Source organism: Anastrepha obliqua, chromosome 1 (genome assembly GCF_027943255.1).
Source record: "Anastrepha obliqua isolate idAnaObli1 chromosome 1, idAnaObli1_1.0, whole genome shotgun sequence".
NCBI lineage: Eukaryota > Metazoa > Arthropoda > Insecta > Diptera > Tephritidae > Anastrepha > Anastrepha obliqua.
Window position 1 is genome coordinate 32851423 of NC_072892.1, and position 72089 is coordinate 32923511.

A 72089-nucleotide genomic window follows, 5' to 3' on the forward strand; every position below is an offset into this window, starting at 1 on the left:
GACTTCAAAAACTCGGTTTTCAGAAAAACACTTTTAAAGTTTGAAAAGCACTTTACATAGGGTAAAAATTATTTGAAACGCCTTTTCAAATTTGCGAATAACTTCGAAAATATTCACCGGAACGATATTAAATTGTCTGTGTGCATTCTTAAATATATGTACATTAAGAAAATAAAATAAAAACAAAATCGTTTTTTTGAAAATTCTAACTGTATATAACCCCTTAAATTATTCACTCCGCAAAACAGAAAGCTTACCTACCCTGCGGCGAATTACAAAAAAAAAATCTTTTTTGATTGATTCGATATTCCTTAAATTTTATTTAAGAAAGTGGCCTGTTCTACAGAAAAAACCTAAAGCGAGACAAATTGCGGTGATTGCGTGAAAAGAGCCTAAACACTAAAAAAGTTCAGTTTAGTAAGAGCTAAAAAATATCTTTTTAATAGAAATCTACCAGACATTAATTGCTTTCGCTTAGTCCTAAAAGAATTTCGACTTTATTAAGTTCATGCATGGACCTCTGACTAGTGGGTGCATAGAAGTGCCAGTCGGTCTTCAAACAGACTAACCTAGACTAGAAAATATCAATAATACCTTAATTATAACCTCCCATAGACAAAAACGCGATACCGTGGATACAACAACTTTGTCGCAAAACACTAGTTTACAACCAAAATCACCCAAGAAGCAGGTAATCAAATTTTTACAAGGTGGCGCAAAATTAACCGCCGTATACGAAGATTTTAATTTTTGCTAATGGCGGCTTACGCCAATCATATCTGACACTTGTGAACTGGACAGCTGCTTGGATTAAGTAGGATTTTGGACTAAGTAGGTGGATTACTAAAGTCCTCTCTCAGCGAACAAAACTAACACCCTACAAGGCTCTCATCATGTCCGTGCTATCGTATAGTAGAAGAAGTTGTACAGAAGTTTGGACGAAGACAATATGAAATGAGGCGTCCCTTGGAGTGTTTAAAAGAAATATTCTGTGGACGATTTTTGGAACTTTGCACGTTGGCCTCGGCGAATATCGCAAGCGATGGAATGGTATGAGCTTCACAACGACATAGACATAGCGCAGCGAATAAAGATAAAAAATAATATGTTTCCAACCTGGTAGCAGCAGGCTAATCACTACCCTGCCAGAAAGCAAAACAGATTAACGAAGCCAACACAAGACTGAGTCTTGTCGAGGCCTTGTGCTCGCGAGTGGAGTGAAAAAGGAAAAAAAATTCCATCACTCAAAATATATTTTTTTATAAAAAAAAAGTTATTCAAAAGCAAAAATTATGATTGCTTATGATGATTAATTTTGCGCCACATTGTGTATAAAATCCAACACAAAATCCGAAAATCAACCTGATTTATTTTCTCCTATGTAATTTTCGTGATATTGTCAAAAAGCGGTTTTGGTGAAAAAGAGATAGATTGTAAAAATTTCTAATATCCGGAAAATCTGTTTGCCGATCAAAACAAGTGAAATATCGATTTAAAGAAAATTCAGATTTCTATCTTTTTTTCAATAAAATGTATCTAAAAATTAATTTTTCAATAAAATCAAAAGTTTTCAAGATATTTTCAAGACGAATCTATTAAAGATTGTAGCAGTTGGCCAGTTGATTTCTTACTTTTGCGCTGCACATTTGGATGTCAGCAAAAAATTGAATTAGGAAATTTCTAATTTGAAAATTGAAATTTTATAATGAATTTAAAATCAAAAGTTATTATCAAGGCTTATTTATTAAAGGTGGTGGCACTAGATCAACAACAATGTTTTGTACGTTTGATTGTCACGGCAAAGTATTGGAAAAGTAAAAAACGAAAAATTAATTCGTTTTATTTTATTCTGAGCTGACAGTCACATGGACACAGTGAGAGAAAACAACAAATCAGCTGATTTACCAACACCTCCTTTAATAGATTCGCCTTGGTTATTATGAATATTTTAAAATAATTTCAACACGATAAATAAATTGCTGCTTTTTTTCTATTTTGCCTTCTGAAATAAATCTCTTCTTTGATATAATTACATTCTTTGATATAAATTCATTGGCGTGACATGCCAAGGCGAATCTATTAAAGGTGGTATCGGTAAATCAGCTGATTCGTTTTTTTATCATTCGCCGTGTCCATGTGGCTGTCAACCCAGAGTGAAACAAGGCGAATTCCTTATTTGTTTTCTAATTTGCCTATACTTTTCTTTGACAATCAAACGTACAAAATATTGTTGTTGGTCTAGTAGTCCCACCACTTTCAACGAATTCGCCTTAGATATTTGATATTCAAAAAAAAAGTTTTTGTTTTTTGCAAATTAATATGAAATATTTCTATTGAAATTGTGAGAATTAAAAAAGAAAATGCAATGCCGTTCGGAGGCGGCGTAAACTTTTAGATCCCTCCACAAGCATAACAAATTGCTCAGTAAGCAGTTTCTGCTAGGGTGTTACCGCAGGCCTCACCCATGCAGACATCTGCTCGAGCCTGAGCCACCTCCCAGGCACATCAGGACGAGATCTCAGACAAAACAAACAGACAGTTACTGGATCAGACAGTGTAGAGACAGGCCATAAACTACATTCATCGGGAGACTCTCACCACCTTCTTAAGCTCCCGACCCCCGAATGCCGATATCGGAGTCCAACCCCCACCAATCGCTCCAACTTCCCCGAGGGTCCCGCGTAATCTTGGCACAATTACGTTCTGGATACTGTAGCAGGATAAACTCCTACTTATCCAGCATGTGGAGGCACCCCGCACGACACTAACCACCTTTTCACGTGCCCTATTAAACCCACTCATCTAACACCCCTCTCCTTCTGGCCCCAACCTGTTGAAACAGCTAGTTTCCTGGGCCTACAATTAGATGAGCTAGACGAAGACGACCGGTGATTACGCTACACTGACAGGGAAAAGGTACTGCTACAACAACAACAACAGATCCCTCCACTTGTAGAAAACCTCAAAACGCACAGCACAAATAAGAGGAGGAGCTCTTACTGAGAGATTTAATGAAAGACTATTTTTACGCCTCTGCGGAACACAAATTATACGATCTCGTCTCCCTTTTATTGTTCCCGAAGTAAAAATTACTACTTCGAAAAATGTGTAACGCGAACTTAGGCCATTATATGTAGAAAATACATTGCAGAAGTTGAAATAGCAGAATCAGCCTACAAGAAGTGTATTGAGATTTAACATGAGTTATCGCAGGAGTTCACTTTGGAAAAAAAATATTATAATATTAATAATTATTTTAGCATTGGCAAAAGTTGTATTCACATGAAATGTTCATTGCTGCTCCCAACTAAATAAAAAAAAAACAAATTACATCCAAGCGATCAATAACGATTTTTTTTCAGCATTTGAGTCGCACACAATCACTCAAACTTAATTAAAAAGCAATTTATTTAGTTGAAAAGCACTCGAGATATGCACTTGGATTTGCACATATACACACACAAACAAGTGCATGCTTACGCTCAGCTGCATTGTGGAGCACTGCGAACAGTGCCACGGTTGCAATGTGTCAACGCTTTAGATAACCCAGTATGGATCAACTACGGGGCCACGCTGGGATCGCTGCACATTTCAAAACATGTAAAATGACAAGCGGCTTAACTCAAGCACACTCGTATTCGCATGCTGGAGTAAATGTAAATGTTTTAGTAGGTAGGTGGGTATTTGTAGCCAAGTTCCAGCCGGCGGCTCGACGTACAATGGATCGCCAATCAGCTGGAATAAATCAATTTTATCATTTAGCAAAGTGACAAGTGGCCGCAGGCAAATTGAGTTTGTATGAGTGTGCATTTTAGCGGCGTAGGAGATTAGCCGTGAGTGTTCGCGAAGCTTATGAAAATATGAATATGCATATACTCTGTATACATGTATTTGTGTGAGTGTGTGCATTTGTTGAGCGCGCGCGCTTGTAATTCATGTAAATTACTGTTAAAATAAAAGGTGGCGTAAGTCGACTAAATAGTCACACCGACAAATGATTTATCGGCATTGGCGCCAGACCCTGACAATGATACGATTACCGTGCGATCGGCGATCATTTAATTAATAAATTATGAGAAAAACAAAAAATTTATTGCCGATATTTATGATATTTTATTGTAAAATAAGTAGTAAAATGCGTACAATATATTGCAGAAAACTCCAAGTACCCGTGTAATTAATACAAAAAAAATATTTTTGTATTGAAATCAGCGCTCTAGCTTCAATACCTCAAATTTCAAGCCATCCTTCAGACGACTCAATTCCTCAATGAGGCCGGTGTTTGCAAAGGCATAGCCGGGCGATATGACGCCGCCGCTGGAGAATGAAAAGTTAAGAAAATAACAGATAATATATAGAATTTGTGGCAGATACATTGAATTCATTTTTAAATTTTATTTTATTTTTATTTTTTTTTACTACTTTACTTTTATTTTTATTTTTTTAATTAATTTCATGCAATTTAGTGGTTTTTTTTTATTTATTTTATTTTAATTTCCTTTATTTTTAGTTTTCTTATTTCATTTTTATTTTTTCATTTCCAAGTACCTCGTTTTATTTTATTTTATATGGTTGGTTGGTTGGTTTAAGGGTGACCCCGCATCGGAGTGCCACATAGACCGCAAGTTGGGTCCGTTGTGTTGCCCTAGAGCTCATTATTTTATATGATTTCCCCACCTAACCGAGATTTTTATTATAGATTTTGGTCCAAAATATTAATTCGTTTCGAGAATTTAATGAGAGATTCGATTTTCAGGTCCGACAGTGCTGAAAGATTGTCAATTTTTGGAGAGCCTAGAAGAGCGAGTCGACTTCTGGCTAGGCCGGGACAACTGCACAGCAAATGCCTGCTCGATACTTCCTCATCTTCGTCCTCACAGTACCTGCACAGGTCGTTTTGAGGAACCCCGAGCCGACGTGCGTGAGTGCCCAAAAGGCAATGGCCGGTGATAAGAGATATTATATGCCTTAGTTCGTGTTTCGATAGACTTATAAGGGTTTTTGTTTGTTTCAGATTGTAGGATGGCCAGATTTGTCTGGTCGTAACGCAAGTAGTTTCCTCTCACCACCTCCGATCAGCAATGCTGTGAAATTCTCGATCACTGTGATCATTTCGAATCCACGGTGGCCCGGTATCCAGATAACTTGGACAGAATTCTGAACACTTATCTCGTGAAGAGATAAGAGACAGGATCGAACCACATCTGAGTGGGTATAAGAGGAGCTGAGTGCTCGAACAGCCGCTTGACTGTCAGTGAAAAAGCGGATATCCTCAAGTGATATTCTCTTTTCTAAGATAGTTTTCGCAGCATACCAGATAGCGCATACTTCCGCTTGGAATACACTACAGGAGTCGGGTAACCTAAATGATACCACTTACCATCTTGTTTTGAACCATCTGTATATATAATCAGAGGGCCATCGATTTCGGTAAGATTTGTCTTCCATTCTTCCCTGGTTGGGAGTGAACAGGAGAATAGCAAGGGTGGTTATTTATTTACTTTTTTTTTGGTTCTTTTTTTAATTTTATTCATTCATTATTTTGTAGAATTTACTTTATTTTTATTTAATTTTCTTTTAATTTAGTTAATTATTTATTTATTTTCTAACTTTATTCTCCCTTAATTTTATTTACTATTTTTTTAATGTGACTAATTTTTGAACATTTATATTCTTACTTTGTTTTATTTATAATTTGTTATATTTTATTTCATTTCATTTATTTATCACTTTAAGTAATTTTATTTTATTTTTCTTTAATTTATTTTACTTCACTGAACTGTTTTTGTTGATCCAATTGATTTAATTTATGATAACTCATTTTTTAATTAAAATTAGTTCAATTAGAATTGTATCAGATTTCACTTTAATTAATTTGGTTTTGTTTTCATTATAATTCATCCGAATTTATCTTAATTTATTTTAATTAATTTTTTCGCAGTTTGTTTTTTTTTCTTTACCTTCTTTTAATTTTATTTTATTTTAATTAATTTAAATTATTTGTTCAGGTATTTTTGCTTGTTTTAATTATACAATACATAATTTTATTTTCTTTTTGTTTAATTTTAATTAATTGTTTTTTTTTATCTTTTTTTTTTTATATAGTATTGTATTTTATTTTTCTTTTCTCATTTTGCTTATTTTATTTAAGGTTTTCATTTCATTAATCATCACTTTTATTCAATAACTTCAGCAACTTACTTCTTGGGCATTTTATCATTCTCCTTTAGTATAATTTTTGCCGCCACCAAAATCGACACGCTTGTCATGCCATAGAACGGGTCAGTAGCTGATAGCCGTGTTAAAAGTTCTTGTTTGGGTTCCTCGGTCAATGGCTGTCCCTCAGCCCAACCTTTGGTGCGAAAAGTCATTTGAAATTTTTGCGTTGCTCGATTTGCTTCGACTGGTCCCTCGTGGGACATGAGACCTCTAGTGAAGAATTTCGGATTTTTAATTAGAATTCGTTGCATGCAAGGAATTTGCGCCATTATAGCGGTGAATAGAAGTATCATTTGTGTCACTAGAGTGGTCCAAAAGGAACTAGGTAATATTTGAAAAAAAAAGAGTAGAGTGGAGAAAGTATTTTTTTTTACACGCAGTCATTTTTTAGACCTACTTGAAACCAATATAATTTTCGAACTGCACTGGACGCTTCTGATTGTCCACATAGCGCAAGCGTTGAGTATTCATTACGACATCACGATCGCCGGAGTGTATGGCAAAGAAGTAGCGATCGAGAAATTGGACTTTGCGTATAAAGGGGCTGCGAAATAGAAGAGAAGAAAAGATACGCAAATTAATGTATTATAAAATTTCACTTCAATAAGTGCAATTAAAAATAGTGAGTTCTAAATGAGAATTCTGCCAAAGTAGAATTAGTAAAATTCATTAATGGTTCAAGAAATTTGAATGCTAGCAAAACTAAATATGATATGCTGTAATATTTTATTTAAATAAATTTATTTTTAACAATTTTTCTTTTAAACTTTTGAAAATTTCCATTTTATAGGAGACGCGCCAATTTCGTTAAATTAATATGTCAACTTACCATATAATAAATTTGCCTACCACATTTCGTTAATAAATACTTTTATCTCACCAGTACTTCAATTTAGGTCGCAAATCTGGCAGCTTCTCGTGCTCCAACGCGTGATGCAACCTTCGCAGTTCCCTATAGTTGGCCATGGCATGAATGGCACTCTCCCAAGTGCCGGCGTGTAAAACAGCCTTGGAGTCTTTGTCGCGGTAATCAAGCATGTTTTCCCAAAACATTTCACATGAATTTACAGTACCTGCGGGAATACAAAGCAAGCACTTGGTTTTTCTGTAGCGTGAAGATGGTTTTAGGAAGAGGAAATTTTATTGGCTACACCAAGAATTTGGAATTAAGGTAAGAGTAAAGGTTAAGGTCAAAGTGTGTGAGAAAAGAGAAGGGAAATGTAATAAAAAAGGAGGTAAGTGAGAGAAGGGAAAAGTAATTCAAAGTGTAATGCTTACATTAAGGATTGAAAAGATGGAGACCTGGGGATGGAGAGACTGGTAAAAAATGGTAATAGTAATATTGGTGGGAATGGAATTTGAAATTTTTTTTAATTTTTTTTTTTTTAATCAAGAGTGAAAAAAATTGAAATATTTTTTGAAAAAAAAAATTTGTTTTAATTTTTGAACATTTTTTTGTTAAAAATGTTTGAAGAAACATTTTCTAAAAAAAATTAAAATATTACTTAAATATAGTTAAAAAAAAAAATTTTCCACTTTTTAAAAAAAATTACCAAAAAATTAAAAGTGAAAAATTAAATATTATTCCAAAAAAAATTTGTTTTTTCCACTTTTTAAAAAAAATTACCAAAAAATTAAAAGTGAAAAATTAAATATTATTCCAAAAAAAATTTGTTTTTCTTCTTTAATTTTTTTTTATATCAAGTGAAGTGAAAAAATCCAATATTTAAAAAAAAATTTTTTTTTTAATTTTTTGAACTTTTTTAGAAATGTTCAAAGAAACATAGAAAATAGATTTTTTCGCTATCGATTTTTTGAAAAAACCTTGAAAAAGATTTTTTTAAGTATATTTAAGTAATGCTTTAATTTTTTTATCTAAAAATCCACCATTCAAAATCTTTGATGAAAAATTTTTTGCAAATAATTAGATTTTTTCACTTTAGATATTGGAAAAAAAAGTTTTCTGTCATTTTTGAAAAGCACCGCCCTCCCCTCTAAGGGGATATTTTACAATAACTATAAAAAATAATGTCCCCAAGAGTTTCCTAAGAAATTAGAAAAACAATTTCTGGTATTTGAAATTTTTTTTTTCAAAATTTGTTGTTAATCAAAAGTGAAAAAAAGTATATATTTCTTGAAGAAAAAAATGTTTGCTTTAACTTTTTTGAAATTTTGTTTTTTTTTTTGTTAAACATGTTTGAAGAAACTTTTTCTAAAAAAAAATTAAATATTACTTGAATATAGTTAAAAATTGCGTCTTCCACTTTTTGAAAAAAATTTACAAAAAAAATGTTTTCCAAAAAATTAAAAGAGAAAAATTAAATATTTTTCCAATAAAAAATTTTTTTTCTTTTTACATTTTAAAAAAATTTTTTTTTTATATCAAGGGAAGTGAAAAAAATGAAATAGTTTTTGAAGAAATATTTTTTTTTAATTTTTCGAACTTTTTTAAAAATGTTATAAAAACATTTTGTGAAAAAATAGATTTTCGCTTTTGATTTGTTGAAAACAAGTTTTTTTTGTTATTTATGTTTTCAAAACGTTGAAAAATATTTGTTTTAAGTATATTTAAGTAATGTTTTAATTCTTTCATATAAAAATCCACCATTAAAGACCTTTGAAGAAAAATTTTTTGGAAATAATTTGATTTTTTCACATTTGATTTTTGAACGAAAAAAAAAAACAAAAAAAATTGTTTGTCATTTTTGAGAAGCACCCCCTCTCCCCTCTCAGGGGGTATTTTACAAGAACTTCCTAAAAAATTAAAAAAAAAATTCCTGAAGATATTTCATTTTAAAGAATTGTGTACCAAAATTTTCAGCGTTGAAAGAATGTTTTTTTCCATTTACTTCTTTATATACACAAACCTGCGAACAAACAAATTTTCATAAAAATTTTCAACAATGCTTAATACTTATATCACTTGACTTGGAATCGCTCAATAGTGTCGGTATTACTTACTCACATAAATATTCGAATGGTACTGCTTATATTAATGGTAATGGTAATTGTAATAGTGTTAGTGGTAATTAACTTTAGAATGTTTGAATATTCAGTTAAGACTTTCAGTTTCATTATAATTAAGCTCAATTGCAATCAAATTTCATTTACAAGTAAATACAAGAAATATCTAATTATTATAGCTGTTACTTCTCTTTGCTGATCATGTAAAAATTATATCACTTATCAAAATACCAGTACTATCTATTTTATTAAAAATCTAGAGGTCAATTAACCCACCTGGAAAATTTCTCTCTGCATGCACCACGCCCATTTCGGCGGGTATGCTGTCAAATCCACAGGCCGAGATCACATAGGCGTGCTTCTCCTGTGCCAGTTCATGATATTTAACTTGCATTCCGTCTATGTATTGCGGCTCCCCGCTGATGTCCACGTGATGTGTACCGGCTTCAATGCACGCCTTAACCACCACTTCGCCAAAGAAACGATAGGGGCCACAACAATTGATTACGATCTTAGCGATATTGAAATAAAAGTGACAAGTATTTATTGATTTTAGTAAATCGCTTCAACCATTTCATATTAACCTTGCATTTCTTCGCCATTTCTTCAATCGATTTCCGGTCCTCCACATCTGCCAAGATAATTGGCACCGCACTCAGATCTTTCCCAGTTGCCTGACTTGCTTTTCTCAGTACGTTTTCCAGTTTACTCTAACAGTGTGAAGAGCACTGTAGCTTATGAGATTTTCCAAGCCATTTTACTCACCTTATTACGGCCGGCAATGCCCCATGTGAGGCTCTCCAATACCTCTGGCGCTTTTTCGACCACAATTTGACCCGTAAATCCGGTAGCCCCAAATATGATTGCATCTAATTTCATGGACATTTTCACTTTTACTACGTTTCAACACGAAAAAAAATCTGTTAACGCTTCAAACGCTACGCTTTGACTAAACTTGTATTCTCATCCGTTTGTTGTGTTATTGTTGTGGCGAAGGTTATGTAAGCGCAGTTGAGAATTGCGACTGAACTGCATCGTCATTCCAATCTAAAGCTTACTTGCATTGAGATGTACATATGTCAGCTGGTAATTAAAAGTAATTACATGCATAACCCGGCAGTAAAATTCCAAACTAGTGATTTTAGGACTAGATCTGTACTAGTGTGATGGTGGTCAATAGCAAAATGTCCAATTTAAAAGAATTATCCGATCAGATGTCTCAATGAAACTGCGTGCATGTAACAAAACTAGCTGCCAAGGACAGTACTCAAGTGCACAATTGAAAAATTGAAAAAAAAAATTTTTTTTAATGTTTAACTGCTAAAACAAAATGCTAATTTTGATATCAAGCAAAAAATTCGATTATTACAAAATCGTGGCAAGAAGACATGGCACGATAGGTTGCTGCCAAAATTTTAAGATATGGCAACACTACCGAGTGTCGATAATTTTTTAAATTTAAAATCCAGCCATGGCAGCGAAAAAATTGCTCTTAGTATAGTTTTGACAGTATAAGTTTTAACTTGCTGAAGGATCTCTCGCAGCCAGCCATGGAAACTGCTATAGTCAGTAGAATTTGAATTGCGACGCGAAGATTCGGGAACACGCTTTTATCTCCGAACTGAACAATGAATTCGAAGAGTGTTTCTGGACTTGAAATGGTGTTTTTTCGGCTCGTGAGTAACATCCTGCAGTCAAGAATTCTTCGTAAAGTTCGTTTCCATCAATCTCACTCACTTAGAATTGACCTAACTCGTTGCACTTTTTTTTTTTAGATCGTATTCTTTTTCCTGATAGATAAGACCTTTGACATCGAGAAGGAATCCAAATTTGTCATCGATTTCATTCAACCGTACGAATCTTCCGTTCATTTCTTGAAATAGTCGATCATCCATATTTTTATTCTTCTTCGGCGTCTTTCAGTTGCAACATCCCATTTTTGACATAAAATTATCCCTTCCTCGAGTGAACTATCAACGATGGCCTCTCAAATTTTCAGCAGCATCGTGAAAATTCATCGTGGGATCTTGCAGCCTCTTTTGAACGCGTTCAATGCGGATTAGTACTTTATTCCAAAATCCCAGCAAAATAAAGAAATCATACTTCAATATTCGGTTGTTTAGTTGCTGGGCATCACTTCTTGTTTTCCTTTTTTGATTCTTGCCTTCGGTCATTTTTCAATATTTCTACCTTTGCACTCCATCTGGTTTCAGATTTGGATTTCATAACAACTGGTATAGCTTCCTTAAGTTTTTCCCAACGTTGTGTTGAACGAGAAAAAAATGCATACAGACTTTCGATCGTTCCAAAAAAAGTGACCATTGCTACATTACTGCTACATTTTGTTTTGCTGCATGTACACTAACTAAGTTATTACACAATTTTTACCTTTATGTGACAAACAATCAAACTATTCAATTATTGAGAAAAAGAGGATGAAAAACACTGAGCGAAGACTACGTTTACACCGCAGTGCCGTGTCGTAGCAAGTTAATGCATGCAAAGACGTAAAATGTTGAGAAGGGCGGCGGTCCTTCGATTACCACCTCGATGTTTTCTCTCGATCGCACATACTGCTTTCTCCGTCGCGCTCGCGCCCGAGTCACCGGCAGTCATCAGCTTAACCGGCTTTGACTTTAAACAGCGTAGAGGGGCGCGGACAGTATACGTTTCAGTTTTTCTCGCTGGCGAGTATACAGATTACAGAGTCGACTATCTTGACTTCTTGTATCTTTATTTAAAACTGAAGTTCAAAATCGCGATTGAATATACATTGAATACACAAAGTTGAGGTGTCAGTTTGAGCCGCCACCCCTAGATTGGCGCCCATGGCACGTGCCCTGCTTGCCATACCCTAGTTACGCCATTGGTTCTTGTGGCGGAAAAAGTCGATGCTGTGCGTAAGCTGATATTGCAAGCCCGTCGTGTGGTATACCGCCAAAATAAGGCACGCTTGGGTTCTGGCTCCACCGTGTATCTGCTTACCAATGCACTGATGCTTTGGTCCAACTGCAAACGGGCGTAATATACGAATAGGCTACGCTAGAGCAATATTTTGCTCTGCATGCAATTAAATATAAAAATAGTAAATAGATAATAGTAATACAAATTTTTTTTTTAAATGGAAAAAAAATGTTCACAAATGTTGATGTAAAAAATACAATTATTTTCCAAAATGTTGATAAAAAATTTATTATTATTTTCCCAAGTTTTTTCTTCACAAATGTTGATACAAAAAAATAAAATTATTTTCCCAATTTTTTTTCCTAAAATGTTGATAAAAAATTATACTTATTTTCCGAAGTATTTTTTCTAAAAAATGTTGATTTAAAAATATATATTTATTTTCCTAATTTTTTTCTAAAATTCTAATTCATACAAAAAATTATAACTATTTTCCTAATTTTTTATTCTCAAAAATGTTAATATAAAAAAATTGGATTGTGTTCCCAAGAAATTTTATTCAAGAAGTATATTTTATATTAAAAAATATAAAAATATTCATATATAGAAATGTTAAAAAAAACCGAAGGTATTTCACTTTAAAGAATTCGAAAATTTCGACATTGAATAAATCTTAAAATTATAATATTTTTGTTTTTAATTTTTCAGTTTACTTCTTATTATATTCAAGCCTACATGTAAGCCAATTTTCAGAAGAATTAACGACAATGTCCAAAAAATCTGAATCACTTCACCATTCAATCATTCATTCAAAAGTTCATTGACCTTCATTGTCCCATTTTGTGAAACAAAAAAAATTCATTTTCATTTATTGTGAAGTTTGTCTATGAAATTTTTGAAATCGGTCTATAGGCTATTCAACTATATAAGATAAATGTTTCTTTCTTACGGACCATTTTTCCCTTCAAGTAGAAATTTTAATACTTACGAGACATGGTACAACATATTTATACACTTATTAGGCTTACGTACCAAAGAGTTCACTCCTCAATTTTAGAACAATTCCCCTGCATTCCCAGCACAACGGATTTCTGTAAGACCAAGGACATCAATTTCGATAAATCCTTTGTCACAGTATTTCCTTCCAAAGAGGAATGGGATAACGGGCTCATTGTCAAGATAAATGACTTAAACATCTACACAGATGGCTCAAAACTAGACAACCAAGTAGGCGGAGGGGTCTACTCCGACAAACTCGGAGTATGCCAATCATTTCGCTTGCCTGATCATTGCAGTGTATTTCACTGCCATAAAAGAAGGGCTTAAAGAGATAAAAACGAGAGTATTATCCGCAAATGAAGCCTTCATTTACTCGGACAGTCAAGCAGCAATAAAAGCGCTGGAATCAAAAACACACTCGTCAAAAACAGTTCTAGAATGTTTTAAACTACTAGATGACGTATCTAAGTGCTACAAGGTGCACCTTATCTGGGTACCAGGCCACAGAAACATTGCAGGAAATTGTAAGGCGGATGAACTCGCAAGAACCGGTACAACGCTCGGTCTCGAACCGGATAAGGCGCTGATACCCATGCCCATAGCCACTTGTAAATTACTTATAGACAGGGAAACCATCAAAAAGGTAAATACAATCTGGCAAAACCTCACAACATGCAAACTAAGCAGACAGACATGGCCGAACTGGAACAGCGGTCGATCGAAGATCTTGCTACGATTCAACAGAGAATCTATAAGAAAAATGATAGGTGTTTTAACTGGTCATTGCTTAATAGGCAGCCACGCTAGAAGGTTAGGACTCCCTTACTTCGATTTCTGTAGAAGCTGTCTTAATACAGAAGAAGAGGAAACAGTCAGACACCTTTTATGTGAGTGTGAAAGCCTAGCTATGAGAAGGCTGCGCACTCTCGATACAGCATTTCTAAGCGATGTAGCGGACATAGCCCATCTAAAACTAACGAAGCTCTGCTCGTTTATTAAAGCAACCGGATGGTTTGAAAAGGAACACGTAGAGTAAGGATAAGCTCCAGTGGTATCACAATGGACCTGCTGAAGGTCTAAGTGTGTCTTGCGACAACCACCCTACCTACCTACCTACCTAGGCTTGATATAAAATAGGAAGAATATTAAACGCCTGTGGATAGTCATGCTTAAATTTCACCCATCACGCCCACTCATAAATAAAACTTTGTACTCACTTGGCAGTTGATATCGTCTACTTACTCGTAATGCGTAAAGCGTCTCTGGCTAATGGGCCAAATTTTATACAGAAGTATTTATATTAGCTGTATTTGCTGTGGGATTTCACTGAAAAAATACACCGCATATCCGTCAGAACTTAAATAATAATTTTTTTTCATTATTATTTTTATTTTTCTATAGATAGGTGTAGTGATCGATATTTCGTAAAGTTTATGCTCGTTGTTGTATAAGAACTTATTTATTTTTCTCCGAAACTAATATTTCAATAGGGTGACTAATTTTGCGCCACCTTGTATAAAGACAACCTACCTTTTTTTCTGATTAAATATTTTTCCGAAATGACCTTAAATGTGCATTTAGGTAAAAAACCAAAAAAAATTGGGTGCTCAAAATGAAACCATCATCAGTCACGACCCAAAGGTCAAACACTGAATGTTTTAATAGCTGATTGCGCATGCATAGCGCAACTGCCGTAGCCGACTACGCTTTCAACTAGCAAATCGGCTACTAGTCCGAATATTGGTTCGATTAAAATTTTAATCTGCCCATAAAAGCAACCATTCGGTGGTGCCAGCTTTTTCAGGACAACAGCGGGTGGAGAAGCTTAACCTGTTATTACTAACTTTTACAAATCTTACGTAATGCATAGTAAAATGCAAAACAAAAAAAAAAAAGTAAACAAAAAAAATTTCTTAACACTTCACCTGCTCATAGTTAATGTTATAAAACAGTTTTTTTTTTAAAGAAACGATTTAATTTCGAAAATATAAAATACAAAAAATTATCTATCTTATTACATATGAAGTTACAGTTGTTTTTGTTGTTGTTTTTGTTTTTTTCATTACAAAAGTTAAAATTTTATCATCTAACCCATCTAATTATGAAAAGTAAAGAAATATTTCTGAGTCAAATTTAACATAAATCTTTTAGATAGTTACTGCCCCGGTTTTACCACTTCATATTTAATGCCATATTTGAACTTCTGCAAATCCTCGATTATACTAGTTTTGGAAAAGGCGTAGCCAGGTGAGATAACACCACCCCTAAAATAGAAAATATTATTTAACATCAGAAGAAATTTTTTGTATAAAAGAGTGATAGGTAGAATCGATACTTAAATATCTACTTAATCGGTACTCTATTCTCAAAAGTAAGTACTGAAAAGTACTCAAAAAAGTACTGTGTAATCTGTGTGAATTCATGGAACTTTAGCTCAAGTACCGAAGAGCGATATATTGTTGTTGTAGCAGCTTACCAAACCCTGTCAGTGCGATGTAGTTACCGGTCGTCATCTAACGGTAGACGCAGGAAAAGTGCTCTTTCGACAAGTTGGTTTCAGAGGGGGAGGGATGTTAGATGAGGAGGCGTTATATTTGTTTTTGGTGTTAACTTACAGTATTCGAAAAACGTCACTACTACATGAGTATTAAAGCGAGATGAATATATTTACCCTGCTACTCTCTTTTGAAGTTAGTAATGCTCGATTGAGTACTTTTGAGTCGTTTTCTTTTCAAATTAAAGGCTTTGTAGTCTGAGCAGATTGAAAATAAAATATCCGATTCTGAGCATCGATGCTGAACTACTCGATTTGCAAAATACTCGATACTTCTTATCACTGATTCATAGGAATATATTTAAAAAATATGCAATTAGTGTCACTTAAAATCGTATATCCACCAAGCAAAACTTTTCAAGTTTGTTAATTACTTATATATAAAATTATGATTCATATTCTAGCAAAGCAGAAAATTAAAGTTTTAAACTTACAGATAGACAAACTTTCATCAAAATTCCAAATTTTAGTTTTTTAGAACTTTTTTAGCTGTGCAGCTCTGCAGCAAATTTACGAGGATCGCTTGAAAATTCCGTGCCCTACTGGCGCGTATCAAAATTACGTTTAGTAAGTGGCATCTCTTGGAAGAACATACAATGTAGGGCGGGTCGATTTAAAAATCGCTCATTGCTCTGTGAAAATCGTATTCTAGGGATCAAAATAAGAAACTTTGCCGAAGGAACCATACCTCTAAAACGAATTCTGATGTCCCCCAATTTGGGTCGAACGAAAAATCTCACTTTGACCCATTTAGAGTGCCCCAATCGAGTCCAAATGTATGACCGACCCCCACTAACTTTAGACGGCCGATCCACCCATGATTTCAAAATATCACCATTTTTGGCCTTTACATGAGAAAAGAAACTAAAAAGTTCGACCCAAATTGGGGGACATCAGAATTCATTTTAGAGCCGAGTGATTTCCAAAAAAGTCCTTTTCCATCACGACAACACACCACCTCACGCCTCAGCAAGTTTGGTCGCAAAATTAGTGGAAATAGGATTCCAACTCGCTTCATATCCCCCCTCTGCTCCGCATCCCCCCTCTGCATCTCGGACAACTATTTGTTCCCCAATATGAAGAAATGGCTGGCAGAAAAAAGTTGTATTCAAAGGAGGAGACAATTGAAGAAACGAATGGCTATTTTCCATACTTGAACAAATCCTATTATTCCAAAGGAATCAAAAAAGTTGAAGAGCGTTCGACGAAGTGTAAAAGCCAGACTATGACGAAAAATAAGAAAATATTTAACCCTAACAATTAAGTACTTTCAACGACCCTCGTACACTTGCGCCTCATTCTACGACGAGTAAAATGGAAGGAGCTAAAGATCTGCATTTTTTTGAGAGCTTTTTAAAAACATTTTCGAACTCTGATTAAGGCTGTTTTTGTAAGAATATGAATTATGTTTTCATAATGAGTTAACAAAAAAAGTTCATTTGAAGACATTGCAGTGGTGTATCTGTACGAGTTCAAAAAACAAACAAAAAATAAATAAAACAGTAATTGCACGATAAGAAGTCGTCACTATTTAGCTGTTGGTATAATATTATTCAAAGTTTTCTAGAAACAAATATCAAAGCGACAAAAATAAGTGAAATTAATTTGTTACCCCTTACCTTCCAGGCAGCTTCTCCAATTCCTGCAACATCATCTTCGCCCCGGCTAACGCAGTCACACCAGTCGTAGCATAGAAAGGATTATAACCAGATGCGCAAGTCCATAACTGCTGTTTGGGTTTCTCACCAAGTGATTTTCCTTTGGCCCAGCCTTTGATTTTGAAATACATTTGGAAATAGTGAGAATTCATATTGGCCTCAGTAGGACCCTCCGGTGATATAAGACCAAGACTGAAAATTTGCGGAAACTTTAGCAGAAGTTTGCGTGTGAAACAAAATTGGCACAGTAGAGCGATTAAGATAGCAAAAACGGGTGCTGCGATGGCGTAGAGCAACGATCTAGATGTAAGACGATAAAATTGAAAAGAGAGTAAAAATATGGCAAAATAATTGCACTTAATGAACTTTCGAACGCTGCGTCTTCGAATATAAACCTACTTGAAACCAATATAGTTTTCATACTGAAGGGGACGCTTTTTCTCGTTCTCAAACCATAAACGTTGCGTATTCAAAACGGTGTCGTGATCTCCGGACATCAAAGGTATGAAGTAGTTGTTCAGCGGTGGCACTTTGTGTGGATAAGGGCTATGAGGCGGGACATGAAATAAGCAAAAAAAATTGAGAAAATTTATGATTAGTTTATGATGCGCTGTTAAGGCAAAGTATGTAGGAAAGAGTAGTGAGCAACACAGTAACAAATTAACAGTTATGTATATGAAACAGAGAGCATACATTTCACGCCCTCGCTTTGACTGCCTATTCACGCTAAAACAGCCAACATACACAAAACAAAAAAGAAAAAGAAAACCAGTGTTGAAAAGCAGTTGCTTAAACATTTTAATAGTAATATGAAAAAAATGTATAAATTTAATTAATGCAAGTTGATACTAAACATTTCAAAGTTTTATAGCAAAAAAAAAAAAAAACAACACGCACATCGGTTAAGTCATTTTTGATTTGTTGCAGTTTGAAAATTAGTTTTAGGATTTTTTAAATATATTTTTGCTCAAAGATACTCCTGTTTTCTAAGTGTATGCAATTTATGTCAATAAAAGCCTTCTAGGAGCTAATAAGCTAAAATATAAAAAGCCTTATGCAAAGCGGATTATTCTGTGCGTAGTTATTAGCAAACATACATAGCCACCGATTAGCTGTTAGCCAAAACAAAAACTGGCAATTAAATAAATAAGATTTTGTTTTGCCACCGTTTTGCAAGTTTTTGTGCATTCCAAATAGGGTTTTGTGAATCCTATGACCCGACATTAGCTAAGAGGACCATTGTGACACAACTCTGCTGTTTTGTTGTGCAACTTTGTATATAACTCGAAAATTTATGGGAATCGCAGGCTTTACTGAAACATTGGTAAAGCACATTCATAAAAAATAAGAAAAAAATGTTGGGTTAGGTCTTTTTTCTCAAAACTGACAAAAAAATTTTTTTTTTCTAAAAATTGTGGGAAAAAAAATAGAATTTTTTTCCGGAAATTTGTTTTTAATTATAATTTATAAAAGAATTTATATTATATATAAAACATTAAAAATAATCGAGGAAATTGCCTTTTAAAAACCGCTATACCAAAATTTTTAGCACCGAATAAATCTGAAAATTTTTTTTCAAAATTTTAAAATTTTTTTTTTAAATTTTCAAAACTTTTTTTTTCAAAATTTTAGATGTGAAAAAAAATGTGTTTCTTAAAATTTTGTACAAGCAAATAATATTTTGTCCCGAAAAAAAGTTTTTAACAAGTCTATTTTATAAAAAAATTTGAAAGCATTAAAAATAATCGAGGGAATTTCCTTTTAAAAACTGCTGTACCAAAATTTTCAACATTAAATAAATATGAAAATTATTAATTTTTTTCCAAAATTTGCAGAGATGATAAAAATATTTTTGTCTCAATTTTTTAAATAAAAGGGTATAATTTTTCTCCGAAAAAAAAGTTTAACAAGTTTACTTAATAAAAAAATGTATCAAAACATTAAAAAAAAATCGAGGAAATTTACTTTTCCAAGCTGCTATACCAAAATTTTCACCATTGAAGAAATCTGAAAATTATAAATTTTTTTCAGTTTACTCTTATATTCGAAACTAATTTTTAGAGTTTTAATTTTTAGTTGAAGTATCACTCCGGTACTCCTCAAGTAGCACTAAAGCGCCATTTTGATACCATTATTCAACAGGAGGATATCTACAGCAGAGAGCTGTTGGTATAGTGGAGAAGATTGATGGGATTATAGTTGGCGTACTGCCCCAGGATTTGGAAGAAAGGAGTCCCCAGTGACTTTAATCGTCTAGCTGCCAAACCCGGACATTTACAGAGAAAGTGCTCAACAGTCTCCTTCGGGAGTGTCTTCCTTCGGAACCATCATCTTTAAATTGCTCCATTGGACTCCCAGACTGATGTAGCATCTGCCAAGCAGAGATCTACGCTATAGACAAAGCAAAAAAAAAAAACGGTAGGACTAGTGGACTTACCTCCAGGAAACCTTGACATTTCTTTATTGATAGTCAAGCATCGATCAAGGCACTGACCTCAACGCGCATCAATTGAAGATCTGTTAAAGAATGCACGCGGTCGCTTTCGCTCATTCAACAACACAACATCCCACTTTGTTGGGTTCCCGGCCACTTTGTAGTGGAGGAAAATGAAAGAGCGGATGAGTGTGCAAGGAAAGGCTCTGAATTTGAACTTAAGTGAGTGGTAGAGGACATTAGCATTCCTCTAAGCGAACCGTAAAATGCGATCTCCTTAAGCCTAATTGGGAAAAACTATAGGATTGGTGGTCTCTGACTATTAACTGCAGTATCTCCCAAGTGCGCTGGCCAAAACTGAGTCTTAAAAGGACAAAATGTCTGCTTGGGTTCAGTAGATCAATTCCTCACTGGTCCTTGAGTGTATTGAGAAACTTCACCTACAAGAAAGGCACAATTGCATTCAGCTAATTTGGATCCCAGAGCATAGGATTATAACTGGGAACTGAGAGAGGTTGCGGCCTCGTCTCTAATGGGACCCGCGTCCTTCCTTCACATGGGACAAAACACCATCAAGGGGAAGCAGGGAGTAAAGAGCTAGAGCTAATGGAGGTTTGCTGGCACCAAACTATAAGAGTACACCCAAAAGAGGTTTAAAAACCCATAACTCTACCAGGGAAAAGCTAAGAATGCTCTTAGGCATTTTCACAGGCGACTGCAGGTTGCGAAGTCATCTACACATGATCACAATTTGGTCTATGGACTTTTGTTGTTTCTGCAACCAATTTCAGGATACTCCAATTCACCTTATCCTGGAATGCAGCGCTATAGCGCAGAGAAGGTTGAAACATCTTGGCCACTTGCGTCCAGAGGAAGGGGACATGCGTTCAATCCAACCCAGCTCTATCCTGAGTTAAATAAGAGAACTGGGTACTGTGGTAAGTAGATGTCACAACAGACCATGAGATCGAAGTGCAAACCTCATAAAGAATTCAATCTAAGAATAAACTCAAAATGCTCACTGGCATTGATTGCACAGCCATCTGCGTAGGCTCAAAATGTGGTTCACCGACTTTTGCCTTTTTTGGGATCAATCCCCGGAAACTTCAATACATCTCCGCGGTCTTCGTCAGCCAGAAAAAAGGCATATACGCTCAGTCCAACCCAGCTTCATCTTAGATTTATTGAGGGAGCTGGAGCTACGTACTCCGAATTCCGAATGGTAGTCACGCACCAACCCATTCGGCTACGGAGGTCACAACTTAGTTAAGGGATGGAAATCACATGCAGGTATCACAATGTGCCTTAGAGCCATCGAGTGTCTTGTTGGTTGAATGGAACCTGGCTAACCAACCCAACCTAGAAGAATTGACGGCAATATTCAAAATACTTCGCTTACTTGACAGAAGGAATGCGAACCTATTCATGGTTCTAAATTCGTCATGAGCGCACCTGTTCAGTACTAGCGCCGTATTTTCCTACAGGACAATTCCTACAGAGCTCATAAACACTATTGCATGGTCTGATCGGTCACCTTATAAAAATAGTTAGAAATATCATAATCAATGAACTTTATTTTTTCATACCACACTCTCAAAACCGGTTTCAAGTCGGGATAATCTTTCGGTTTCATCTGATTTTTGATTGCGAGAAGTTCCTTAGCATTGCTTATTATTTGTATGGCGCTCTGCCAAGTACCGGTATGTAACAATGCTTTTGAGTGCTGATCTTTGAAATCAACGGTATTCTCCCAGTAGGTTTCAATAGAGTTAACGGTACCTGTGAAACATAAATGTCATTGTAAAAGTGAAAAATTGCATATAGAAGGAGAGCGAATTTATTTGTTCTTACCTGGAAAATTACGCTCGGCATATACCACACCCATTTCGGCGGCCACGCTGTTAAATCCGCAAGCAGATATCACAAAGGTATGCGTCGTCTTGGCCAAATCATGATATTTCAAGGCCATACGATCGATAAACTGTGGCTCAGCACTGATGTCTACATAATGAGTGCCAACATCAATGCAGGCCTTTACCACCACTTCGCCATAGGTATAATATGGGCCGCAGAAGTTGACGAGAACCTGGCGCAGTTAAAAATGGCATTAACAATTTTGAATAACTGGGACAAATATATATATTTTTTTAAATAAAAACCTAATTTAGTGCTTTACTTTCTTTGAGTCTAATGTTTTTTTTTTTGGCGATCTTAAAAGCTTGAGCTGAAAAGCTCAAAATAGTTTACTTAGTTCTTATTCGATGGGACTGTACATGAATGTATGTATGTATGTGTGGCTGCACGGAATATAAATTTCACTTTCACACCACTACCATTCCATTATAATCACCTTGCACTTCTTCGCCATTTCTTTGATTGAATTTTCATCTTCAACATCCGCCAAAGTGATTGTCACATAACTTAGATCCTTGTCAATTTTCTGGCTAAGTTTTTTCAATACATTTTCCAATTTGACCTAGTTATTTAAGATTTTTTTCATTAGTATATACGCTGATCACTTCTATGCCGCTACAAGTAGCAGTTATTTTTTTTTTTACCAAATTCCTGCCCGCGATGCCCCATCTCAGTCCATGAAATACTTCCAGCGCATTTTCAACAGCAGTTTGGCCAGCAAAGCCGGTGGCGCCGAAAATGATTGCATCCAATTTTTCAGTCATTCTATTTGAATTTGCAGTTTCCCAAAAGCCTACACACAAATTCGAAAGTAGTTGATGTTAAACAGTTTACGTGTTGAATACCTCACAGTAACTAAATTCACCGATGATTAGCTAGAAGAGTACGCTGGAAGAATTAATACGATGACGGTCAAGGTCAACCAACGCCTTCGTGATTTGCACTCATAGAACTTTTGGAGAGTAATTATGCTCAGAGAAGGAAGATTCATGAGTGTTGCCATTTGTTCACTAGGCTTGGTGGGTTCTTCAGTCGACAAGGCACGATTAAGAGTTCCTGAAGGTGTCTTCTAGATAAGCTCAAAATATCGGCAAATAAATAAAAGTAATAATTCAATTTATTATTTAATTCCTAAACCGGCCTTGAGTTCAAAAAATAAAAGAAAGCGCATGAAATATCTTTGTCGAAACTAACACTAACGGGTTGAAAAGTATCGGGCAGTGGACGTGCGCGTGTGCGTGGCAGAAATACACTCAGAAGTTTTCCATTGCCTGCCGATGGGACGACCACTATTAGAAAAAAAACTGTTTCTATCGTTTGGATATTCATGTCCGCGAACCCGACCGAATGATAGTCATACATCAACCCATTAGGTTGTAGCAGTCACGTAGGTCGCATTATTATACTCGTACTTCGTGAAGTCACTAATCTGTGAAAGTAAAACAGATAATATGGACGGCTTCGGAGGCAATTTCTCGTGTTATTGGGAGGATAAGTTCTGGAAATAGTAGTAAAAAATTGACCTGATCATCCATATTCTCCCATGAGACTCCAAGGCATGAGACGATACCAAGATCTCATAAAATTCCTGGCGAGTAAAAGTAAAATATCTATGTAGAAAACAAACACCCGTTAGCAAAGTAAAAAGTTAAATGTTCTTAAATGGTCCACTAGGAGTTTTGTACTTCTCCTGCTACACGTTTTCTTGATGGCACAACCACAAAACGAATCCTTAGATTAAAGGAATCCAATAGTGTGACACATTGCAATCGAGTCAGACTCACAATTTTGAGATTATAGGTTTTTCCTCAAATAATTATCGCAAGATGATTAAGACGGATCCATCAAAACGTCCACGCTTAGCTTGAACGTACTGAAAATTTCGTCCTTTCCAGTTTTGGTTTCATTACTTTGGAAGTGGGAGGTGAAGGTCAGCCGACTATGGGCATACAGCGATTTTAGGTGAAATGAATGGTTACGGCTTATGGGCTCAAAGTTGATTGGATACTACAAAAATGTCTAACGCAGATCTCCTCCACGCGAAGAATGGAAGGTGAAGCTTCGAATGTGAAAAAGTAATATTACGGTAAATTGTTATGTAAATGTCTCGTTGATAGAAAGAGCAATCGTAGTCGTCTCTACTCTGAGCATTAACCGTTTTCTGAAAAACTGCAGTGCCATTAAAGCAGAATATTTTTTACAAAGAGAGTTTCTGCGAGGTGGGCCAGGCAAAAATCATCCCTGTTTTAGATGATAGAAAATGAGGCCAACTGCACTCAAAATGAAGATTCCAAATCAGGAAGTGCAAGTAAATTTTCATGTTGTGGCACTGGGGTATTTTGCACACTGTTGCGTTCGCTGGCAGAGCAATCACAAAAATTTCTGATCCATTGTGAAAAATTGCCTAGTTACAGTAAAAAATTATCTAGAAAAAAGTGAAAATGACACAGGGAAGGCAAATGTCCTATTATGTATAAATAATTGGCTCTTACATCCTTTATTGAGTCTTTGGCAGAGCTCTTCCTCCTATTTGTGGTGTGCGTCTTGATGTTGTTTCACAAATAAAGCGACCCACAGTTTTAAGCCGACTCCCAATAGTTTTTTATGAGGCGGCAAATGGTTTTTTATGAGAAGCAGAAATACACTCAGAGATTTGCCATTGTCGCTATCAGGAAAAACATTTTCTACCGATTGGTGTTTCATGCACGAAGATTCGATTTTGTGCACTTCCGAAATGGTCATACACCCACCCATTCGGCTACGGCGGCTGTCTATCCTATTAAGACTTCTAAAATGCTGTAAAGGGTCATCATTACGCAATTCAACTAATGATCCGAGGATGACGTATAAGGCTTCATAAATCAATCCCCAAAACTGCAGTTGAAGCAACTCAAATATTTGGTGTCATATTTGTTTACAACCCCGGTGCTTCTGGGGGAGGAGTTAGAATATATTTTACAATTTTTAAAATGGAGACTAATCGACGGTTAAAAAATTACCGAGAAAAATCAAGAAAAATCTAATTAGGGCATTATCTTCCATGAAAAATCTATGCGAGTCCGGCCTCATGCATTAGGTGTGAGGGTGAAGTGGCCACTTAAACACCCTTATATGAAATTTCACTAAGAAATCTTAGTACAAAATTAGAAAAAGGCCTAGGCAGACTCAACTACCAAACGAAGGGTTTTTATATAATTGTTGATATTTTTTTTAGATGGCAACGCCGAGCGCGAGGCTGATTGCATTATCAACAACGCTGTCATAGAATAAAGCGAAGAAAAATGTATGTAGCGTAAATGATTCACTAGCTGCACACCGTAGAGCCGAAGGTTGAGCGACGCGACGTTTTCAAAGCTTGCCGGCGTTCATATAAATATAATTTATGTATTTATGTATGTTTATGATGAGCATTATTTTGCAAATTAACGTTTATTCGTTTTCAAAGCAAAACATTAAATAAAATAAATAATTTATATAAGCGCCATAACGAAGCCCTCTGTGACCTTTAACACATTTAGTTCACATATTGTATAGTATCCTGTAGGAAATTCGACTGACTATGACTATTTTTAATCACCGATAATTTTGCATGGTGCCAACTTCTTTTAGCTAATAGGAAACTGGTTATTTCTAAGTTGACTTAAAATGCCGCCAAACGAAAATGTAATTTTTCTCCAGCAGCGATATGAGATGCATATAAATGAAGCTGGATTCAATAAAATAATTAAAACTATAAGTTCTCATTTGCTGTGAAATAATTTTTGGAAATTGAATGGAATGCTCATACTTTCCCTGTAGGAAAGGCGGCGTTTAGTTCGTAGCTACTGTGCCGATTGCTAAATTTTTTAAGCTGAATCTGTGGAATCTAACGATGAACAAGTTGTTGTTAGACCTAAAGGAGACGAGAATTCAGGTTGTGGCCTACACGGACTATGTAACTATACTACTAAGGGGGAAGCTTCCAGACACTCTCTGAGGTCTAATGCAAAGAGCCTTAAAATAACATAGGCGGCCAAGACTGAAATAGTGTGGTTTACAAGGAAATATGAAACTCTCGACCATCGGCTTCCGACACTGAACGAGATTGTTCAGCCGGTCGGTGACAAACGAAGCTACCAGCTTTAACCTGGGAAATAACATGGATTAAAGAAGGAGCTTTACTCCTGTAAAAGAACAGTAGGCTTAAAGTGAGGCCTATCCCCAAAATATTGCACTGGTTATATACAACTATTGTCAGATCAATTATGGCCTACGGAGTTCTGGTCTGGTGGCCAACCCTCTTTAAGGAAAACCGCCAAGCGGGGGCTAAATAGTATTCAAAGGACGGCTAGCCTAGTTGCTCAAAACAACACCAACTTCGGCTCTAAATTGTATGCTGCTTTTATTGCCGATTGACCTACGTTATATTGCAGACAACTAGCCACCAAACCGACGCTAAAATTGAGGGAAGCATCGATGTTCACGATAAACAACCGGGGACACTCAAGCATGCTTGGTATTCCTAACCACACCGACTTTTGTGACTCGGTGAATACATGCCTAGACAACTCTAATACAATCCATTTTCCATCCCGAGAGGACTGGGAAAACGATGTTATAAATAATGAAAACTGATGGCTCAAAACTCAATGATCAAGTGGAGGTGGTGTATATTTTGAAACTATGGGCAACAATCTACCCTTTCGCTTGAGTAGTCTTTGCAGCGAATTCCAGGCCGAAATCTTGGCACTCGCAGTGATCTTTTTGGTGCTAAGTAAAAGTGTAGTCACAGTTAGATAAATCTTCACTACCCTCCCCTACTTAAATTAAGTAGGAAAGATTTAAGAATCGTGGTAGGTGTCCTATCCGAGTATTGTCTTATAGGAAGGCACGCCAGTAGATGAAGCACCATCCAGTGGTTATTGCAGAAGCTGTCAGGATATTGAAGATGAAGAGACAGGCGAGCGCCTTGTATGCGGGTGCATGGCTCCGAGTAGAATATGGAATGAGATTGCTCGGTCTCGCTTCTCGCTTTTCTGCACAACATTGGGGATGTTGCGAATCTCAAACTAGTTAGCTTTTTAAGGGCCACACAATGGTTTAAAGAGAACCAAGTAGAGTAGGATAGTTCCGGTTGTATCACAAGGGGCTTCTAACTGGCCTTGGTGCGTCGAAGGACGGTTGTCCTTCACCTAAGCTAAACGAGTGTTCAATTCAATAAAAATATAATGGTGTTTGGCGCTTCATGATTTTTGTCTAAAGGCATTTGCAAAATAAACAAAGAATTAAAAAATGTTTTTCTGAATTTTTAATGATTTTGGTACAAAGGCAAGTCTCAATTACTTTTGAATTATATTATTTTTCAAACAAATTATTTATTTATTAGATTATTCAATTAATATACCATTTGCAATTTTTTGTTTTCGAATTGTTCATATACAAGGTGGCGCAAAATTAATCACTCTATCGGAAGATTTATAATTTTTGCAAATGTCGTTGTCAATGATTTTGAGCACTTGTGAACCAAACAACTGCGGTTTATAAACAGACAAGCAATAGATTAGGCACAGGGGAAAAGAAATATTTCGTAAAAAAGTTATTGAAAAACAAAATTGGATGATTAATTGCGCCAAATGTCTCTCATTTTATATAACCTCCCAGTTGGTTTATAAGGGGCAGGTAAGGAATCTTTCTGAATCGATATGCTCGAAACTAGTCAAATTTCCTGCCGGGCACATATACACATCCGTATGCACGAGTGTACACATACATGCCATTAGTATTTATTGCTGGCTTAAACTGAACTATTCAGGTTATGAGCTAAACTTATTTATAATTTGTAACTATGACTAAACGAATTTTATTATCTTGAAGATGTGAAAAAACTAATCGAAGTAAATTAATAATTAAAGGCACTCCACTCTCATATATGGATCAAAGCGAGCCAAGTGTACCCGCCTAAAAACTTCATCGCTTCGATTTCGATGAAATCTGGTGAAGATGCTCTACTATACATAGAAAAGCAAGTACAGAGGGGTGCAAGAAGATATAGAGATACTGCTGATATAGAGTTTGGAGGCTACAGTTTTTGGTTTGCTTTGATAGTGGGTTTTCTTTGGATTGTAAGGCAAATATGTTTCAGTCTAAGAGAAAAGAAAATAAATGTTTTCTAAAGAGTTTTTTCCGAACTTTACGATACAAAATGTAACAAACTAAAATTAGTAAATTTTTTAAATTAAATTAATTAATAAATTAAAAATAAGAAATAAAATAAAATAATAAATTAAATTTAATAAATTTAATGCGAAATCAAATGAGTGGCCACACTGGTGACAGTGCAAGTGAAAGCTTTACCGCTTGCGATATAAAATAATATAATTAAAAATTATTGGAAAAAAATTTCTCATATAAAAAAATTATAACATCAGAAATATTGGATTAAAAAAAAATTAAACTAACCTTTATTTTTCTTTTATGTGATATTTTTCCCCTAAAGTTAAAAAAACTTGTTAATGTAAAATTTTTTTTTGTGATTATGAAATTTTTTTTAATTAATTAAAATTTTTTTTGAGTTTTCTATTTCCGATGTTTTAATTAAATTTTTTTTTTTTAACTTTTCTATTTCCGATCTCTTAATTGTGCTCAAATTTTTTGTTATAAAATTAATAAAGGTTTTTTTTTTATTTCAAATTGTTTTCTTAAAGTTTTCCAAAAGTGTAAATACGAAATGTTTCTCCAAAAATTAAAATAATATATAATAATTTTATTAGGTGCGCAACTAAGGTCCCGCTGTTTGTCAATAGATGCCGCCAGAAGTGTGTGCAGGTCGATTCTAGCATAACCTAAACGTCATAAACCGAGCTTAGACATATTAGTCCGGGAGCCAGGGGTCGATTTTGGACTGCGTTTTTGTACCGTTAAATTCTTGACTATACTTGTGATTTAGCTTTCATGAATAACGAAAGTGAACGTCAGCTGGCACACCCGCGGTGGGTGTGATTGTGGGAGGGTACCAAACGTGTCAAAAAAAAATTTCCAGCAACTCATTTAATACCGGCTGAATTTTTTTTTGTATATTGTTGACATTTAGTAGAATAAAAGAAAAACAGTCAAGCTTAGACGCATGCTAAACAAACTGCTTCGACACATTAGTGAGTTTGTTCTGGTATCATATAGATACTTTTGGTTTTGTGAAAATGTCTTATTTTGTGCCGAATAATCGTCATTTGCGGGAAGTGTTAATTTTCCTCTTTCGTTCGAAAAAATACGGCGGCTGAAGCGCATCGAGAGCTACAAAAAGTTTGTGGAGATGCTGCTTTAAGTGAAACAACGTGCCGAGATTGGATCCGTCGCTTCAAAGACGGTGATTTTAATGTTGACGACCGTCCGCGTGAAGGAAGACCAAAAGCCTTCGAAGACGCTGAATTGGAGGCATTGCTCAATGATGATCCGTGTCAAACGCAAGAAGAACTTGCTTCAATATTAGGTGTTACCCGCCAATCCATTCAGAAACAGGGGACTTGGGTTCGGTATGAGTTAAAACCAAGGGATGTTGAATGTCGTTTTTTCGCTTGTGAACAACTGTTCCAGCGGCAAAAAAGGAAGGAGTTTCCTTATCGCATCGTGACGGGTGATGAAAAATGGATTCATAACAGCAGTTCAAAGAAAAGAAAGTCATCGGGACTGCTCGGTCATGCTTCTACGTCCGAATATTGACGCTGCGAAGGTTATGCTAAGTATTTGGTGGGAAAAAGTTGATTCTATTTATTATGAACTGTTAAAACCAAGTGAAACCATTACTGGATCGGTAAAGGTCTTCAATTGATGCGATTGAGCCGAGCACTACGCGAGAAGCGGCCGCAATACGCGGATAGGCATGGAAAGTGATTCTACAGTATGACAAGGCTCGGCCTCACGTTGCCAAGCCCGTTAAAACTTACCTGGAAACACTGAAATGGAAAATCCTACCCCACGCGCCATATTCTCCAGATATTGCGCCATCCGATTATCACCTGTTCCGATCGATGGCACATGGTCTAGCTGACCAGCAGTTCCATCATATGAAGACTTCAAAAAATGGTTTGATCCGTGGATAGCCTCAAGAGATGAACAGTTTTACCACGACGGTATACGAGATCTACCAGAAAAATGGAAAAAGTAGTAGCCAGCGATGGGCAATACTTTCAATAATTCACTTGTAACCATTTTTTCAGAATAAAGTTGTATTTTCAGCGAAAGAAACAGCGAGAACTTAGTTGCGCACCTAGTAATTAATTTTTTTTTTTAACTTTAATATTAATCATGTTTAAATTCTGCTCAAGCCGTAGCATGGAAATTTTTTGTTTTAACATTAATACAATTTTTTTTTAATTTGAAATTTTTTTCCAAAAAATATTTCAAACTTTTTTTTTTAAATATATATTCTTTTAAAAATATGACTAACTTATTATAGAAAGAGTCATACATTTTTATGAAGAGAAACTCGAGTGAATTTAGCTCTTGAACTCACTTTCCGCCACGTCACAGAAACTGAAAACGAAAAAATAATAAAAAAAAATCTCGAAGTTTAATTAAAAAATACATAAAAAAATTGTATACTTCGTCATAGTGAAAAGATTTTTAGAGGTATGACCAAAATCAAAACCTTATCCGGCTCTTAGAGGATTTGAAAGAATCGGCTAATTGGCTGACGCAACATAGCCAAACCTAGTTGGAACACCGGTATATATAGGGTGGGTCATGTAAAATTTGCTTTTTGAATCGGTTATGAAAAAAAAGCTAATCAATATTTTTTCAAACTTTGTTTTTTATTTTGAAGATTGAACATTGTCATTTATGAATGAAAACTAATATCGTTCAAATGACTGCCACGACTGGCTTTACAGTAGGCCATTCGATCAACCCAATTTTTAAGCACATTTTCGATTGTTTGGGCTCCAATTTCATGAATGGCAATTTCGATTTCGTGTTTTAAAGCATCAATCGCCTCTAGATGGTTCGCATAGCATTTGTCCTTAACGGCTCCGTACAATAGTCCAACGGGCTTAAATCACAGCTCCGAGGCGGCCAATTGATATCGGAATTTGGTGATTATTCGGTTTTCAAAAATGGTAACCAAAAGTTCGAGTGTAAGTTTGGCAGTGTGACAAGTTGCACCGTCCTGTTGAAACCAAATGTCGTCCATGTCGTCCTCTTCAATTTTTGGAGACAACTCGTTGAGCATGTCACGGTAACGCTCGCCATTTACTGTAACCGCGGCTCCTCGCTCATTTTCGAAAAAAATGGCCCGATGATGCCTCCAGACCAAAAACTGCACCAAACAGTGACTCGTTGTGGACGCATTTGCTTCTCTACAGTAACGTGTGGATTTTCTGAGCCCTAAATCCGACAATTTTGCTTATTGACGTAGCCACCGATGTGAAAATTAGAAAAGAAGAAGAAGACTCACAACTTTGGAAATAGGTTTTCAATATTTCCCAATTTTGTTCAAGCGTATAGCGTCCCATTTGGTAAATGTCAAATCTTAAAGTAAATTATGAAAACATTTGACATGTCTTTTGTGTTACCATTCCCAAAAAAATAGGTGGTTCAAAAAGCAAACGCTATATGGCCCACCCTGTATAATGTTAAATTTTAAAATTTGAGGTTTAATGCTATTCTCGATAAGATTCAATTACAATGAATGTGGAATACCAACTAATAATAGCCACTCACTTTTTCTGCTCACTTACACACATACATAGTATGCACAAACATATGTAAATATATATCTACCTATTGGTATTCTCGATATTCAGTACATTTCCTTGATTTCGTGAGGTGTTTGATTGCAAAGAATTTCGAAATGAACTTATTTGGTTTTACTTATTAGCTAGGACTGACAATCGCTCCGCGTTTTGTTAACTTAAAAATGTACTGCATAATGTAGCATGTACCAGCGTCGATAATGTGGTTTCCGTAGTGTAGTGGTTATCACGTGTGCTTCACACGCACAAGGTCCTCAGTTCGACCCTGGGCGGAAACAAATGAAATAATTTTTATTTTTCGATTTTCTTCACTTTTCATATTATAAAATTAATATCTAAAAATAAAAAATTAATAAATTATCTATTGACAAAGCACAAATTAATATTGTATTAATATTTTATGAATGAATATTTAAAAAAAATATAAAACGCTAACTTTTTTTACAAAATACCAAGCTTTGAAAACACAAAGCTTTGCGTCTCTTGTTTCCGCCCAGGTTCGAACTGAGGACCTTGTGCGTGTGAAGCACACGTGATAACCACTACACTACGGAAACCTATGATTAATAATTGTCCAACCACATTCTTCACCACACATAGACATCAATCAATATTGTCCACGCTTTTTGTTTTAGGTCAATGGTGGATTAGGCTCCAAAAAAGAAACAAAAAAAAGTTAGGTACTCATAGCAACAATCAAAATTTTACATAACAGAAATTTGAATTATCTAATGAATAGAAACGCAACTGAGCTGAGTGCCGGTAATTGTATCTGCACGTACATATTTGAAATGCTCTTTCCATAGCTAGTTGAATGCGAGAGTGGAGAAGAGAAAGCGCGTTATTGTTAATCAAATTTATACAAATTTGAAAATAATAAATATTTTTATTTATACACCGATCAACAACCATACGAAAGAAAATTTCGTCATACGCCAATCGTATAAGTTGAATCGCATTGAAAACAACGAATGCAAACGAATTTATTTTTAATTCAGAATAGTTTTCAAGTTCAAAAAATCTTTGAATCGTATTCCGTACTATTGAAAAATTTCACAAATACAAATAAAATATAACAGTGGATCCGACTTTGTTTTTATATACGAGTTCTAGAGAAAGTGATGGGCATGAAAAATAGTGCGGAGGCAGCTAAGAGTGAGGAGCAATTCTTTGGCAGATTCCTGAACCGATTCCGCCTGACCAAAAAGGCATTTGAATTTGTTCTGCAGCAAATAAATTTAACGAAATCAGAACCAAGACACCAGCGGTGTCTTCAGTGATACAATTGGCAACCACACTTTCACTTTTGGCTAGCGTTGGGTACCAGCACAGTTTTGGTAGCAACTATTTGAGCAGAATGGGCCAGAGCACTGTTTCGCAGATGACATCCCACATCCCGAAAGAAATGGAAACGAAGTTATGCTCGCAGTTAATACGATTTGCACCAAAAGATTCGCTTAGTTGCAAGGAGTGATTTGTCGTACCTTCACCTTGACCGGTACTCGGCAGTTTATTTTTTGCCAAGCTAGGCCTGTTAGCCATCTGCTATGACACCTTTTTGAGTGGGGTTGAGTTTATTAAAATTCGCCCTGTAATAAATGTATTACAAAAACCATATTTAAGAATATATTTTTACAATTCTTTGGTTAAATTCGAAAGTTTACGAGCGGCTGTTGGTGTTCGAATGACAGTTCAGCACTCGTTCACATATGTCAGGATACGAATCCAAACTATGCATTTTTCAGTGAGGAGTGGTACGTTCACTGACTTGATAATTCCAGCCCAGTTCTTTCTGTTTAACTCGTACTAATCCTCTAAAACGAACCAAATCTAAAAGTACCGACCGAATAAAGCCAAACTTACGGTTATTTATGGGTTTATTTATAAAAACGGAAAAAAAGTTGTGCCAGCATTTTAATCAGCTGTTTCTTTGAGGCTTAGTTATCAATGAGCAGCAGATCTTTAATCAGTTGTTTATTTTGTTAATTGTGATAGGTTTATTTTTCAAAGTATTTTTGAATAGTTACGTTTATGTTTCAAAATGTACACTTATAAAGCTCAAAATGGGTTATCGAACCATAAGAAAAATGGAAAAGTACGACACTATTAAACGGTTGTAAATATTTGAAGCATTTGGAAAATAAATAAAAGAAATGTATTTAATTCTAAAAAAAAGTAATTGTAGTGATTCACTCAAAAACGGGCTAATATTGATTAGCAATTCTGTGGAAGGTAAAGAGTAATGTACCAGCGGGCTGAAGTTGAAAGATATTTTAATAAAACCTATATACCATAAATACTAAGCAAAGAAAATTGGAGGATTTTTTCAATACCGACCCAATTTAGATACTAAAAAGTAAATTCAAGAATTTGTCAATACTAAATCAATATAAATACTCAGCAAAATAAACTGAGCTTTTAATAATGTTACGCGTTACATGTGTGGTCTCAAAAGATATGACTACATTTCTCTGTGGAAAAAACCAAAGTTCTAGGTTGCAGCATTTTTGTTTATCTGGCGCCTAGAAATTTTATATTTATGCATTCAAAATTCCCAAATATCTTTACGAGAAATTGTGATTGATGAGATGAAATAGTCCTCAAAGTCTGATTGCCCTCAAATTTTCCTAATTGCCTTCAACATGGCTATTCTTCATTAGTGTTGTGAAGCCTTAGCACTCAATTCCTGAATCTGTCAAAGTATGATAGGTAGGAGTCTAACCTAGCGTTCAAGCGGTTGTCCTGTGGGACACACTCAGGCTCATAGCCCATTGTGATGCCGCGTGGGGAGCTAGTCCCAATCTCTCCTAAAACCAGTGTGTGCTTTTCAAAAATTTTAAAATATCTCTGATTTCTGTAGAACTGAGATATTCCAACTCATTAAAAAATTGTCTACCCAGAATAGTAAACCTGCGTCTGTATAGAGCAGGACAGTGGCACAGTAGGTGCGAGATTGTCTCTTCCTCGTCTTCATCTAGACAACTTTACAGAAATCATGTGTTTGCACACCCATCCTTTGGGAGTGTCTACTTATTAGACAGTGTCACGTTATGACTGAGATCAATGAGCTAAGACTGGGTTTATTTTGGATTAGCAGAGATTCTATGCGTTTAGCATTTAGAGTCGGCTACAGTTGTTGCCATCTTTCGTTTGCTCGTAGCTTACATGTTTGTAAGGATATGTCTATGTCATTGTCTATGTACTCATCGGTCAACTTGGTGCCGAGTCTCGCTAGTTCATCGGCTCTACAGTTACCCTCAATGTCGCGATGGCCAGGAACCTATATTATCCTTAGGCGAAATGGCTCAGCCACCTCGTTAAGAGACCTTAGAGGTTGTCGACTGCTTTGTGAGGGATTTTATCGCCGCCTGGCTGTCAGTGAAAATGTAGAAGTAATTTCCAGATATCACTGTAGCAGTGTCGCGGCTTTTATTATTGCCATCAGTGCAGCCTGAAAGACACTACAGTAGTCGGGGAGCCGAAAACTAAAGGAGATCCCCAGATGTTCGGAATATACACCTCCGCCCACCCTGCTCGGTAGGAGTAACTGCAAAGGGCTAATGTATGATTACTTTAATTCTATTAAATGGTTGTAATCAAACTATTGCCATTTCAATGTCTCTCTAATTTCTACTATTAATCCTCATCTTGTATGTTCCTATTTATGGTCTCACTATTCCTATATTTATCTCTATCTGGGCCACTAAACACCATTTTAAGTGGGTAAACGGACTGGGAAACGGGAATACATAGCCTATCCCTCCCAATTGTCATCCTCACCTTCAAGCGGCACCTTCACTGTTCTCCAAAACTAACGGGGTTCTAGCGATCTTGCATAGGCGGTATAACCTTACCATTCTTAGACAGAGGAAATGCTTCCACAACACACAAAACTGAGTTTCTGTCTGAAGGATTAGTTGACAACCCCAGCAGCAGAATCGGATGCAGTGGGCTAAGCACCCACCGGTCCGAAAACAACCAGATTGTCGAAACCACAACGATAGAGAGATGTGGCCTATATCTTATTTTAGTTAGTTTCAACTTTGCTTTGTGTGAAAATGCTTGATTTTGGATTTTTTAACTTCCAATCAGTTGATGTATTATAAAAGATAAAAAAGTCTTACAGGTACAGTCTCATTTCCAATAAAAAATAAATAAAATAAATGAAAATAAATTGGAGGATTTTTTCATTACTAAATAAATATAAAAAGTTCATCCTTCGTGCAAATACAAATTTCGCTTAAAACAAACCGATTTCCCCAGCCTTTTGGAGTATGTTTTAAGCGGGAAGTACTGTATATTGATTTTTTTACGGTGGAGCAATAATAATTGTAAAGATCTTTCGTGCAGGTAATGCAGTTCGTATTCGGCTAGCATTGACACACAAGTTTCCGTAGTGTAGTGGTTATCACGTGTGCTTCACACGCACAAGGTCCTCAGTTCGAACCTGGGCGGAAACAAGCGAAAATGTGTTTATTTTGTCTTTTTTTTGAAAGGTGATAATGTTTTTCTTTTTTTTAATAATTGAAATGGCTAAATTAAAATATGTAACGCTGTTATTTAAAATTAGCGCCATTTTACATCTTAGAATCGCAGTTCTTTATAGGTGGCGTTAATCTAGATTACCGACTTAATTAGGAACAATTTCAGGAATTAAGAGCAAATAGTGCAGATTGACAAATAGACTTAATTCGCATAGCATTACCGAAAAATGACAGTTGATATCTATTATGAATGAAAAATCATGAAACTTTTAAAGAGAAGAACAAGAAACACTGGATGCAATGTTAGTTTGCACCAACACGTTCAAAATTATTTTACATTTATTATTTTGATATTTCGGAGCAATTTGTGAAATATCAATTTGAGATTTATTTTTAAATAAATAAATATTTCTTAGTATGAGCGTAGCGGGTTTGTTTGCGCATTTGTTGTCTGCGGTTCATTTTTACTGACAAAACATCCAATAAAGAAAGCAGCGATTCACTAAACCGCTTAACAACCGGCTGCCACAGTACAATTTAAGTCAAAATTAACTGCGCCAGTGATTTATGATGTCACATAGTCTATAATAATACTCCGAGAAGCTTATTAAAATCCTATGCAAAATCTTTTTGAGAAATTAAAAAACAGTTTTTTTTTTACTTTTTTAAATAAAATTTCTTCAATATTTTTGTATAATACTAACTCATTGCAACACAATTTTACTAAGTCTCTACGAGGATTTTTTATTTATTTTATTATTTAACTTTTTTTGGAGCAAAATGTATTACTAAGTATTAAAATCTAATTTTATCAGTTTCCGTAGTGTAGCGGTTATCACGTGTGCTTCACACGCACAAGGTCCTCAGTTCGAACCTGGGCGGAAACAAGCGGAAATGTGTTCAAACACTTTTTTTTTTGCACCTTAGTAGTAGCACATAGACACTTTACAGTAATTTGTGTACCCTGCATGTTCAGCACTGTACGACAGACGGTCATTGAAGAGGGGCACTGCTCAATTGCTTCACGACGCCTTCTAAGACATCCGCCTGGTACACTTTTGCCCTGGTCTTAACCCCTTTTTCGTAAGACGCTTCCCACCAAACCATTACAGAGGCTGGATATTGGCCACGCTTATCACTTGGAACAACATTTTTTACGTCTTTAGAAGTTTAAGGGGGAGGTTAGGAGGCCGAAATTTTGGTGTTTTTCGAGAATTTTTTGAACAAGGAAGGAATAATCAGAAATTTTTTAAACATGGAGGGTATTTTTTTCATATTTTTAAGTACACTTTACAATTCGTTCAAACCATTTCCACCGGAAATAGTGGCGTTAGAGCGTGTTGTCCATGGACGATCGCCATCCGAGTATCTTGCTGGTGGGCATTCTTGAAGTTGCAATTTTTCTCCGTAATCAACAACAATTTTTTTTTCGTTAACAACTTTTTTTTCTAAGAATATGAACCTAATTGTGATAAAATAATATTGAAAATTGCATATCTTTGAGGCGCTTGAACACAATGTAATTTTTTCATACCATAATTTTTCATCTATTTTGCTTAACCCTAGAATCGTAATATACGTAAATTTTACGTGTATGTCGCAAAAACAAGTCAGTTACACTTTACCTTTTGGCGCTATCGCTACGACCTCTTGGCAGTGCTTCCTTTATTTTATTGTTGCATTAACAAGTGAATCATAAATCAGTTGTTACTTCGCGTTTAGCTATAATCGTTCTTTAAAAAAAAGTGTGCACGTAAATTTTACGTGGTCTTAGCATTAACGTATAAATTTTTGTACGTAAGTTTTACGTGGTCTTGTTATTAGCGTATAAATATTTGTAAATGAAATTTATGTTCCGTGCGGTTTTCAGGAGAAATAAAAGAAAATAATGGAAAACTCAAGTCGTTGCCTTGCGGATGCAGAAATAGAAGCCCTCCTGGACAGTATTGACAGCGATGTAAGCTTTACTGAGGACAACCTTGAAGAGGAAGTTGATTTTGACAGTGACGATAGTTTGGAGGATCCAGACTACTCTCCTGAATTCCAGGAAAATACTTTTGAAGAGGAATTGATGAAAGCCGTGGAGTCCGCTCAAAATATGGCATCTGAAAAAAAAATAAAGGTCTCTCGGCAAAAAATCAGATGTCAGCACCAACTGTGCACCTACAACTAAATGACATTGAAGATGTATCCAGTTCTAATCCACTTTTGGGAAGGAATGGTCATGTTTGGAGTAGCAATCCAATGTATCGTAGTAGCGGAAGAACAATGGCTATGAATGTTGTTTATATTCGACCAGGTAAATATTATTAAAAGCGGATGTTTTTAAACACTGTTATTAAAATAAAACATAAACTAGGTCCATATCCATTTTTTTATAATTCACTTTAAGAAACATAAAACTTTGTATTTTCAATAAATAAAATCAAAACAGAAGATATATAAGTTTCTGTTGAACATTTATTTTAAATTTTTGTGTTGTACGTAAAATTTACGTATATTAGCATTAACGTAGGGTAAAACTATCTTACGATTCTAGGGTTAAAAAAATATTTTGAATGGTAATATAATCCCAGAATCAGGTTCATATAAATGAGAATTGAATAAAGAATACTCCGAAAAAAATGTATAACGATTGGTCGATAACTTTTTGAGCTAGAGTGCCCACCAGTTGAAAAAAAGTGGTTTCGAGAAAAACGTCGTTCTAACTAACGCGCGCTACGGTGCGGAACCGACGGGCAGTCACTTAAGTGTTCATAGAATCGGGAATAATTCACACACATATTCCTGAGTAGTTATACTAACAATTTATGTAATAAAAAAAGTCGATGTTTTGATAAGTCTAAAGTGGTTCCCCCTTTAAAATTATTAAAAGCCCCCTTTGCTTATTAAAAACTTCTTCCACAGTGAACATTTTCTCATCTGTGAAAAGAATATTTTCATGGCCGTTGACCGCGTGCTACCGTAAAAGCTGCTTGCATCTGTCGAGTCGAATTTTCTCCAAGCGCGCTGTCAAAAGATGACCAGTTGAGCGATGGAAGACTTTCATGTGGCGATCATCTCTAATTAGTCTTGACATGGATCTGGTCGATATATTCATTTCCCTGGACATGATTTTTTTTTTCTAAGGGGATTTCGGCAAATTCTTTCTCGAACGACTTTTATGGCTGCACTAGTTCGAACTACGCGAGGAGAACCACTTCTTTTTCAATCTGTTACTTCAAACGTTTGGGAAAAACGATAGATGGCACGTTAAACAAACCTTCGCGAAATATTAGGATTTCTTCAGCAATTCGTGAATCTCACTTGCACTTTTACCACACTTAAGTAATGCAATCACTGCAATACGATTTTCCTTAGCTCTCCACTCCATAGTTAACGAGCGAAATTTGCCGCGAAACTGAGTATAATTTATGAGTATGTAGATAATGCATACGAACAAAAGCAAAAATAACGGATCTTTTTTCTGCGAATTCATTCTCCCGTATACATTTAAAACACAGTGCGACATCAAAAATCAAACCGCACCGGACCTTTTTTTTCTGAAAATATACCTATTCAATAGCAAAACCCTCGCTGTGTTTTTAAAAGTTAGCTCGATTTTTTTTTTTATAGCGTTTTGAAGTTTTCTATTTTCATGAGATTTTGGAGTTTTACCTGTACGCTAAATTTGACTTATAAATCGACCTTTGTTTGATTTAATCGATTTATTTTGTCATAGCTTGATGCAGAAATTTCGTACATGTACAAATAAACTTATTTTGAGAAGAACCTATATCTCAATACGGAATTTTGAATACCAAAGTTTCGAAAAATTGTATGTTTTTACCATTTTTTACTGTAATTATGAAAATAATTAAAATTTCTCACTATTTCTTCTAGCAAAAATGTTGCAAAATGTACTAAAAAAGTCATTTATAAGATAAAAACATAAAACTGAACTTTAAGTTTGTTATTTTCTAAAAAAATAAATTTTTAACAAGATTTTTCTTCATAAAAATAATTTTTTTTATACTCTGCTGGTCTGACGTTGATGGTTCGGGAACATATTCGGAATGTATATCAAATAATGATGGCTGTGTCATAACAGAAAAAGATTCACTTAAAGCAACAAAATTGGGACATTTTGGCACTGGAATATTTTCATTACGATCAAGCGGTAATTGTACACACTGGACTGAAACGTATTTTTTGTTTTTCGCTTTCTTTTTGTTCAATCCGATCACAGTATTTGCACAACTATAACAATTTTTTGGATCATGTTCTTCTGGATTGTGCCATAGCATTGGCATTCCAAAAGGCATTCTGCTTTGTTTTTTGTGCAACCAAATAACTAAACCAACATAACAAGCTCTACACACTATGTTTGGCGGCCAAGGTACATTCAAAATAACTTCACGATCAAAATAATGTCTGTATGCCACAGTAAAATCATCACTGATTGATCCATGCTTTTCCCTCGCTGGTATGAAACGTCCACAACAATAGCAGAAAACGTTAATATTTTCAGGACAATTGTACATTTTTTATTTTCTTAATTCATAAAAAATTCACGTAAATGAAATTAATAAATTCAAATATGTTAACAAAAACCGTATTGTTCACAAAATATTTAGCGCGTCAAATGTGTTTTAGGAGTTGTTATGCACGAACCTGATCTCGCAAGACTGCTGCGATCTTAGAACAGGTAAAATCGTTGGGAACAAATTTTGGAATTTCTAAAACAAACATTTCCTGATAAGACAGACTACAACCTTCTTTATACTTTTTATTTTGGAATGTGTGCTAGCCACTTTTCTATGTACTTAACAGGCTAAAAGTCTTGTGAGACCAATCTTGCTTTTCACTACTCACGATCACATTTTGTTACATCCAATATTCATTGGAAAACCGTATCTGGGTGATTACGTAACGGGTGGTTACGTATAAAATTATTTTCATAATTACTGTAAAAAATGGTAAAAACATACAATTTTTCGAAACTTTGGTATTCAAAATTGCGTATTGAGATATAGGTTCTTCTCAAAATAAGTTTATTTGTACATGTACGAAATTTCTGCATCAAGCTATGACAAAATAAATCGATTAAATCAAACAAAGGTCGATTTATAAGTCAAATTTAGCGTACAGGTAAAACTCCAAAATCTCATGAAAATAGAAAACTTCAAAACGCTATAAAAAAAAAATCGAGCTAACTTTTAAAAACACAGCGAGGGTTTTGCTATTGAATAGGTATATTTTCAGAAAAAAAAGGTCCGGTGTGGTTTGATTTTAATGACCCTAAAATTGTCGCACAGTGAAATTTGTCACAGAGTTTATGGGAAGACTAAGTATATTTCAAAGTCCAAAGTTATAGAATTCTGCCTGAAAATTCTGTTGAAAACCACCCTTTCTTAGAAGCTGATTTTTTCGTATATTCCAAATTCTCAGGACCTTACAAAGCTCCCTATTTACTTTTGCAATTCCGTCTTTTCGCAAACATTCAGAAGACACGTTCATCAACAATATTTTAACAAATATTTGGACTCAAAGCTTTTTATCAAAATTCTTTTTCATTTATAAATTTCCTTTGCACTGAACCAATTCACATCTGATATAAAACAAGAATACCCACACTTTTATTTTGTGCCTACTTAAAACTTTTGTCTCATTGAACTTCATTAAAAATCTTCATTCAGCTTGAAATGAAATAATCCAGATAAGCTAATATGCCCCTAAAGCAGCTTAGAAACCTCCGAGGTGTGGTGAAGTACCTCAAGAGCCCTTATGCCAATAATATTGCACTGCTGATCAGTTAATTAAAATCGCTAATTTGTGATAATTCATCAGTCTGAAATGCAAATTTCGTTTGCTCTGAACAACTAAATGGTGCGAATTGCTAATGAGCTTATCAAAACGCAAGTTTTATAAGCCAGCTTTAATTAGCCGAGTGTGTTGCCGCCTTGAATGATGTTAAATCAAAGAAGCGTAAAATCCGACGCCACTGACGCCACAGCCATTAACGACGAGCATTTAAGAAGGTTCATAATCAATGGTCAACGACAGACGTCAGACGGCGGAAGTTCACTTTGGAGCCGATGGCATTAAATTAGAACTGCTTTTCAATTTGTCATTGGCGCCGGCGCCAATTTCCGCAAACCCCACCTCGTACTGTGTGGACGCTGTAAACTAAATACATTCGACATTCGCAATGAGTTTATTGAAATGGCTCCAGCTCTTCAAGGTGTCAGCAAATTCTCCGCCAAGCCGAAGCGGCAGCAAGGCGGCGAAATTTTGCCAAGCGGGTGGGTCACAGTGTTTCAATTTAAGTGTTCATATCTTTAAAAATGTATTTAGTTGATATTTTAGAAAATTGGAACTGAAACTTTCACTAAGCGCTTGTGAAAGCTTTGAGGGTATGCCAGATTATTTTCAAGAAAAATACTTAAGGTGATCGCGCTGTCAGCTAATAAAGTTCTATTTAGAGTGGCCCGTGTCGATTCTACGCACGCTGTTGCACTGGTAAGATCTAGGCGATATAGACGGTCGTAAGATTTCTGACCACTATTATTTAGCGTTTGTTTCCTTCATTGATGCAGATCTCTAGCTACGAATATCGGTTTAAGTATTTAAATAAAAAGAAGTATGGTGTGATGAGTGATATTTCATTGCAATTCTACCAATGTTTCACACGCTCCGTCTCATAATCTGATCAGCCTATAACTCTTTACAGAAACTCACTTCAAAGGAGTTTAATCCGAGATAGATGTAGAATGTGGAATGCCGAAGTTTAGCAGAGAGTTTAAGATAGATGGGGTATTTCGTATATTTATCAGATTGTGGCTCCATTTTCTTATTTCCAACCTCATTGTATATTACATGACTGTCTGCCCATCTAACATCTCTTCATTTGTTTTCCTTGTTTACCCAGCTCGGGAGTAGTGGGCCTCGAAAACACTCTTCCATCGAGCACGGTTCTGGGCTGTGATTTTTGCGTCGTCCCACATGATGTCGGCATCGCTAGCTCGCGCAATATCGACCTACCTTCTCCAAATATTTTTTGGTCGACCGCGACCTCTACTCACTTGCGGGTTCTAGTCCAGTGCGGTTCTCGTAATTCTATCTGGTCGTTTTCCACGGGTGTGAGCTATCCATCGTCACTTTTGGCGTTTGATTTGTCATAGGATGGGCTCCTCATTCGTTGATCTCCACAGCGCGTCGTTGCTGATGGTGTTCGGCCAGAATATTCTATAGATCATGAGGAGGCATTGTGTGCACTGTGTGATGGTGTTAGAGACCAGCCATTTTTCACTTCTGTACAATAATACTGACTTCACACATGAGGTGAATATTCGCCGTTTAGAGTGCCTGGAGATTTGCGAACTCGCCCACTTGCTTTGTTTAGTCCGCAATTGGCATCTTCATCTGCTCCACCGTCTGTCGTGATAGTGCAGCCGAGGTAGTAGAAGCTTTCGACAAATTTCACCGGGCACCCGGCAACCATTATTTGTCTTGCGTTATTGTGACTAGTCTATCCGCCTTCGCTTGCATGTCAACGAGTAGAGTAAGAGAAGAAGCAGATGCTATCGGCGAAGTCCAGGTCTTCAAGATGCCTGGTGATAATCTATACGAACATCTCGAAACATCTCCGCATAGGCAAATGCAAAATATTTGATGGTACGAAATTGCTTTCTTTTTCTACATACTTTCATGTGTAAAAAGCATACATGTTTTGAGCGACTCTCAAGTAAACCTTCTCATGCTTGCAGTTTCATCATCAATCTCTAGACTTCCAAGTTGGAAAATAGAGTCAGTTTCGCCTACTCAATTCTCTTGAAAGCGGTGCCATTATAAATCCACGAAGCGCAAATACTTATAAATGATATCGCTTCGAAGTTCAATCAATGTAGTGGTGAACACTGGATATTCCATCCAGAAGTTTCTATCAATCATAAATTTAACCTTTCGTACTTCTTTAGTGAATTTCAGAAGAAGTGGTCGGCTCTCTCTTCATACGTATGATTATTTTTAAGGAAGCAGTTGAGAGTTGCAGATCAATCGGAGTTGCTGAGTTTGTGTTAAACTTTAGTCCATTCTTTCAGATGCTAGCCATTTTTTTTCACTACTTTGACTAAGGTGCCTGAATATGTTTAACGACGCCGTGGAAAATTGTGTGGCGGACGATCTAATCGCAAAGAGTCATACGAGAAGTGAACGATAAAGCTTGTAAGAATAATGGAGACAACAATGGTTGATGTCTTCGGAATAATACCCATTCGTTTTTGCAATCACCTCTTCGTTTGAACAAAATATTTTACCCACCATCCATTTATCCAAATCAATGTACAAATAGTAGTTCGAGGGATCCGAGACAGCTTAGTGTGGAGAGGAGGGGGTATTTGAAACGAGTTGGAACCCTTTTTCCATTAATTTTGCGACCACAACTGCTGAGGCGGGAGTTGGTGCGTTGTTGTGATGGAAAAGGAAAATCACTCGACGTCCTCGATTCAATCGAATGCCAAAAACAAATAAATAGACTGATCTGGCTGCAGCTTAGTGTGAGATGCTACCAACTAAACATAACCTCGATATGCGCCAGTAGAGCCATCTTCCTGAATTTGCACGGACTTTTTAAAGGATCCTCGTTTAGTGATTTGGGTATCAAATTAAAAGAAACACAACTGACAAATGGGAAACGTTGTAACTTCAATAGTGAAATCTAAAAATGTGCGGCGATGGAACAATGGGCTGTATGAGCTCATCCTCGACATAAACGTAGCACAGCAAATATAGATCCAGCGGTTTTGTTGGCTGCGTCATGTCGACAAAATGGAAACAAACGCTCCGGTTCTGAAATTATTCAATGCGGTACCAGCTGTTAGTAACAGAGGAAGAAGAAGGCCTCCTCTGCGTTGGAAAGATCAGGTGGAGAAGGACTTGGCTTCACTTGGTGTGTCCAACTGGCGCTGGTTAGCACGAGAAAAAAACGATTGGCGTGCTATTTTAAACTCGGCCAAAACCACATAAGCAGTTATCGCATCAATGAAGAAGAAGAAGATGTATGTCTATATTTAAAAATAATTTTTTTAATGAAAAATCTGGTGATATTAATATAACTGACGATAATCATTATGAAAGCTTCATTTTAGAGCTCGATAGTTTTTTATATTTCTTCCAACTGAATTTTCAAGTTTTTAATTCAAATTTTGTATTTTCATTTTATGACAGCCAAACCACTGTGCATAAGCGGCTATGCAAATGCTTTATGAAATGTATACTACTTTTCAGTTCGTACAAGGTGGCGCAAAATTAATCACCCTATTGGAAGATTTGTAATTTTTGCAAATGGCATCGTACGTCCGCCATATTTGACACTGTGAACTAAAAATTTGCAGTACAGACAAACAAACAAACGAGCGCGTAATGGGCAAAATAAAGATTTCCATCATTAAAAATAATTTATAAAGTTTTTTATTTAGTAAAAATGTATTTAAAAAATAAAAATTGCAAGATTCATTTTGCGCCACCTTGTACAACATTCATTCACATGCGCCTAGGTGTCAACAGGCGTTTCACCCGCACCTTTCACTGCGCCCACTCCACCACCAAGCCGCCTACAACTAATTACTTAAGCAAATAAATACCTCCGCCTAACTGGTTGTCTAGCCATTTGATAGATCACTAGAATGATCGTAATGGCGATTTTCATCGTTTAATAACTAATATACGAATCATTTTCCAACTACTTATTTAATTAAATAAATATTTATTATTTTCTTAATCTACTCGAAACAATTCTAATGGCGCTAATTAAGTGGCTGCGCTTAAACTTCGCTATGCAAATCAGAATTTATGAGCTCATGTCTGCGAGTTGTCAGATTTATTTATTGTTTTTATTATTTCTGTACGATTTGCGTCGCTGTCGTGTTGAAGAAGTGGTTTACTATTTCGCACAAATCGTGATTGCTAATTGAATTGCCATTTGTTGTGCAAAACCATGTAACATAGAAATATTGTTTGGACAATTGCGAGAGTAAATATGAAAACGGAAAATACCTTCGCTTAAGTAGCAGCCGAATGTACTAAGCATTCGGGTTGGGCGCCTGTAAAAGTCATACAACTGCACGCAACTCATAAATTATACTCCATGAAACTTTATAAGAAAAAATTATACATAAAAAATTTATCGATGTGTCGCAATAATTTTTCTTATTTTTTACACCTGATCATTTGTAATGGGCCAGTAGCAAGATCGTTTGGCTGATTATGCGAACATTTCTATGCTGCCTGGACCAGGTCTTGTATCTTGCGGTATTGAGTTTCATCTTGCGATTTGCATCGTTTCTTCTAAGGTAGCGGAAAGGCTCATTTCATGGTTTTTATTTATTTTAAATTTATGTTATATGCAAATAGGGGTCATTAAGACAGACAAACGGAGCTATGCAAGAGCGGCGGTTTTCACAGATCTTTCATAAGTTCAAAGCTATTTAAAATAAATATATCTCGATAGTGAGAAAATTATATTAAATGCTGTGTTAAATAATATGTTGCTGTAACAAAATGTAAGAAAAATAACAATCACGTTTTCGTATGGAAAAATGCAACCTTACTTTTGAATTATAATTTTTGAAAATATAGCGTCAAATCAAGGGCCTTGAAGAGACTTGCGTAGATGTTTTTTTTGTATATCTCCCCTTTTTTTATTACAGTCTGTTATATATTATATTAACAATATGTAATTTTTGTACAATTAGGGTCTATTATGTTCTTTTACCAATGTAAGAAGAATCTGTTGTTATTATTATTGTTTTTTGTGATTACACTGTAAATCTTATAGTTAGATCAGTCGGTGTGAGTCGCTTTAATCTTCGTTTGATATTTTCTGCCGGTGCTATTTTACGCATTTCTTCGTTTTGGTGGACTGACAGTCGCTGTACATGCTTAGTGCTACATTTTGTGATTGTTTCTACGTTTAAGTCACGATGTATGGCTTCATTGGAAATAAACCAACCACCATTTGTTATATTTCGTAATATTTTGGATTGTGTTCGCTGTATGAGCTGGATATTTGTGTTTTTAGCCGTTCCCCATATTTCTATTCCGTATTTCCAGATAGGAGTAATAATTGTTTTGTATATAGTCACTTTATTATACAGTGATAGTTTTGATGCTCGTCCGATTAGCCAACTTAATTGCCGGTACTTATTCTTGATTTGATTTCTTCTGCTGCTTCCATGTTAGTTTTTCGTCAATAGTTATTCCAAGATATTTTGCTGCTGGGCAGATTTTTATTTTGTTGTTTTTTAAGGTTAGATTATATTTTGATGTCTTTTTGTTTGTATATATAACTTGTATAGTTTTGTCTTTATTAACTTCTATACCCCATTCGTCAAACCAATTTACTGTATTGTTTATTAATTTTTGAAGTGTAAAGGTCGCCAGTTTTTCGTCATTGTTTGATGCCATTAATACAGTATCATCCGCGAACGTTGCTATCATTGTATTATCTGTTGTCGGAGTTGGCACATCTGCGGTGTATATTAGATATAAGAGAGGACCTAATACACTGCCTTGCGGTACTTCAGCTGTCATTGGTAGAATATCGGAATATTCGTCTTCTTATCTTATATAAAATTTTCGATCAGTTATGTAGCTCTTCAAAAGTTCAAAGTAGTTTTGTGGAAAGATTCGTTTGAGCTTATGCAAAATCCTTTATGCCAAACTTTATCAAAGGCTTTTGCAATGTCTAGGTATACAGCTACACAATATTTTTTGTCATTCATATCGTTAAGTATTTTGTTAGTAACCCTGTGGATTTGTTGGACTGTTGAGTGTTGCCGTCTAAATCGGAATTGATGGCTTGGTATCACTTTTTTTGCTGTCAAAATTGGTTCTAGTCGGTCGAACAATATTTTTTCAAACACTTTTGAAAGAATTGGCAATAGGCTGATGGGTCGATATGAGGCAGTTTTGGTGGCATCTTTTCCTGGTTTGGGTATGGCGGTAATTTGAGCAATTTTCCATAGTCGGGAGAAGTATTTAGTCTCTAACATGCAATTGAATATATTTCTTATGAATTGCAATGCTATTTTAGATAACTCTTGTAAAATTTTTCCATTTATTAAATCATATCCTGGAGCTTTTTTATCGCTTAGCTGTCTTATTTGATTTTTAATTTCGCTTATGGTGGTCTTTCTTGTTTTAATTTGCGGAACGTTTATTATGTTATCAGATTTAATGTTAATGTTTTGATTATCCATTTCGCTTGTAAATGTGTCTAAGAAGTGTCTGGCTAGGGAGTCGGCTTTTTCTTTGCTTGTTTTTGCCCATGTGCCGGCTTCTGTTTTGATGGGAGGTTTATGTATTACAGCGCCATTAATGTGTTTTGTTGCTTTCCATAAGGAGTAATTTGTAGATGCTGCTGTTCCCAGGTTTGCCATATAATTTCGAAGTTTACTCTCCTTGTGTTTTGTAATTAATGCTTTTAGCTCATTTGTCGCTTTATTAAGTTTGGTTTTATCTGCTGGATGTCTGGTCGTTTGCCATGTTTTGCGGAGTTTTCTTTTTTCGCCGATTTTCTCTTTAATGTAAGTTGGGATATTTTCTTTATTTGTCATTTTCGGTGTGGTTGTAGAGGAAGCAACTGCTTGTATTACGCTATCATTGAAATATACAATAGCGGAGTCAATTTCATCTCGAGTTTTCAGTGATATATTTATTTTGAGTTTTTGCTCTAATATTTGGCAAGCATTAGTCCAATTCGTTCTAGAATTATATAGGCCCATAGATTGTTTTATTTCAATAAGTCCAAGTAAGGTCATAATTAATGGTGAATGGTCTGAAGATAGCTCTAAACATGATTTTATTGTCAGATTTTCATATGGCATATTTTTAATTATGCAAAAGTCAATTAAGTCCGGTTGTTTTTTCGTATCTGTTGGCCAGTAGGTTGGCTCACCTGTGCTAATAAACCGACTATTATTTTTTCTAATGGCTTCAATTAATTGCCTCCCTTTTTTATTTGTTAACCTTGACCCCCAAAGTATATTTTTAGCATTGTAGTCTCCTCCGGCTAAATATCGATTCCCTAGCGATTTTAGATAATGCAGGTATTGTTCTTTTGTGTTGTTAAATTTGGGGGGACAGTAGACTGCAGATATTGCTATTTGCCCTTTTATGTCTTCTATGGCTATTGTGGTGGCTTGGATGTTTTTTTCTCTGTATACCTCCAGTTCATTGTATTTAATATTTATTTTAAAGTAAAAAATGTACCAGTTTAGATTCTTTCAGGTTTCCCTGTTTTTTTTTTTTTTTTAAATAGCAGTAAGGAAAAATTACATCATTTATAAGTCCACCATAGGCAAGTCGTCAGGCAAAATCCGCCAAGCAGTCAATTCCTGAATGCCTAATTGTTCAGTACGTCGAGATATCGATGTTGAAGGTGGTCCAGCAACACTTTGCGCTATAGCAACAATACTGTCAATAAAACGTCCAGTCCTTGGCCTGCCAGTTCTTTTTCTATGCTCAACAGAATCGGTTTCTTAAAATTTGTTCACCAATCTTTCAATTGTCTACTCATTCGGACGATTATTTCCAACAAAAAAACAAACGAATCAATGGGTAATTTAAGCGTGGCTTGGCAAGGTTTGTACGATCTTAGAAGATGATCCACATCAAGTACGTCCAAAAATAGCAACAACATCAGAAATCGTAGAAAAAAATACAGGAAAATGTTGGAAAGTCGTCAAGTGGCTGAAAGAGATTTAGAGAAGCTCTAAGCATCTCTGTGGGCAGTGTATTGGGTTTAAAAGGTTGTGTGCAAAATGGGTGCCGCTAACAATGGAACAAAAACACATTTGAATGCGACTTTCTCAGCAACATTTAGAGCATTTTCGAAAGGATAAAGTGTATTTTGTGCATCGATTCATCACTACGGATGCGACTTGGGTCAGTCACCATGACCCTAAAACAAACCAAGAGGCTAAAGGGTGGTGTGAACCTGGTTCTTTGCTGTTCGAGTTCGTGTCCATAAATCGGCCACGCAGGTGTTGGCATCAGTTTTTTGGGATGCGAAAGGAATTTTGTTTGTGGATTACTTACAAACTGGTACAGCAATAAGTTCTGCATATTATTGTAAACTTTTAGTTCAGCTGAAGGAAAAATCGTGAAAGAAGGCCCAATTTGCAAAAATAAATTAAATTATTGGTGCATCCACCGTATTTTGCAGATGTGGCCCCTGACGGTGTTGCACATTTGCTCCATGTAATAAGGAGAAAATGCGTAGCATCGTCGATGAAAAAGAATATAAAGGGTGGTTAAATTTCAAGGGCCGATGTTGAATGTGAACCACACCTAACCGTTAACGACACCGTCGGACTTCTTTCTTTGGGGTTATTTGAAAGAAAAGGTGTACGTCAATCAGTCAGCAACAATTCAAGAGCTAAAGGATGAGATAATTCGGCACATTAACGGCATAAAACCTCAATTATGCCTCAGCGTCATCGAAAATTTGGACCATCGGATGGAGGTGTGCCGTCGAGGCACGTAATTGAGCCATACCAATATTACCATAATAAAGAGAAATGATAATAATTTCCTTAAAAAATTGTATTTTATTTAAAATCAACACCGGCCCTTAAAACTTAACCACCCTTTATATATAGAAATTAACGCGATTTTCTAGCAATTTCGACTTTCTTATGCAAGGTGGCACAAAATTAAACAGCCTATGGGAAGATTTATAATTTTGTCAAACGGCGTCGTACGTCAATCATATCTGACACTTGTAAACTAAACAGCTACAGTATACAAAAAAAAACAAGCAATGGAACGTGTAAAGATCAAAATTAAGATTTCAATTGCTCAGAATAATTTGTTTTTTTTTTTTAATTTTTTAGTAAATTGATGATTAATTTTGTGCTGCTAAAATTTATTGGGCTGTAAAACTGCGTACCCATTTTTTTAAATTCTGGTTAAAAAGCTAGATTTTTGTGCGAATTTTTCCTTTTTTTGTTGTTACGCAGTTGCTGTACTTTTATAAAAAAATGATGAACACTAAAAAATCAGAAAAATATCCCAAATTGGCTGTATTTTTTTCGCAGGCTATATATGTATGCAAGTATGTCTATATGTCAATAGCGGCGTCTTGAATGACAAGCATCATGTGGGTGATAAAACTGCAACGGCCTCAAACGGCATTTTTTTCTTGATTATAAGGGTCACATGCGCTGGTGCTACTTGCTGCATTTCCATGTATGTATCAGTAGATAACATTTGTGGCAACATGTGCTGAACATGCAAAGTACAAGTACACAGATACATACACATGCAAATGTACTTCTACATATTTTATGTAATATGGGTCACTGTGATCTCTGCTCAGTCAACTCCCTAACTGACTGATTGATAACGCGATATTTGACAGCGACATGAATTGCGTATTAGAGGCAAAGTTTGAAAAGTTATGGGAATCTCACTATGCAACTTACAGGGTTTACTAAGCATAGTTGCAGCTATTAATGAACAAAAGAAGAAAAAAATCTGATAGGTATTTTTCAAAATTACAAAAAAATTCAAAACAAATAAAGAGAAACCAATCTGAAAGAGGTTTTTTTTTATCAAAAATTACAAAAGAATATAAAAATAAAAATATTTACCAAAAATTTAAAAGCAAACCAAAATTGGTATATTAAAAATATGTAACAAACATTTCAAAAAAAATTCTAACAAATTTCCAAAAAATAAAATTGTTCCAAAACACATTAAAAACAACGTTTTTAAATGTCAAAAATTACCAACGAAAAAAATCTGAGAGGTGTTTTTTAAAATTACAAAAAAAAAAAAAAAAATCAAGAAAAGAGTAATAAGGAACAAATCTGAAAGAGGTACTTCTCAAATTTTACAAAAAATTAAAAAAAAAAAATGTTTGGCAAAAATTTAAAAACATTCTTTTCTCAAAATTATTTAACAATAAACATTTCCAAAAAAAAATTAAAAATAAACAAATTTCCAGAAAAAAATTGTTCCAAAAAACATTGAAAAAATGTGCTTTTAAATGTCAAAAATTACCAAAAAAATAAGAATGTTTGCCAACGAAAAAAATCTGCAAAATTACAAAAAAAAAAAAAAAAATAAAAAAAAATTAAAATATTTGCCAAAAAGTAAAAAAAAAATATTTCTAAAAAAAATTGTTTCCAAAAATATTAAAAAAATTTCCATATGTATAGATGTACTTATAGAAGGGAGCTTAGACAATATATTAATCTCATTTTCAAATTCCTTAACCAAACTGTATTAAACCAAACTTGCGCCACTTCTATAGCTGATATTTTCGCAAATTTTGGAGTAGTTTTAAGCTGCTGCGTGCTCTGAGTGGACGACTCGTTCAATTACATTTTGCTGACTATTAACGCATTCAATGTTACACCATTAAAGAAATTTAATAGAGACAGAGCTATAACAAATTTATCTATCTACTTTTCGTCTAGTCGCTGCTAAAGATCTGCTTCAAAAATCTCACTGCAATGATGCCTAATTAGTTATTTTCGTTTATGCCATTAGAAAATGTGTTGAAAATATTAGAATGCTCATACTTTAATGGTTTAATTCGAAAACGATTCAGTTCGCTTAAATTCCTGACACTTTGAGGGCGCAGCACAAGCGCGTGATCGGCACAAAGATCAACGAGCGCCAACAAATCTATCCGGTTCCCATTAGTTGGTAATTTAGGTAAATACCTTAAGGCAAACTTACTATGTAGGTACATATGTATGTATTTATGTATGTTTGTATGTATGTGCACGCAAGCAAGTTTATATCAGAAAAATGATTCTATTCCTCAAGCCAATCTCTCGCTGCGCAGTAATCGATGACACTTTAGCTTGAGGTTCATTGGAGGCGCACTAATTCGTGTCACAATCGTCATGTTGCATGCCTCAATTATTGTTAAATTCTTGTTAGTGTAGCTGAAAAATCCAAGACGATTTGTTGGGAGTTGGTGCAAGTAGTTCTATACGCACAAAATACCACACACACACAGCCACTACGCAAAGTGGTGCCTGCCACATCCTCGAATTTGTTAATAGCAAATGTTTGAACAAATATCGAGAGCGCGCATTCATCATCAGCCATGGCATAGACAATTGTTGCAGTATATCTAAACACATGCACGTATTTATGCATGTACAAGAGGCGTTAAATGGCCATATGTGGCGCAATCCCACGCACTTCACCATTCCACGGCATTTCGGCTTTGCGGCTCTTATGATGTCATTTTTGGGGCGAGTGAAATTTATGTAAATCATTAGCAGCTCAATCATTCATTCACTCACTCATACACTTGGCCGCATGGTGCATTTTTTGGGCCACGCATACATACACACGCACTACATATCAACGTACGATATTCTAAATAAATATACATTCGTGCTCTTGATTTTATATTTAACCGCCCCTCCCTTCCAGCTTATTGCGTGAATGATGAATGATTGGTAGCCACAGACTTATTACTGCTTTGAAAAGTTCTGTCACTCTTTTTAATATTTGTTTTTTCTTCCTTTTTTTAAGTTCTAGGAAAATGCATTGTGCACCGAGTATTATTTGTGTCATGCGTGCCTGTGCATCTGAGTGTTTGGGTTTATTTGTTGCACAATGTTTTGGTGCTAGAAATTTGTATCAGCCTTATTTTTTGGCAATTTGCTGATGGATGCGCGAGCATTTTTAGACTTGGTTCCACATGCAGGGTTAAGGTCTGAAGCTTTGAAAGCTTTAATATACTCGTCCGCTATTAATCAGAGGGACTGGAAAAAATTAAGCAATCGCATTTGAAAATATGTACTACGTAAAGTAAATACGTATGTGTGTATGGGTGTGTGCATGCATTAATATATTGCAGATCAACATTTTGAGGTTTTTTGTCTCATAAGTAATATTTTTTTGGTCTCAAGTATTTTTGTAAATTTTTCTGAAAATTGGTTATTTGTTATCTTGAGTATAAAAAAAGTGAACTGAAAATTGTACAAAAAAACTAATAAATAATTTTCATATTTATTCAAGGATGAACATTTTAGTTTAGGGTTTCTTCTTCGGTAATTTTTAAGAGAGAACTACTGAAATATCAGTGAAAAATGTTGCGCTAGCAAAGCGCTGGCGTATGTGTCATGTGTTGGGTTCATTTCCAAATCGATCAAAGCGTCATTTTTCACTGGTTCGCTGTACGTATTTCAATATAACTTGGAAAGTTATGCGAATCCCACTATGAAACTTACAGGGTTTACTAAGCATAGTCGCAGCTATTAAAGAATAAAAGAAAAAAATCTGAGAAGTGGTTTTCAAAATTACAAAAAAAAAAAAAAAAAATTAAAACAAAAAAATAACAAATAAATCTGAGAGGGGTGTTTTTCAAAAATTACAAAAAAATATAAAAAAATAAAGATGTTTGCCAAAAATTTAAAAACAAACAAAAATTGATTTCTTAAAAATATTTAACAACAAACATTTCAAAAAATAAAAAAATATATATCTTTCTAAAAAAAATGTTCCAAAAAACATTAAAAAAAAAATTTTCAAATGACAAAAATTATCTAAACTTAAACAAAATATTGATTGCCAATGAAAAACATCTGAGAAATGTTTTTCCAAATTATAAAAATAAAATTAAATAAAAAAATAATAATAAGGAACAAATTTGAGAGGAGTGTTTTTCAAAAATTACAAAAAAATAAAAATGTTTGCCAAAAAAAACTTAATTTATTTATTAAAATTATTTATTTAAAAACAAAAGAATAAAAAAAAAACAAATTCCAAAAAACATTAAAAAAAACATTTAAAAAAATGTTTTTAAGTGTCAAAAATTACCAAAAAAAATTTTTTACCGAAAACTATTTATTAACAAACATTTCCAAAAAGAAAAATTTTCAAATAAAAAAAATTACAAAAAAAAAAAATTTCCAGAAAATAATTTTAAATAATAATAATTTAAAAAATGTGTTTTTAAATGTCAATAATTACAAAAAAAAAAAAAAAATAATAAGAAGTTTGCCAATGAAAAAAATCTGAGAGGTGTTTTGCAAAATTATAAAAAAGTTTGCTAAAAAGAAATTTGGTTTTCTTAAAAATATTTAACAACAAACATTAAAAAAGAAGTTTTTCTAGTTATTTCTAGGAAACATTTCCAAACAAAAATTGTTCCAAGATTCTCTTTGGTTTTCTTAAAACTGTTAAACAACAAACATTTAAAAAAAAAAAATTTCCAAAAAAAATGCTCGAATAAAGTATTACAAAAACAAAAATGTTTGGAAATGTCAAAAATTGCCTATGAAAACAATCTGAGCAGTGTTTTTCAAAATTACAAAAGAAAAAATTTAAGAAAAAATAATAATAAGGAACAGCACTGAGAGAAATTAAAAAACAAAATGTTTGCCATAAATTTAAAAACAAAAATAAAAAATTTGTTTTCTCAAAATTATTTAACAACAAACATTTAAAACAAAAAAATAAAAAAAAATTTACAAAAAAAAAATGCTCCAATAAAATATTAAAAAAAAACGTTGTTGCAAAAAAAATATTCAAAAAATGTGTTTTAAATGTTAAAAATTACCAAACATAAAAAATGAGAATGTTTGCCAACAATGAAAATCTGAGAGGTATATTTGAAATTATAAAAAAAAATATTACGAAACAAATCTGAGAGGGGTGATTTTCAAAAATTACAAATTAAAAAAATAAAAATGTTTGGCAAAAATTTTCACAAAACAAAATTTTTTTCCTCAAAAATATTTAACAGAAAACATACATAACTTTCCAAAAAAAAATTGTTAAAATAAAAAATTTCCAGAAAGAAAATTGTTCCAAAAAACATTCAAACAAATGTTTTTTAAATGTCATAAAGAACCGAAATCAAATTTGAATAGTCACAAAATTATAATTTTTTTTAATTTACTTTTTAAAGAATGAGCACGAAAGATAAAAAAAATAACTTTTATATTATAGTTATACTATTATAATTATACAGAAAATTTTTATAAGCTATCAAAACAATTTCTATTTTATTTTCTTCTATATTAAGCCTACTATCTAAACAGAAAACGCATATCAATTCTCTTTGTTGTAAACAAAATAGCGCAATTTAGATTCGACTCCTCTCATTAGGTGATGGACATTCCTTTTTGTTACGGTATCAGCCGCTCTCTGCCAATTAAATTTAAGCTGCTGCTCATTTTTAATTTCCAGAAAAAAAAAATTCGCCTATAACAACGCCTTTTTTTATCGAACCGCAAAACTAATTGAACAACCTAAGTAGTATTATATTAAAATTTAATGGGATATAAAACTGCGTGCCCAAATATTATATTTTTTGTTTTGTTAATTTCATAATTGATGAGAATTTTTAAATTTTGATGAAAATTTGTTGCATTTTTAAAAAGTCTTATACAAAGTTTGAAACTTGAACTAATGTGGTTTTTATTATAGAATGAAATGAATTGAAAAATAATTAAATAAATAATCAGAACTTGTTAAAATATCGAGGTGCTGAAAATACTATACATACATACATACAAACGATTAGGCATTATAGGTGATGCAGACCTGCTCTATGTTGAATAGTTGTATACCTCTTTACTTTGAGTATTCCCAAAAAACTCTGCTTATATATTTCAACAATAAATAAAATAATGCAAATATCACCCTAAACTAGAATATCAAAGGTCGACTAGTAGATAAGGTATTTGTTTCAAATGAGTATATTAAATATGCCACCCTGTGATTTTTATTTTTTTATTTTTATTTTGTTTTTTTGATTATCAGCAATTCGTTAGTGAAAATGCAAATTAGGTTCAATAAAACTTATAATTAATCGCATTTGAACAGAACTTATATATTTGTATAAACACATGCATAAGCAGGAATAAATATGTATGTGCATATGCCTATATTTTATTCCCAACATGTGAACATCGCTGTTCGAATATCAGAACGGACGAAAGTGTTTGAGTAACTTTGTCGTAATTTATTAAGATGTAAATCCCACTAAATACTAAAAATAAGATTAGAGGCGGCAATAAAACATTCGGTCAAGTGCATAAATTATCACAAATGAATGAGTATTTTAACGATATTATTGAGTTCTCAAAACTTACACACGCACATACGTTCATACGTATAAGCATATATTTACTTATACCTATACTTATGTGAAATATTCATTTGGGTACACCCACACAAATGGCGGCACTTTTTAATTAAGTTGGCTCACTTGAAAGCTAATAAAACTTCTGAAATGGATATAAATTTGATTAAAGAAGCAAGATAATAATTTTCGGGATTTATTACAAGAAAGTAAAGGCATTTAAGTCGATTGATGTGAGATGACGCGTTGCAATAATCAGTTGGCAGTGCCAGTGGCGGCTCCAACCAGGCCAAGATCACTGATGCGTAATCGCAGCGCGAGTATAAATGTCAAGTGACATTTCAAGGCGCGCCATGTGGTATGCGACACGCGGAAGAGATTCCAGTTTTTTAGCCAAACGCAAAGGTGGTGTGTGTTACTAATGATATTTTAATTTATTTATAGGAAAAGAACGAAAAAGTCGTTATCTGTCCGAATTCTTACAATCGATGCCCTGCAGATGCTTTACATATAAACGCATCATTTAAATGCCGATAACAAAGAATTGGGCATTGTGTTTGATGATACGACGTTGCGCTGCTCTGTTTCTGCCAGCTGCGGCTGTAATGGTGGTCTTTAGAACTACAACAATACCTCCAGCCATTGGTATGGGTCGTGTTGATGATGACGCCAACACCAACGCTAACATTGACGAGGTGATTTATTTTTATTATAGCATTTCGAGGGCGAGCAGCAAAATCAAAACGAAACGAAATAATTGTGGAGCAAAGCAAATAAACAGACTGCCAGACGCAAGAACAGACAGATGGAAGAAATAAAAAATAAATACTTGCAAATACAATAAACCAAATGCAACCGAATAACATCAATGCCCAAAAGTTGAAACCGCAAGGCAGACGCGCCGGCGCAACAGATGTCAGATGACGGACCGATGAAGTAATGAAAGCGAACGATAGATGACGAAGGGATCGATGTATTTTACAAACAAAAGAGGTGTAATGAGCAACGGAACAGTTTTTTGAAATGATAAAAAAGTATACGCAAGCAATGAAGATTATTATGAAGATTCTTCTCCTTGGCAGGCGCAGGCACCGCTTAAGCGTTTTTGAACGAGCTTAACAAAGCGACCGAGTTGTCTTTTTCTATCACCACTAGTAACTACTTCATCAGTAACTTTCAATGTGGAAATGTTTTTACCCGCCTGTATAACAAGACATAGTCAACAGTACCGCTGGTTCCTCATTCACTGCACAAATTTCAGTCCTGGTTGAGGTTAAGTAAATTTAAATTGAAATTTTTTCTGGCGAATTCCGCTAAGCTGGTCTTAAGGTAGATTAGTCAAAAAAACTTTAGTTTTAGTTCCATCAAAAAAAATTTCGATTCACTGGGAGACGTATTTCAAGACGGTAGTGCTCCTTGGAGCATCGAATGAACCGAACCCACTGTGTCACAAAGTTTTGTGGTAATCGCAATTGCTGTGACGCAAATTGCATTGGTGTTGGCGTAACTGCCGGCCGGTAATGATCTCCGTTGGGTACCACGTGACTGCTAAATCAGACCTTCGAAGAAGTAAATTTCACGAATTTTATGGAAAGAGCTAAAATCTGTTTTTAAACATGACTATTTTCTTCTGTAAATGAGTAATGGAAAATTTTACGTCATTTTATTTTTATGAGACACTTTCTTGCTTAACTCTCGCCTCTATGATTTGCCACGTCGTACACTGGGGACTTTGCGGAAAAAAGTCAAATTTGCAACATACCACCTACGCAATGTTTAATGGTATTTCTAAATTCCAGAATAGAACCAACAATAAAATCAAAAAGAATTACTAAACTCCGACTTACAGTTTTTTTTTATAGATATGTCAAAAGTATAATTTTTTTATAGTATTGAACTGACTAAGAAAAAACTTCAAAGCCCAAGGTGGTTTTTGTCCTTTTGCTTGAGCCGACTTGCAATTTTTTATTTTTCATTTAGGGTACGATATTTTTATATATTTTAGCCGGAAGAACAAAGGCTGTGAAGCATTTGATTATCTATTTATAATTAATTTTACGAAAAAAAAAAAATCATATTCCTTCATATTCTTGGATCTGCAGTTGAGCTACATTTACCTACGGTCAGAAACTAGTATCAACGTGTTGCTTAATAACGTCTCTTTCAGTTTTAATCAATTGCAGGTGCCACCAGGCGCCACTGATTATTTTTTGGCAATGATAATAACTAAACGTTTTCTAGTGTGTGGATAATGATAACGAAACACTTTTAATTTTGTTTTGACATTTTGAGGGTAATTCAGAATTATGAACTTACATGTATCCTGTGCGTAAATATTTGCTGGCTTGTAATAATAAAAAAAAAAAAAAAAAAAAAAAAAATATTTATGAATTAAAAAAAAAATTTTTTTTTTTAATTTTTTTAAAAAATAGTTTTTAGACATGTTCTTTTCATACACAAATATATACAACTTCGTTAGTAGTAAAAATGTAAATATTTTTTGGGATGTATACTTTTTTCCGCATCTCTGTACAAAAATCCCCAGTGTGCGTCGCTCGAAAGCCTTCGACAGGAAGAATTTCACATTAGACCTTATCAGCCGTTTTCGCGGACCACTACGTATTTCATGGTGCTATGATAACTTCCGTAATCGAATGAATTGATGCATGACTACCATTCAGGAGCGCATAGGTTCGAATATCCTGGCATGAAACATCGAAAATTATACAAAAAAAGTTTTTTTCTAATAACGGTCGTCACTCGGCAGGTAATGCCAAACCTCGGAGTGTGTTTCTAACATGAAAAATCTCCTCATAAAAAGCCATTTACCGTTAAGAATAGGCTTAAAACCATAAATAGGATGCATTATTGTATTTATTTATTTATTTTATTGTATTTTTACGATTTTAGTTTCATTGTACAGTGTTAAGCTCTACAAAAACATGCGACATATGTATAACAGTAATAAAATCCTAATGAAATCCATCAAGGGAAGAGTGGACGGGGGGCTACACTTGAGGGCAGGGGCAGGATCTGGTGAACTTGTTCACGGATGGATCGAAGTTGGAAGGAAAGGTTGGCGGATTCAGGTTACCGGACCACTGCAGTGTGTTCCAGGCAGCGGTAGCCGCAATCAAGGAGGCAGCTGATTGGCTGCTCACATGCGTATTAACAGTCAGGAAAGTAAATATTTACTTCGACAGCCAAGCGGCAATAAGGGCCCTCGGGTCAGTGACGGTGCATTCGAAACTGGTCAGGGAATACCTGACCTCATTTCGACTGCGTCCGAATTCTTTGACATTAGCCTCATCTCGGTTCCTGGTCACAGCGACATTGCGGGAACCTGCGAGGCGGATGAGCTGGCCAGATAAGGGACATGTGAGGTGATCTTCCCGCGAAAGGAGACAATTGGCTGACTACCTGCGGTCTGCTCCTGGAAAGATGGACATCACACCAGCTCAGCGAGCGTTGGGCAAGTACACAAACTTGTAAGGGTATGGAGGTTGAGGTGGAATCATCCCAGCACCTCCTCCATACATCTTGGCTCTTACTTCTTTGCTGCGCCTGCTGATATAGCTGGCGTTGACATTAAAAATCTAATGAATTTCAACAGTAGCACAAAGCGGTTGACGCAAACGCAGCACAGTCATCGTTCGTAATCCACATACTCTAATCCCACCCTCCTAACCATCCCAGCACCACCTCTCCCCGCCCTCTCCCCGCATCCCATCGGTCTTCCTCTCTCACCTCACCTCCTTCATAATGCTATCACAAAGGACGAAACCGTTCTTCATCGTCCAAGTGTGATTATTCCTTAGGCAACCATACCAACCTAACTTAACCTAATGAAATAACAAAGGAGCCCGAGAATCGCTCAGAAGTCCATATGGTATACTACTGCCCATACACCATTTCTAACGAAAAACCCACTTGATCTCCGGTGAAGATTTTTCTCAAATCCACTCAATGTGTTAATGAAATTCTGCAAAATAAGTTGCATACCTCTGTCCCTTGTTTTGAAGTAAAACCTCCTTCAAGTACATAATTTTTTAAAACTTCATGAAATATCATATTATAATAACTCCACAATACAAATACTCTCAATGGTGAGAGCAAATACTTAGTGCTCTAGAGCAGTATTACTGTCAATACCTTACTTTCTGTGTTTGCTTGAAGTTTTTTGATTCATTGCATTGAGAGTGGCCCTCTCATGCGACCGAACACGTACTCGCCATTCTCGCATCGGCGGCAATTACTTCTAATGGCAGATGTTTGTTGGCTTAGCGCCCATATTTCACCGTACAATGTCCCGGCCCGTCGTTCAGCCAAGCATCAGTAGCCAATTATGAACAAACAAATCGAGGGAGAGTGAATTAAAATTCCCACATGCAAAAATCTTTCAATTTTTGCTACATTTCGTGCGCTCATTACGCTTTGTTCGCTTTCTTTAGTTGAGTGGCTCATACAAATGTACACACACATACGTGCATATAGATGATCTTATTGCATATACGCTTGCACAATCGTGTCCAAATGCACGTAAATCATTTTCAATTACACATTAAACGCTTATTATTATTGTTATGGCCAATAACATCACATAAATTGGTTGATTTGCGCGTTCGCTGTAATTCACATTTGCATTTGGATTCGATGTCTGGCCGAATGTGTCGGACGAAACCTTCTGCATTTTAATGAAAAGTCAAATACTTGCAATTAAATGAATGACTGTTGATTGAATACTTTATTTAAGTAATCTTATTTATCACTTTTGCCATTTAATTCATTTAGTATTCGCACGATTTACTTGAAATTCATTGAGGGCATGATTTCATAATTGTGGAAAAATTCTACAGAATACCGAATGGTACCCTTTTGGTCGTGAATATTATAGCATAATTCAATGGAATAATGTGAAAGCGAAAGTATTTCGTAAAAGGATTAAAAATGTGCCTTCTTTTTTTTATAGCACTGGGAAAAATGGCTGTGTCACCAGTTTAAAAAAAAGGAAAAGTAAGATATGTAAAGAAAGCAGAAATCGCTTTATATGCCTGTAAACGTATGCTAGGAAGAAGATGGGGCCTTCAACCCAAGCGGTTATACGACCAATATTAACGCGTGGTTCGGTGGATTGGTGGAAAGCTCTAGAGAGAGAATACAACATCAAATTACTTGGCAGAATACAAAGATCAGCCTGTGCAATAACAGTCGGTGCAATCAGACCATGTCCTAGGGAGGCCCTGAACGCACTGACAAACATTATTCCGGTAGGTCTACATATCAAGAAGATGGTCATTGTTGCCTTTAGGTTAAATGAAGCGGGTCGCTGAAAAGAAAAAAGTCATGGCCATGCCATTCTATTACTGCGACAAACCCAGTATACCTCGAAGAGGACTGACTACATCGTCCCGACGGTAACATTCAGTAGAAATTTTGCTACTCTCTTTCCATCTAGGAAATAATGGAATAAGGGATTCTCACTAAACTTCTCACAACTTTGGCATTACAGTCTATACAGATGGCAGTAAAATAGATTGTGGTGTTGGAGCTGGTATAGGTATATTCTCACAGACTTAAAATTGAGAAATCTGTGCGTCTCCCTAATACCAGCAATATCTACCAGGCGGAAGTACTGGCAATTGGGGAAGCTTGTAGGCTACTAAACACGGATTTCTCTTTTAAGGGCGATATCGCTATTGTTTCGGATAACCAAGCTGCAATCCAGGCACTGGACTCGCTTAAAACAACCTCCAAAGTGGTGGAACAAAGTAGGAATAGCCTTACCACCTTGAATGAAAACCATAAAGTTACCTTAATCTGGTTCCCGGGACATCGGAACATTGAAGGTAACGAAAAAGCAGATGAACTGGCAAGAGGGGGATCTGCCATGAATAACGCTCTTGCAGAATCGGTATTCACATTAGGTGTAGTCAAGAATATAATTTCCCAAGCATGCCTCCGAATCGCGGATTGTATGTAGATGGAAAGACCAGACGAAATGCAAAATTAGCATTAATAAACATGATACGACGGGATGCCTGTAGACTAACGGCAGTCATAATTACCATTTGGTCTATCGGAGAACATGCAGCCAAAATGGGTATCCCTCACAAAACATATTGTCACAGTTGCAAACAACCGGAGAAAAAGGAAACAATCTTCCATTTCCTCTGCGAATGCAATGCCCTATGGAAGGACGGAATGTTAACCCTGGGTAAACCGCTGTTCGAGAGTCTTGAACTACCGTCTGGCTTAGATGTCAACAACCTGATAAGGTTCCTAAACCGCAAAGACTGGATATAGTCATGCTGTAAATAACTGGTAAACAAGCTGGTAACGAGGATGTGGCAACAAAATGGTGCGGAAGCGCTAGTTATTCCAAGCTTCTGTGCATGAGTACCGATCACCCAGTGAGCAGTGAACACCCCAATGAGCTTGGAAATTGAATGGCGGGGGATTCCCACCACCTTAAACGTTCTGTTTATATCGTATTGAGGCCATAGTGTTTTTTAAAATAGCACACGATGAGACAGACCTCCATCTGTCTTGCGCTTTTTTTTAGAAAGAAATTGAGTAGTTGCCCTTTAACAACGGTCAAGGGGACACCGATGTCTGAGAAGGGGACAGCTGAAATCGATTCTGTCGACCCTTTCCTGGCAAGTTCATCGGTAATTTCATTTTCCCCTATATTCCTATGCCCAGGAACCCAGATAAGCGAAATATTTCCTGCACATTCGAGACGTTTGAGTTTATCTTTACAGGAGTTTACCAGAAGAGAGCTTCAAAACGGCGATGACAGGGCCTTGATCGCAATTTGACTATCGGAAAAAATATTAATGTCTCCCTCCCAACAGTGATCCCTAAGCCCTTAGCCCTTAGCCCAAGTACAAACTATATTTTTATAAATAAAATAGTGGTGCGCTTATAACTTTGCAACGGATCCTTGAGCTGCTTCTCTTATTTAAGGTTTGCGTTTCGATTTTATTTCACCATCTCCGAAAAGCAGATGTTTTTTATGAGAGGCTTTTTCATGGCAGAAATACACTTGGAGGTTTGCCATTGTCTGTCGAGAGGCGACCCCTATTAGAAAAACCCTCTTCTATTATTTGGCACTTCATGTCCACAATAGGTTTCAAGCGCGGACTTCACCGAAAGGTAATCCTGCACTAACCCATTTAGCTATGGCGGCCGCGAATTGATGCTTTTAAAACTCTGATCAGAAAAGCATTTGAATCCAAGGAAATTTTTAAATGAACACAAATTTTCACAGTACGCAGTTGTTTTCATAACGATCCCAATGTGAAAAGACAACACTCCATCGCATGTAATGTATCCGATTTCCCTCAGTCAATTATTGTCTCATCTTCGCATTATGCCACCAATTAACATTTCAAACAAACTCTTGAACTTCTTCCTATAATTTGACATTTGCCAACTTAAGTGGATCTTAATTGAAAACGAAATGAGGAGCATAACCTTAATCCTGTAGCAAAAGTCGAAGGAGATTACCCTCGGCCTAAAGTCTCGAACACTTAATAGGCAAAGAACAAGGAAACAAAGAAAAAACAACAACTATGACATGGATACAAGTAGCAACTGTCGGTTGAACGCACAATTAACGTCAAGCCAATCCAGGGGCAATCAGTGCGCGCAACACACATACACGGATTCATACATACACATACATAGATACTTATACAGTATGCAGTTCCGCTTGTGCAAGGCCATTGCCCTTCAACGGGGCACCCACAATTTACAGTTTGCACTAAGTGTGGCGATCAAGGCGGCTGTGAGTATGAAAGCAAAAAGGCAATTACAATAAAAGTGAAAGGATCAAATTTCAAGAACTGCTTTCGAATGTCAAGCATGAGAGAGCACAGGCGCACCAAGCCCTCCACAAGCAATCGCAGAACTAGGCGTGCATGAGCGCCTCAGCTGGAGCGCCGGCTGTGTGCATTTGCGATAGTCATTGATTTGTTTCTATTCTGCACCGCAATCAGTAATGCGGCATAATCACAATTATTACCCTTGGCCTGGGGCAACCTAATTGCGGCCACAAATCACGTGCTCGTTTAGGCTACTGTTGTTGTAGGTCTGCTATGTGGAAGGGTGATTCCGTAAGAAAGAAATACTTTCAATTTTCAAGTTTAACAATATTTATTTACAAACAAATGAACATTTTTACGGGCAGGTATGTGTGTACTAATGCATTTTTACTTATGAACTCATTAACGGTGCGCAGGCGCTTGGCTTTGGTTCCATTATGGCTGTATTTTGCCACTGGCATTCCCGGAATTACCACAAGTTGTATGGCAGTTTGTGTGCCTTCAAAGTTTTATGACCCAAAGGTGTAGGTTGTTTTTCTCCACAAACGCTTCTTAATGCAGAGCCTTAAATAACCATGGCATAGGGACTTATTGGCAAGTTTTGCGAATTTTTGCTTCTCATTTAATTTTAATAATTTCTCTATGCAAATATAATTCATTCTTCTTCAAGTTTCAAAATTTGTGGAAGTAAAAAAAAACAAATTTACGAATTTTTAACAATTTTATTTCCTCTGAAGAGGGAGCTCGTCTTGTTTAGGAGGAAATAAAGGGTGGTTAAATTTCAAGTGCCGCTGCATTTGATTAACATTTTTCAATTTCATTTGACATTTTTCAATTTCAGACTAACTCAATTTGAATCATGGAAAGATACATAATCGAGCAACGCGTTAAAGTTATTCAGGCTTATTATGAAAACGGGCATTCAAATAAAAACGCATTTGCGCGATGAGGCACATTTTCACCTCAGTGGATTCGTCAATAAGCAGAATTGCCGCATTTGGGCGAATGATAATCACAGAGTGATTGCCGAAAAACCAATGCAGCCACAAAGAGTGACTGTTTGGTGCGGTATATGGGCCGGCGGCATCATTGGGCCGTACTTTTTCCAAAATGAGGCCGGTCAGGCAGTTACTGTGTTAGTGTTAGATATCGTTATAGTTAGTGTTTCGCTATTGTGAGATGATAACGAACTTTTTATGGCCCGAATTGGAAGATATGGATGTGGACGATATGTGGTTTTAACAGGACGGTGCCACTTGTCACACAGCTAACGAAACAATGGCTCTTTTGCGCGAAAAATTTGATGGCCGAATAATCTCACGTCGCGGCGATGTCAATTGGCCGCCAAGATCATGTGATTTGACACCGTTGGACTTCTTTCTTTGTACGTCGATAAGCCAGCAACAATTCAAGAGCTAAAGGATGAGATAATTCGGCCCATTAACGGCAGAGAGCCTCAATTATGCCTCAGCGTCATCGAAAATTCGGACCATTGGATGGAGGTGTGCCGCCGAGACCACGGAGGTTCTTTGGGTAATACTTTGTTCTATACGTAATTGAGTTGTACTGATATTGTCATAATAAAGGGAAATAATATAATTTCCTAAAAAAAATTGTATTTTATTCAGAATCAACACCGGCCCTTGAAACTTAACCACCCTATATAAGTTCCTCAATAGCGGGCGCTCCATTGGTGTTTTCCTACAGCATGAATTACTTGGGACTCTTCCTTGATAGAGGGCTAACGAGAAAGCCCAAAATTGAAGAGAGAATCAACAAGGCAACAGTCTCCATGTGTGGAGTAAGGCAAAGGATAGGCCTCTCATTAAATTTGCATTTTGGTTTCATAACACAATTAAAGGGTGTTTTTTTTAGAGGTTAGGTTTTCAAGATGAAATAAAACGTTTATAATTTAATTGTTATGGCCAAGAATTTGGCTTTATTATAAAGATAAGGGCTTGCCATTATGTTTTAAAAATGATTTCGGGCAAGTGGCCGCCGCGGCTGGCTCGAATAAATTCCAACCGAGAGGCCCAATTTTCGACCACTTTTTGCAGCATTGGGGCCGTATGTAACGTAATAACGCGCCGAATATTCTCTTCCAAGACGGCAATCGTCTCGGGCTTATCTGCGTAGACAAGCGACTTCACACAGCCCCACAAGAAATAGTCCAGCGGTGTTATATCGCACGATCTTGGGGGCCACGCCACAGGTCCACGGCGCGAGATAATGCGCTCACCAAAATTTTCCTTCAATGAATCGATTGTTGCGTTGGCGCCGTCTTGTTGGAACCAAAGGTCGTCCACATCAACATCGTCCAATTCAGGCACGAAAAAGTCATTAATCATGACTCTATAGCGCTCTCCATTGACTGTAACATTATGGCCGGCTTCATTTTTATAGAAATATGGACCAATGATTCCCTCTGCCCATAGAGCACACCATACAGTGACTTTTTGAGGATGTAACGGCGTCTCAGCAATGGCTTGTGGATTATGTTCACTCCAAATGCGACAATTTTGCTTATTGACATACCCATTCAACCAAAAGTGAGCTTCATCGCTGAACAAAATTTTCTTGTGATGCGTCGCGCGAACCGAACCATTATTTTCGTAATAAATTTGCACGATTTGCAAACGTTGTTCAGGTGTAAGTCTATTCATTATGAAATGGCAAACCAAACTGAGCATAAATCAAGTGACCATCTACGAAAAAAGTAGTGCCAACTTGAAAAACTAACCTCTAAAAAAACACCCTTTACAAAGCCAACTTTGATGTATGGAGTCTTAGTCTGGTGGACCTCGCTGGAAAGGGCGACATCTGTTAAGAAGCTGGAGAGGATCTAAAGATCTGCACTCATTAGAGTCATTGGGGCCGTTCGGGTCACTTCTACTCTAGCGTTTAACGCTATGCTGAATGTGGTACCCGTGGATATGCATCGCAAAGAGATTGAGGTATTTAGGACAAAAGCTGGACTTAAGCTACGGACACTTCACTTTTTTGAAACGTTGAGTTCATCCCCATGGTCGTTGATCAATGTACACCCTCACTGGGTCCGAGCGGTACTCTCCATTAACATTCCTTCAAAGGAAGAGTGGGCGTTGTGCAACATTTGGTGACAAAGCATGGGAACATGTTTACGCATGGCTCGAAGCTGGACGGAAGAGTTGGTGGCGGAGTGTTCTGCGTGGAGCTCCCCATTAAGCTCAAATTTAGGCTACCGGACCACTGCAGTATTTTCCAAGAGGAGGCAGCCACAATTAAAGCAGTGGATTGGTTGCTTACTACTGTAATTACTTTAAGGAAGGTAAATATCTACACCGATAGCCAGGGGCTCGTTCGAAATTAGTCTAGGAATCTCTCTCTCGACTGCATCTGAATAATTCGATAATAGGCTGCTTGGGCTGCCGGTCACAGTGGCGTAATAAAAACTGCTGGGCTGATGAACTGGCTAGACAGGGGTTCCTAGAGACTGTTTCAGCGCAACATGAGAAGCTGTGGTCTACACCTGGAAAGATGCGATGCCCGGTAAACTCAGCGAGCGCTGGGTTAGTGCGCAAATGTGCAAAGTCGCGACTTCCTTCTGGCCACGAGGCGGTCGAGCGAACTTCTAAGGCTAACAAAGCCGCAGTTCTCGAATTTGATGGATGTTCTTAACGAGCATTGTCCGTTAGGTATCCGGTGAGATTTGGAATTGCTTCAAGTCTTCTGGAGGATGAGGTTGAATCATCCCAACACCTTATTCTCTGCTACCCCGCTCTCGTTGAGTTAAGATTCACACCTCTGCGCTCTCACTTTTTTGCTAAACCTGCGGATATAGCACGTATAGATATCAAACAGCCGGTGAATTTAATCAGTAGCTTGAAGCGGTTAATACAAATTTAATTAGCCACCGTTGGTCGCAATCCTTCAATCCAAAGCCCTTTCTTACTTTTCCTCTGATTTGTTCTTTTATCTCTGTTTCTCCTCTGTATGGCATCACATTTGGTTCTTTTTCCAAGTGGGCCCCTCGCGTGGGCAGCCATTTATTCTAACCTAATTCATCAAAATTGCAAACTATTTATTAAAAATGTTTAGAAAAATTTCAAGTATGCAGTTTAATAGTTCATAAAATTTTAGTATAAAAGGGTGCAAGTTTCAAGTGGATCGAAAATTGCGTTGGGGTTGGTTATTTTCTTCCATTTACCAAAAAAGGCGAACATTCTCTCTTCTATTCAGCGTCACACTGAAGTTATTCACCCTAACTTTTTGAAGAATGTGCTTGCCATTTATTTGTGGTAGTGAGTGTGTTTATTTCTTCCAAGTACACTCCCTTTCGTTAACTTTAACTTCCTTTTAACAGTAATTCCACAGACTACAGGACTCCGTACTCTAGTTCGGAGAGAAGGTTTCGCACTACAATTGAAGAGGAGGGATGGCACAAAGGCATGAAGCCTGGCCATTAGGCGGGTCGATTTGTGGGGATTCAAAAAAATCGCCCATTGCTCTGTGAAAATCATATTCTAGGGGTCAAAATAAGAAACTTTGCCGAAGGGACCATACCTCTAAAACGAATTCTGATGTCCCCCAATTTGGGTCGAACTTTTTGGTTTCTTTTCTATAACTCACTTAAATTAATTTTTTCATTTACATATATTCTGACTAAATAAATTTCTTAAGAGAAAAAATATATATTATTATAAATAAATAATAAATATTATTATCTATACTAATATTATAAAGAGGAAAACTTTGTTTGTTTGTTTGTTTGTTTGTTTGTAACGAATAGGCTCAAAAACTACTGGACCGATTTTAAAAATTCTTTCACCATTCGAAAACTACATTATCCACGAGTAACATGGATTACATTTTATTTTGGAAAAAAATAGGGTTCCGTAAGATATTTGGATTTTTCGGACACAAACTGAAAAAAATCTTATATAGGGTGATCAATCATGAGGTGATTTTTTCAATAGTTAAAAAAAACAAAAATGTAAATTATGTTCAAAACCTTTATTTATCATTTGAAAGGACATTCTTTGACATTTACTTTTTGAATATGACTTCATTCAAATGTTGGCCGCAACTACGCTTAAGGTGGTCCATTCTGAAGGTCCAATTTTCAATCACTCGTTCGAGCATTTCGACTGATATGTCGTGAATAACACGCGTAATGTTGGCTTCCAGAGCTTCAATCGTAGCTGGTTTATCAGCATAGACTTTAGACTTCACGAATCCCCAAAGAAAAAAGTCCAAAGGTGTGATATCACAAGATCTTGGTGGCCAACTCACAGGTCCTAAACGTGAAATCAGCTGCTCTCCGAAATGACTTCTCAATAAAGTCATTGTTTCACGAGCTGTATGGCAAGTGGCTTGTCACAGAACGCTGATTTTCATAATACAGTTGAACAATTTGTAGACGTTGTTGCGGTGTGAGTCTTTCCATGATGAAATGCTAAACGCTGTTCAACAAATCCACGATGACAGTTTGCCACAACTCGCGCGCGATCTGTAAAAAAAAACGCAAATGAAAAAAACTCCTCTTAATTGATCACCCTATATATAAAATAAAGTCAACTTTTTGTGTGTGTTCGCTAACCGGCCGTGTCTGCACCGAATTAAACCAAACTTACACACATTGTTAAGAAGGTATTGAAGATGGTTTCCGTATAGTTTGGATACCTATTGGTGGATAGGGCTCGAGATATAGGTCAAAACGTGGACCCGGGTAACCTTCGGATGGGTATGTACAATAGGGTATCAAATTGAAGCTGTTGGTGAATGCTTTAGTACAGAGTATTTTTCATGCCGCTCCGTGACTGGGGTCTCGAGATATAGGTCAAAACGTGGACCCGGGTAACCTTTGGTTGTGTATGTACAATATGGGTATCAAATGAAAGCTGTTGATAAGTGCTTTAATACGGGGTAATTTTCATACCTATTGATGACTAGGGTCTCGAAATATATGCCAAAACGTGGACCCGCCGTGTCTTTGCACCGAATTAAACCAAACTTATGCACATTGTTAAGTAAGTATTGAAAATGGGTTTCGTAAAGTTTGGTTGTAATTCGGAGCAGTGGCAACGGGTACAGCGTTCTTTTGAGCCAGCCATAATGTCGCTTACTTTTTTAACGCTTGGGGCGGAACTGAACTGTCAAATTGACAGTGTGAGTTACAATGTGTCAATATTTCTTTCTGATTTGGATGCCATAAGGAAAAAACGTAAGTGCAACATGTAAAAATTGTTTGTGAATTTTTTTGGAGTGGATTTTGGAACAGTGAATAATTTCTTACGAAATTTGAGAATTTAATATGAAATCCGAATGAAATTATGTGTTCGTGGAAAAAACAATTTTTTTCGTTTTTTTTTTTTTTGAAAAATATAAATGGATAATGGTTAAAAAAGCTCCAATGCTAAATAAAACATATAAATTGAAACGGAAAATTCATGGATGATCAGGAAAAAAGACGATTGTTTATTCATATGCGTTGATTTGAAATTTAAAAACAATCTTCTTTTTTCCTGATTTTCAATTTATATTTTATATTTACTCAAAAACAAATAGAAAAACAAAAAATATTGTTTATGCCAAAGCGCTTGAATAAAGAATAAAGAAATAAATAATATGAAAACCATATATTTTCTGTTCTAAACCATATCTATTCTATTTTAGTGTGCCCAGCGAAGGGGGCCGGGTTTGCTAGTAAATAAATAAAAATAAAGAAAAAACATAGCCATTTAGCTGATTTTTTTCATGTAAAGGCCAAAAATGGTGATATTTTCAAATGGGGGACATCAGAATTCGTTTTAGAGGTATGGTTCCTTCGGCAAAGTTTCTTATTTTGATCCCTAGAATACGATTTTCACAGAGCAATGAGCGATTTTTAAATCGACCCGCCCTACTGGCCATAGAACTGTGAAAAGTTATACAGACGGCTCTAAAGCTTCAGACGGAGTGGGAGCGGGTATTTACTGCTCAAAGGCACTAGGGATAAGGCTGCCAGACCACAGCAGTGTTTTCCAAGCGGAAGCTTTTGCTGTGGGGAAAGCCGCGGAGCTAGCCTACACTAGAACAAGAAAGAACTCAACAATTAATATTACGTGGACAGTCAAGCAGCAATAAAACCAATAAGCTCATATTGTGCAAAGTTCAAAAATGTTCGACGGAGCAGAGAGGCCAGAGAAAGGCTAGCCGCAAACAATAAGCTGCATATCTACTGGATACCTGGTCACAAAGGCATTATGGAGAACGAAATAGTAGATGAGATAGCAAAAAGTGCTGTTAGACTACCTTTTGAAAAAGAGAACGACATACCAAAGC

At 35.8% G+C, this 72089-nt stretch overlaps 2 protein-coding genes and 4 non-coding genes across 6 annotated transcripts; 3 read left to right on the forward strand and 3 right to left on the reverse strand.

Annotated features, from left to right (window-relative positions):
- Window positions 1-4089: 4089 nt before the first annotated feature.
- On the reverse strand, window positions 4090-10190 carry LOC129245942 (saccharopine dehydrogenase-like oxidoreductase). Its single transcript, XM_054884398.1, has 7 exons — window positions 9949-10190; window positions 9768-9893; window positions 9460-9694; window positions 7100-7292; window positions 6617-6763; window positions 6202-6540; window positions 4090-4317 (listed from the first exon to the last, which is right to left on the reverse strand). The coding sequence occupies exons 1-7, from the start codon at window positions 10066-10068 to the stop codon at window positions 4209-4211; spliced, it is 1269 nt and encodes a 422-aa protein (XP_054740373.1). The 5' UTR covers window positions 10069-10190; the 3' UTR covers window positions 4090-4208.
- A 4850-nt stretch (window positions 10191-15040) lies between these two features.
- On the reverse strand, window positions 15041-22518 carry LOC129245950 (saccharopine dehydrogenase-like oxidoreductase). Its single transcript, XM_054884410.1, has 7 exons — window positions 22291-22518; window positions 22083-22208; window positions 21584-21818; window positions 21319-21511; window positions 17698-17844; window positions 17260-17598; window positions 15041-15350 (listed from the first exon to the last, which is right to left on the reverse strand). Exons 1-7 carry the CDS (start codon window positions 22408-22410, stop codon window positions 15242-15244), a joined length of 1269 nt encoding a protein of 422 aa, XP_054740385.1. The 5' UTR covers window positions 22411-22518; the 3' UTR covers window positions 15041-15241.
- A 9058-nt stretch (window positions 22519-31576) lies between these two features.
- Trnav-cac (transfer RNA valine (anticodon CAC)) lies at window positions 31577-31649 on the forward strand. The gene has a single exon. It is a non-coding gene; the product is annotated as a tRNA-Val (tRNA).
- A 206-nt stretch (window positions 31650-31855) lies between these two features.
- Window positions 31856-31928, reverse strand: Trnav-cac (transfer RNA valine (anticodon CAC)). Its single transcript has one exon. It is a non-coding gene; the product is annotated as a tRNA-Val (tRNA).
- A 3830-nt stretch (window positions 31929-35758) lies between these two features.
- On the forward strand, window positions 35759-35831 carry Trnav-cac (transfer RNA valine (anticodon CAC)). The gene has a single exon. It is a non-coding gene; the product is annotated as a tRNA-Val (tRNA).
- Window positions 35832-36669: 838 nt separating this feature from the next.
- On the forward strand, window positions 36670-36742 carry Trnav-cac (transfer RNA valine (anticodon CAC)). The gene has a single exon. It is a non-coding gene; the product is annotated as a tRNA-Val (tRNA).
- Window positions 36743-72089: the final 35347 nt, after the last annotated feature.

Bases quoted from the DNA above. Each gene is read 5' to 3' on its own strand.
- LOC129245942 (XM_054884398.1), bottom strand. From the start codon at position 10,068: ATGTCCATGAAATTAGATGCAATCATATTTGGGGCTACCGGATTTACG. The intron at 6,541-6,616 runs GTAGGTCTAAAA...AATATTACCTAG, and splicing joins GAAAATTATATTGGTTTCAA to TTCCTTTTGGACCACTCTAG. The intron at 4,318-6,201 runs GTAAGTTGCTGA...TTCATTCTCCAG, and splicing joins AATGATAAAATGCCCAAGAA to CGGCGGCGTCATATCGCCCG.
- LOC129245950 (XM_054884410.1), bottom strand. From the start codon at position 22,410: ATGACTGAAAAATTGGATGCAATCATTTTCGGCGCCACCGGCTTTGCT. The intron at 21,819-22,082 runs GTGATTATAATG...TAACTGCGCCAG, and splicing joins AAATGGCGAAGAAGTGCAAG to GTTCTCGTCAACTTCTGCGG. The intron at 17,845-21,318 runs GTATGAAAAAAT...CCCGCCTCATAG, and splicing joins AAACCGGTTTTGAGAGTGTG to CCCTTATCCACACAAAGTGC.